Raw genomic sequence first — 72,089 nt, 5'->3', positions numbered from 1 at the left:
CTCCTCTCCAGGCACATACCTGTCTAGGGATCCCTAATACGCTGAGACCCACTCCACTATCGTTACAGCTCTGCCCTATTATAAAATTCAGGGGGTTCCATCAGGATAATAAATCTCTCAAAGTGTTGAAATAGTCAGTGGTCAATATAGGTATGGGATAAGTTGTGTGTGATCGACAATAATACTAATCGCCCCCCCCCCCCTCACACACACAATCTTTCTCAGGACTGGTTTGCCTCAAATCTTGGCCTCGTGGAATGTCAAGTGACTTTAAAATGTGATTATTTGAGCCTCCTGAATGGAGAGGCAGTGAATGGAGAGCCTCCTGAATGGAGAAAAATAGGCATAAGATGACGATTTAACATTCCAGATTCTGCTGGTGATATGGGGTCACCCTTGTGGGTACCAGATGCCAACATTCCGAGATCAATTAAGTACAGCATCCCCTCCCTATAGCTTCCTTTATGAAAAGTGAATATACTAACAGAATGTTGATAATAGCAAGGATTTTGCTAAATATCCATTTTTATTTTTAAGAGTGTCCCTATTTAAATGTCGGAACCTAAAAATATACACAAACCAAATGTTGATGCATTTCAGGACTTGCATGTTACGATTTCCTCATTGCATCTGGTAACTGCATGTTATTAGCTACACTTGGTACAACTCGACACGGCTTGACATATTCTGGGATTTATTAAAATGTAAATGACAAAGCAGAAAAGAATGTTCAGACAATTGGATTACTCCATTGACTGAACGTTCCAATACTGTATCTATTTTTGTCAAAGCAATGGTGGCTCCTGCTGTGGAATGCTGAATGGAATATTCCATTGCAGGGCATGGGGAGAACTTGCATGAAAGAAATTGAAACCTAATCATCGAATTTTTAATTCACCTCTCCAAAAGCAACAGATCGCCAATACTTTCTAAAAGAAATTATGATAATTTGGGCACATAATTAATGGAAGATTATCGTTCACAGCTATGTATTCAGCATCTATTATTGGATCTGTAACTTCATTCATGAAAACAATGATACATTAGCTTGTTTCTGCTCTTGGCCTTGGCTTGTTTTGGTTATGAACATTATGTGAGAAGCATGAATGTATGTGATATGGCAGCGAATATGCACAATCCAAGAGAGACATTTTCCTGATGGGAACTGTTATTATTTATTCCAGAGAAGAGAAGGCTGGGTGGTAGGTGTCTTTAAGGACTTGAAGGAATTGAGTTTAGAGAGAACGGAGACCAGCTGTTCTTTCTCTCCACAGGGAACAGAAAATGGGATTAAACTTCAGCGTGAGGGATTTGGGATCGAAATAAAAGAGAATTTCCCAACTGTGTAGGCTCTCAAACACTGAAATATGTTTCGAAGGATGTATGGGAACGTGAGTTTTATTCTGACAACCTTAAAAAATGGAAAGGCACATTTTTCACTCTGTGGTCTTCCACGGACGAAGAAGAGGGGACTCTGGTTCCTGGATTCTCTTGACCTGGGAGTTGAATCTAAAACCGGGTGGTAGCTAAGAGGGGTAACAAGGTGGGTGGAGACAGAAAATGTGGGAGCACAATGCACTCTTATTTTCTCCTCCTACTACCATGTTTGCCATTAAGTAGTTCAAGTTTAAAGGCAAAATGTCTTTCGTGGTTACATGTGGAGTTGAACGTATGCATATTGATTTTCTGAATTTGTGAGACTGTGGTCATGGCCCCTGGGAACCTGAATGCTCACTTTACAATTATATATAGAACGTTGTATGTTTTCCCCCCAAAAAGATGTTGCACTCTAACAAAGGAATCTATGGTGCTGACTTTTGATTAGCAGAAAGCTGTAAGTCCATGGGATTCAAATTGGTCCAACTTCAATTCTTGCTTTAAAAAATTATGGCCGTGGTGGGTGCTGGTTGTCTCTTGACTTGAAGATGATGATATTTTCTGTTTCCCTGAGAGAGCTCAGCAGAGCAGAAAGAGCATGGTGTTATCAAGGAGCACGGGATCGGGTCTTACCTAAGTCATAAACCGGCTGTTTGACTCAGACAACTTAGTGACTCTTAAGTACCAGCTTATATTCTGAGGCATGAAAGGTAGAATGTAGATATGTTAGGCAGAAGACTTTACAGTTTCCCTTTTTGATTCAAATAGGCTATCAGTTATCAATACCAAAAGCTCTTAATCTCTGAGCTCACTCCAAGATTATGTCCCGATAAATCAATAGTTCTCAACTTTGGTTGCACATGACAGTCACCCAGGAAGCTTTACGAAATTCCCGGTTCCCAGGCCATCCCCACACCAGTTATTTCAGAGCCTTTTGGGGGAAAGACGCTGGTATTGGTATTTTTTAAACCCCCCAGGTGGTTACAATACGCAGTCAATGTTGAGAACTCCTGCTTTGGGTACAAGGCAGGGAGAGGAACTGAAATAACGTTAATGCTTCACTCTGAGCATAGGAACGGTGTCTGTCTTGTCACTTCCTGTATCCTCAGGACCTCACAAAATGTCTCAGACATAGTAGGTGCTCAGGAAATGATCAACATTTTTAGTGCCCTTTGGCCAATCCCTAAGAGAAAGAGGGCTTATCAAACCTGGTATCTACTTTGATCATTTTCACTTTGATCTTATTCACTGACTAGGAACTCAATTCTTTACTACTGGTTGCCAGTGTAAACAATGAAGGAAAGCGAAATAACGGGCAATCCCATGGCCCTGCTACAGTTCAACTATCCTTGAGATGAAAGTGAGGACCTCATCTGTCACCACATCCTCCTGAGAAGTGGCCCTCCGGAATCTAAAGACGTGTCTCTTACATAAGTCCATGCAGCTAGGTGAAAAGGAGTAAGATGAGATGCCTAAGAATCCAAATGTGTCATGCATTCATTCAGCAGATATTTATGAAGTACTTACATTGCGCCACGCACTAGGATAGCCCGTCGTCAACTTTCTCGATGAGGATTTTATGCTAGAGTTAAATCTCTATATCCTGGGCATCTTAACATGTCATGAATCAATTTCCCTCCTATGCATATAGTATCATTTTAGTTATATATCATCCTTGGGAAAATTGGGGAAAAAACAGTCACTCGATTTTTTGCTCTGTGGTTCAGATGAATTTCAAACAAATTCAAGTTTTTTTTTTTAACGTTTATTTATTTTTGAGAAAGAGAGAGAGAGAGACAGAGACAGAGGTGGGGGGGGGGCAGGGGGGGAAGGGCAGAGAGAAAGGGAGACACAGAATCCGAAGCAGGCTCCAGGCTCTGAGCTGTCAGCACAGAGCCAACACGGGGCTGGAACTCACGAACTGCGAGATCATGACCTGAGCCTAGGTCGGACGCTCAACCTACTGAGCCAACCAGGCGCCCCTAAACAAATACAAGTTTAAAAAGGCTGCAGGTCTAGGCGATGAAATGACAAACAAAACCCAATACTTGTCTTTCAGAACCATACTGTCCAATAGAACTTTATCAATGATTGAACTGTTCTATATGGGCTGCTCAACAGGGTAGCCACTGGCCACATCCGACTACCGAGCACTTGAGATATGGCCAGTGCAACTGAGAAACCGAATTTTTAATTTTGAATTTTCTTCAATACTAGTTCATTTAACTTGATGTAGCCCACATGTGGCAAGCGGCTACCGTATCCAACTACCCAACGAGGGAGGTCTAGAATTTCACATCCAAAGGGAGGAGACTGGCACATAAATGATCATAATCTGGGTGAAGTGAGCACAGAATGCTATGAAATCTCCTACCTGAGGAAGCTCATCCTAGGTCAGGGGAGTGGATGACAGGGGTGGAAATTTCCAAGAAGAAATGACCTCCAGGACGAGACCAGCAGGACAAAAGATGGATCTGGAAAGGGTAGCGGAAAAAGTACTACGCAGAAGGTTGAGGTGTTTGAGAAGCCCTGAAGGTTAAAGAGAATGTTAAGAAATGGCAAAGAGGTATGGCAAGAACCTAGAACGGTAGTGGGAGACAGTCACTCAATGAGTTCAGAGAGGAATGTTGGGGCCAGGATCTAGAACATGAAGGGCTTTAGGCATCACGCTATTCCAAGGGCAATGGGAAGGCCGTGAAAAGTTTGAAACCGTGGCGTGATATGACCATATTTGTGATTTAGAGAGATTTCCCTGGCGGCTGCTTGGCGGTGTGGAGGGAAAAACTGGAGGCATGCGGCCGTCGTCCAGGTGAGACACGAGAGCTGTCTTAACTACAGTCGCGCAGAAGATGAAGAGAAGCAGACGGACTTGAAACCAGAAGAAGGGAAAAGGTACATGTCCTTCCTGATTGATCAGCCGTGACAATTGAAAGGAGAAAAGACAAGGGCCACACCTTGCTTTCTGACCTGGGTAGATGGCAGGGCTGTTTACTGAAAGGCAATATGGGATTGTTAGCAACGGTCTCTAAATTTACGTTTTCCCATCGCATCAGATTAATTGCTCCTCGTGGATCCTGAAACTAGCTTTGATAAACACTAGTGAAAACAAACAAATTATGAGAGCACGCTCTTCCAAGAAATCAAGACAAGTTCACAGTTGATGCAACGTTGCTTTTATTTGGGGATTCAAGGGACATATGACAAAGTCTCAGAAAATGTCAACAAAGTCACATTTTGTGCTTGGCTACTCACTTAATGAGAACTGTGTGAGATATGGCCAATAATCATCATTTTGAAAACAGGACGGCCTGAGCCACAAGGAGGTCTAGGTCTGACAATGCCAGATTTTGAAGTGGAAATTTACAACAAATATTCAGGTGCTTCCAAATGTCTAGATGTGTGTCCTTAAGTAGATGCAGCTTAACTGACTCCTTCAAGACAGAATTGCATTTTGGAACTGTGTCATCCAGCTGACCACTTTATTAATCATTACTAAATGCCAACTAAATGCGAAGGAGCCGGTGAAAAAGAGTGAGATTTCCTCACTTCTGGCTTTTTATGGCTGAAGTATTCTTGAGTTAGTTACATGGATAAGTGAGGATTAAAATAGCAAATAACCACTGATATTTTCAAAAACATAAGGACTATTGAAACAGTCGTGTATAAATATTCATGCAGAAGCACTTACAAATACATACTGCGCATAAAATCGGGTAAGGAAATGCTCATTAGAAGATCCGATTGGTTTAGGTGAACTAAGAATTCCAAATAACTTAAGAATAGCATTGGAGACATTGCGCACATAATTTGAGCCATTATGTGTTCTTTGGGGGTGGACCATTGACAATGTCTGCATGAGAAGATGTCAATTCATAACTGGCTAGTTTTCACGTTGAGGTGGGAAGCAAAACAGGTGCAAAATGGAAACAACCTGCTAGGCGCAGTCCCCCCCCACCCCCCCATCACCCAGACAGAACACTTTCCTTGATCAAATTCAAGTTCATACTTCGTGTAGGCAGGGCGGGGTAGTTCAAGAGCCTCGGAGAGGAGACTGGACAGCCTGGTTTCTGGACTTAGCTCTGCCACACTCAAATGTGTGAGCTTCCTGTAAGCCACTCACACTTTGATTTGCCGTCTGTAGAAAAGCACGTTGCAACAGATGACCTTTGAGTTTCCCCTCTCCTTTATTAATCCTCAGGAATTTTAGATTTTGTGCAGAACAAGGCGAACCGTTTCCTCAACGTCTGGCAAAAAAACAAACAAAAGCCTAAAATGCTGAGAAGCTCTCTTCCCCAATTCTGTCAGTTTTCTCCCATGAAAAGTCTTTCGATCGTTCTAATGTCATTTAAGCAGAAAACTGAAAAATTTGAGGGGATAACTGAATGTCATAGCTATTTGTTCACCATAAAGAACTATCGGGGAATACAGAAGTGGTAACACTGCAACACTGATCACAATATTGGGACTTCGTGCTTCAGATCATGAGATTTACGGTCACAATCCTGAGTGCGGACCCTGTGCGTGGCAGTTTGGCAAGTTGCTTAATCTCATTAAATGTTAGCTTCCAAACAGGGATAATCGTACCTATCTTGCAGGGCTGTTCTGAGCTGTAGGCTTAAGCGAGTTCATACGTCAAATGCTTAACATACATTAAGACCTCGATAAATACTAATTGTTATTAAGTGAAAAGTAAAATCATAAGTTCTCATATTACCACCAATCACTCCCACTTGCTTTTGTGGAAAACAAGATGGTATTTCTAGGTGACACCCAAGGTGGGAGAGGGGACGTGTGTGTGCAAAGTCCTTACCGTGTATGTCTATGTATGCAGGCATTCAATGTCAACTAGACACGTATACTCATAATTCCCAAATTCACCACATAGATTCCTTCCTCCATGGCTTTGCTCACATTGCATTCATTTAAAGCAATCTATTCTCTCTTTCCTTTCCATTTATCTAAATATTTAATACCTCTCCCCCCTTTTTTTGTAAGTAGGCTCCACGCCCAATGTGGGGCTTGAACTCACAACCCTGAGATTAAGAGTCGCATGCTCTACCAACGGAGCCAACCAGGTGCCCCTAAATCTTACTACCCTTTAAGATTCATCTTGTGTTTTCCTCCTTTGGAAACTTTCTTCCCTAAACAGGCCAGGTTTGCCCAGATTATGGTGACCTCCTCTGAACTCTTTGCTTATTATCTCTTTAGTTTTACTGTGGTCTTAACATCAATGCACCTGATTGGTTACTATCTTTTCAAAAGTTTGTGTGTCTCGGTCTCATTAAACTTAAACTCTTTAGAGGCAGGGACCATGTCTCAGCGAACCTATTTTGCTGGATTAAAAGAATGGTTGACTGGTCTGTGTCAGGTGGGATAATGTCCACTATGTTATCCTTTGGATTGCCTCTGACTACTTTGGTATTTCAAAAGTACTTTATGTTCCTTCAGGTCACTCTTAAGATCAAACCGTGTGTGGCTAAAAATTGATGTTCTTATAGCACTAAAATTGTTCCTTACCACATGAACACCTGTGTGCAATTTTCTGTTGTAAAAACATTGATGCCTTCATAAGCATACTCATCCCGGGAAAATATTTTAGAAATGAATGTCACACTGAATTTAAATACGAACAGAGGAATACACACGAGGAAGGGAAAGTCCTTGGCTCTTTAGAAATCTAGATGTCACTGTTAAATTCTGTCTGGTTCTTGAAAACATGGTCTCCTGTTCTGAGAGTTCTACTGCCTGCAACTGCGCCATTTGGGGTGTGCTGCTTAGCAGGGAAGGTGTCTTCAGGCGATCTCTTTCTTTGTTTCAACTCCATTGTTGGCTTGAGCGTCCATCAGTGCGGCTGTGTCTCTGAAGTTTTTGTCCTTTCCCTGGGGAGACCTTCCTGAGGAGGGGGGCTATAGGACCAGCTGAAAGGAACATCGACACAACTAAAAAAATAACAGAACATGTCACAGAAAGTTATCACATTGACTCTTCGATAAAAATAAGTAAACGTAACGATACTTTGGGGGCCATGCTATTTCTAACTCCACGTGAAATGCTGCATCACCAGAAAGACGTAGCACTTTCTCGCTCTTCACGTCGCTCAAGGACCAGTCAAGCAACAGCATTGCTTGAGCGTGTGAGCACCCCACGCTAATCACTCTGGGAGAAAAAGCTCCGTCAGAAAAGCTTCAGGGTTATCCAACAGGCAACTTACTGAAATAGGACACGTAGGAAAACAACAAAAGAACACAGGACATTAAGGACAAATCCAAATAAATCTGAAGACCAAAGGCAAAATAAAATAATTGTGGATACAGAAGTGCTTAGCAACGCAGGGGTGAATGAAGTCACTGAAATTGTTAGGAGTTAATGTCAGTTTCTTGTGTTTGTATTTCTAGTGCCTGGCTCAGAGCACGACATACGGTGCCCACTGAAAGAAAGGAGGAAAGGAAGAACAAAAGGGAGGGAGGAAGGGAGAGACTGAAGAAGGGAGGGAGGGAGGGAGGAAGGAAGGAAGGGAAGGAGGAAGGAAGGGAGGGAGGGAGGAAGAAAAGAAGGAAGGAAGGAAGGAGGGAAGGAAGGAAGGGAGAGAGAGAGAAAAAGGGTGGAGGGAGGGAGGGAAAGAAAAAGAAAGAAAGAAAGAAAGAAAGAAAGAAAGAAAGAAAGAAAGAAAAGAAAGAAGAGAAAGGTTGCTGAAAGGTACCAGTGGTGGAGAGCAGAGTGTGCGGGGAGGAATAGCAGTGTGTGAGCTCATTCAAAGACCGGGAAGCCAGGAAGAGCAGGCTTGCTTAATTCAAGGAGAGATTATACATTCGGAGTGGCTTTAGAAAATAGGGCAGGGCAATTTTCAGGAGGTCCTGAACATGTTAAGATTTAATTTGGGAAACGTGGTGTGTTAATGTGACTTTGTGGGTTTTGAAGGGAATATTAACATGATTCAGATAAATCGAATGGAAAGGGAAATGTGAAACTCAAAGCCGTCAACCCAATGGGGTAAAACAAAACCGTGCTGCAAGAAATTAAATGAAGGCAGAAGGACCAAAGACTATGGTCTTAAAATAGAAAGACAGGTGCTTGTCTGGGTTTCTTCTGTGTTAATGCTGAAGGACATGGGCTTAGAAGTCAGATCAAGAATTTCCTTCTCCCACTGTGTAGCTTTTTTCATTCTTCAGCTGTTCCTCTTTTTTGTCTCTGCCCTTCCTGAAAATGAACTTCAGACTTTACTGTTTTAGCAGCAAGGCAAAAGATGTTAGTAAATAAAGTACCTGGAGGTGGAATCAAATATAACTTTAAAGGACAACTGTTGGTAAAAACAGACTCCGGATTCCAGGGTCCTGGAATGGTTCTTCTATTTCTATACTTTAGAGCAACTTCAAAAATCCTTAAGGCTGCAAAAACATTTAGAGACCAACTCATCCAACCCACTCATTTTGCAGATAAGGATATTCGGGAAGAGCTGTATTCGTGTTTCTCTTATGCTGCAAAAGTTATTATGAATGAAATATACTTTGCAGGTGGATTTTGATGTAACGAAAGCCCTTACTGTCAGCCTTTTCATTATGCCAGCACAATGAAGGTGCATAATGAGTTAGGCACGGCAAAAGAGATATACTAACACGTATCACTGATATACTGCCACATATCTGCCCAAAACACTTTGGATATGTTGACGATGGGTCTCTAGATAGCAGGTACGATATTTTTTTCCCCTAAAACCTGAAATATAACCCTGTATGACATATCGTTAACAGGTATTTTTCTGTGCTGAGCAAGCATGCAGCAACTGATCCCGGAAGAGTAATTAAAAATGTATCTTACAGAGGTCTGTATTTTAGAACCCAGTGTTTTGTGAACATCGTTGGGGACGGGGGTCGCTAAGCCCCTGACACACGTGTGCAGGACTCACTTGTGAATACATTAAAATGCTATTAGAGTCAAGAAGGACGCTTGGCACAGTTTTGGGGGTAGCTAATAAGGGAAAGTCCTTGTATACGTGAGCAAACGAGAAGTAAAACAACGCATCGCTCTGGTGTTGCATAGATATGGCCCATGCAGAGCGCCTCCTTCATGATATGGGCCCCATTATTAAAATGACTGTTGAGGAACAAATGGTATAAAAATATGAGCCACCGTATTTTGGTGTCTAGTATGAGTCAAATGTTTAACAAGTCAGCCTTCTTTGGGGCCTCTGCCTACTTAATTGGAATGAGTAATCTCTTATATCATCTCAAGATGAGCCTCCCTCGGACTCCTTTTTGTCTCCCGAACATATAAGCATAAATTGGGACGTTTGCGTAGCCTCGCTCAGGGTCCCTCCGTGATCTGATGGTAATGATTCTCCAAATTTGCATCAAGAGCACCTTCACCTACGGAGCGTAGAGCAAGTGTCTCGCACCAGGCTGACCAAACTCACTGTTGCACTGTCTGGTTTTTTCCTTAGTGGCTAGATCTTCGGGGGTCAGCTCCTTGGTGGGAAGTTGATGTTAGTGCATAAATGACCGAAAGCAGAGTTTTAGGTATTCGTCGTGTGCCACGCAAGATGGAGGAAAAATGGAAAAGAAGTTATTATCGTTATGATTTTGGTTACTCTGATTAAATCAAAAATGATTATCTCTGCCTAAAGCCATTTCCCTGGCATTTTATCTCATCCCAGTAAAGGAAATGGATTTCTTACGAGTAAGATTTACCATTCTAATATTCTCCATTCCCTTCACAAATTGTCCACAGTCTGGATGAAGAGTAAATCAGTAAAGAGTAGCAAGTATTTTACAACTCGTCCCAATGTCCACAATGATAACCCTCTTAGAGACCATTACTTTCCAACATCAAGGTCACGCACATCCATTCATTCTTGCATGGGAACACAGACCGTGGAGCCCTTTTTCTCTTAGATCAATTAGCGAGGAATTTTTTTTTAAAGCTGATTTTAAGAACATTCTAGTCAGGAGCCATTTCAAATGATGAGCAATACCCAAGGGGGGTGGGGGGGGGTGGGAATCTCAAGTAGGCAACATGTAAAGCCACACACAACTATATGCACATTAGTATAATTACACATTGCAAATTATATCGGATGTATCTAATATCTAATTTTTTGAAAGCTGACTCCACTTGAGATTTCAATAACAGCATCAACATCTTGCAGGTGGCTCCTTCTCCATAGTATCCAGAGAGAATTATTCCTCTAATGTGCTTACAACCCTCAAGTAAAAGCTGAAGCTCTCCCTGAAAGGACCAATGAACAATGAAACTGGGAATATTACCTTGATAGATTAACCAAGGGAGGGGGGAGATTCCACCAAATATAATATTCCGCATGGTTATTTATCCTCTGCCTTCTGTGCATAGGATCCTTATTTGCTTCCAGCAAGAAGAAACAAACTTAAACACAATCCTCATTACAAAACATGGGGGAGGCTTCCCATGTAGAGTCTGAGGCAATGATATAAAAAGCTAAGGGGCTCACGATTTTTTAGAACACCTGATAAAAGAGAACTATGCAACTGAATGGCGGATTATATCTTTGATTGAAAACAGAGGGCCCTCCGTTCAATTCCGCTCTTATAGAACATATGATTAATCTGTCCGAAAAAGGAGGCCAGATCAAAGCTCCATGTTGAGGAACAGGCTTTTGTCCTCAGCTTGCTGTATGAATCAATCAATTATCAAATAACCAAATACATATTTGTGATCTTGGAGAGTGGAGCGTATTATTCAAGTTGATTGGATCCATTTTCTTGATTCCTCCTCGAAGATCTTTCTGCTAATTAGTCAGGGTTACTATTGAATTATTTAATTATCTGCACTTTTGTGCAATGAAATATGTTGTCATATCACATACTTTATCATGTTACTGCTGTTCACACTTAATGATGCCTCTATAGTTAGCAGTTTCCTTTGTTCCACTCAGTAAGTGGTTTTAGAAGGGGGGTGGGCCGGGAAGGAGGAGCCTGGGGTTTGTAAAATAAAATCATACATTCCTGGTGCCCATGCAAAACTTTATGCATTTACATGAATCTCTTTTTAGAAATTAAGTTGCAATTCCATTTGGAAGAAGTTAAAAGGCACATGTCGGCGACTTCAAACGCAGCCAGGATGGAATTACTATACCTTGGACCTCTCCCCACTGCATTTCCACTGCAGTGCAATGGTAAAACGATTGAATCTTTTTTTTTTTTTTTTTTAATCAGCAAGGAATGTCTTTAACAAGGAAGAAGTAAATTATGATAATTACTCTGAATGGTCGGATCCTTGAGCATTACTAATTAGCATTTATTGCCTGGATTATAGAACAATACATGTGAAACCGAACTGCGATTGCTCTTTTGCGTTGAAGAACTGAAAAAGGCAATGGAGCAAAAAAGGCAGCATCATCAGGACTGTAGTCTGGTAGTTTCCATCCCCTTGATAAGTGGGCAAAATCCCCCACTTTTGAAAGACGCCAACGCGGCCCTCAATATTTACGGCCCATTCATTTTTTTGTGTTGGGCACATCTTTCCATAGGATATCGTAGTCACGAGAGGCTAATGAGAGGAGAAACATTTTGGCCGCGATGTCATTTGGGGACAGTTTTTATCCATTGTGAGAGTTTAACCATCAAGAGCACAAAACTCGCCGTTTCAGAAAATATACATTTTGCTGTAGACATTCCGACTTAAAAAGGAAACAAAGAACTCAGCTCTTAGTAAATAGAATTTTACATCCACCTCCCCACTTTCTCCTAGGAGGACTACAGTTGCAAAGAATTGAGAAGAGGAAATTGGCATGTAGTGCAAAAGCCTTTTCTCCACCACCCCACCCCCCCGCCCCAACGCATCACGAATTTGTAACAAAATAGATTCTGAAATTAGAAATAAATGAGATCTTAATCAACGGAGCAACATCGGTCGTGGAAATAAATGCCACTCAAATAATCTGGCAACTGAAATTCCCCAATAATCCAGTAGGTAGAAGAGAAAGGGAGGAAAATTAACCATCCCTCACCCCCCCTCCCCACCCTGCAGCATCGTGGGTTCCTCCACACCCCAGTACCAGGGAATGAAGAGGAAAGGACGTGGTAAAATATAAAGCCAGTACTAAATACAGTCGCTAGTCTTCCCGATACCTTCCATGGATTCCCTCCCCTGATCCCTTTTAGTTTGAAAGAATAAGTTTGACTAAATCTGTGAGGAGATTAAACAGGCTGGTGATAAAAATTAATTCTGCTGAATGAGCAAATGCGTTTGGATGGCAGAGATGCAAATAAGATAATACTTTTCTTTTCCTTTGACATACCAAGCGGATTAGTTTAGAATGTTAAATTTGATTTTATTAGAATATATTAGCAGTGTTTTAATTAATACCAATCAAACATTTTCTTTCCCTGGGGCTTGATGTGTTCCTAACGCTTTCTAAATCATCTGGTATTTATCCATCAACCCCCCCCCCACCACCAAATTACCAAAGCCTTTTGTTACATTCTTCATCATTTTACTGTATTCAACAGAAAACTATGAGCTGTTTACCTAAAGGTGTCTTGCCCATAAAATTAGTTCCCAGGTGCAGGATTTAAAATGAGTCCTGGTCATTAGTACAGTTGGGTTTTTCTTTTTTTTTTTAAAGGTAGAATTAGAGACTCAAAAATAAACATCTTGTGTGTTTTTCTTTTGGGGAAAAATGTTGCAAAAGGAGTTTTGGCTGGTTCGTATTACTTGGCCTTCTTCTCAGTAGAGCTTCCTAAAGCTGTTAAATTTCCAACTGCCTTGGTGTAGAGCTGGCATTTCTTTGGAAACAGAGGCAAAAAAAAAAAAAAAAGGAATAAAAAAAGGAGGAGGGGGAGAATCTAGTTAAAAATATGGTGAACCAGGATGCCCTGTGAACTGAATTGTAACTGTGTGTTCCAACGAGGTGTTGCATTGCATTTCACTCATTATCCGCTCCTTTTCTCTCAAGCTTCCTGTCCTTCTGTGTCCGAAAGCTCCACTTCACGTCTTTTTCTTTTCTTCCTGCAACGCAAACCGCGCCCCCCCCCCCCAATTCCCCGCCTTATTTTTTTTTTTTTTTTATCTGCCAAGCTGGATTTGCACTTTTAAAGATCGGTATCAATAATGCCCGGCTTGTTTCGGTTGCACTCCCCCTTTAAAAGACAGCTCTCTCTAATTGATGCGTCTGGGCTAGTCTAGACTGGTAGTGATTGAACCAACCACCAATTATGTTATTCATTTCACTGAACTTCGCTGATGGGCTCGGTGAGGAAGAAGGGGTGTTGAGAAACCTGCCCTTACACTCGAGCAGTCCCCTGCTGAAATTCAAAATCCTGTGCGTCGCTGTGCATTGCTAAATGCCCGTGTGATCAGTTGTGATGGCAACCTCAGGGCATGAGCAATCCACTTGAAAACATGTTAAAAAAAAAAAAAAAAAACAACAAAAACCAAAAGAGAGCCTTGGAATACAAACTGTATCACTTGTATTAAATTACTATCCTGTTCCCATTTAAAATCATAGAAGAATGATATCCAGCATGTTTTTATTGGCCCATGAGTCCATCTTTACAGAACTGACTGCAGATAGATTTTGACTTAGTAAAGCACCAAATGTTTTGCAAATATTTGATATGCATCATGCGGTAATATAGATCCATAAGTTAAATAGATCCCTTTCCATCATTTCCAAATACCTATGCATACACACCAGCTTAAGATGGGGAAAAAATCATTAATCCACTGTGGAGAAACCGAAGGTGACTTGAAAATCAAATAACTCTTTTCTCTGAAGCCCATTCAGGCTCCCCAAGGCTGGAAAGTAATATTTAAATAGTACAACTGCACGAGAGGTCGCAACAAAAGACGTAGTGCAATTGTTGCACGCTTCATTTTCTCGATTCAGTTTTCTGGTACAAAATGGTTTCTTGACTACGGTTTGGAGTCAATGACTGAAATTGCAATAAACACTCAAAAAAAAAAAAACAACCCCATACATACACACACACACACACACACACACACACACACAGGAAAAGAACAGTTTCCTTAACCTTCGACTACACGTATAAAATGAGGTTACAGCCAATACAAAGTCTTTAAAAGAAGAAAGCATTAGAAGTCAGGGGTGATTTAGGTGTTTTCCAAAAATACGAGACAAGTGTTGGCCCAAGAATACCAAAACTGTCTAAATAAAATTGTATATTGGAGTTTTTCACAACAAAGAAAAGGTAAGTTAATGTTCCTCTTCTTCAGCTATGAGATAGATCTAAATCACTAAAATTATTCTGTCACAGAAAGTTCCGTTTTTCTGAAAACTGCAGACGAGGTAATGCTGACAAATTACCTTAAGATTATTTTAAAGGTACAGTTTGGTGTTATACGTAACTTTGTTGGATTACATTTAAATCCTGATAAATTTTTCCACCCTTTGATTACTCCTAAAAGATACAATAATTGCATATTGTGTGCATGCTGCTATGTCTTTGCTTTCATACATTCAGAAAATATATTTCCAACGCCTATTACTCTTGAACTCACAGCGTGTAACATTTTAAAACGGACGCCAGGCACGCAGGCTCTGTCTCTCTTATTTTTAAAATCTCGCAAAGTACCACAAATGTAATCCTCATGAACACCATCAATTTCATCCTCCCTGTAGCGTAGCAAGAGTCGAATTTTTAGCCTACTACTATTTTAGCCCAAACTCCTGGTTTGCCCCCATCTGCGTCTGCGTGCTCACTGTCCGGCCGTATATGTGATACATACGTGTGAGGACTGAGTGTGTAACATGTCCACATGCCCGTTTTAATTGGACATGATTTTCAGATTAACTGTTGAGTTTCAAAGTTGGAGGCACGGGGCATGCTGGGACTTCAGCTGCTATGTTCTGAGGTCAAGCACCAGGTACTGAGCTGTTCTTGTTACGCTCGGATAGTACTGCGTGTTGCTCTCAAGAAACAGACCACGGTAGATGAGTTCCACAAGCCTTGGGCATCAGTGATACACATTCGTACGCACAGCAGCCAACACGCTCCTCTAACAGAACGTATACCTCCTTCACCAGAAATCCAGGAGAGCGGCCACTTTCTGCTCACCTGACCCCATCTAACAATGAAAACCTCTGAGCCGTGCTCCGTCAGTTCAGACAAACTTTCTTTTCTTTTGTTTTTGCTTTAAAGAAAGAAGTTCCACCCAATTTCCAGGATGCACAAGCACGACTCACAGCTCCCAAGAGCCTAACCCGTGGATTTAAACGGTAAACATCACAAGTTAGGGTCTCAGGGATTGAGAGGAGCGCAGGAAAATTGTTCTTTCTTGAGACAAAGCAAGGCAAAGCAAGAACCACAGCCAGGTTCTGGTCCAGGTTCATGACCAAAAAGGCCACAAACAGGTGGCAGGGTATTCCCTCACTCTCGAAGCTTCCTCAGGTCACAAAATTTAGAGCCCACGTAAATACGATACATTCATATGCACACACGCACTCCCTGTGGACACATATACGTACCTGAACATACGATCGCGAGCATATCAGAGAAAAAAAAACAAACACAAAAAACTCTTTGACGCTTTGGGCAATCCAGTTTTACAAGGAAAATCATATGCATAGACCCAGGAACGCCCCTGTCTTCAAAACCAAGGTCTAAAAGAAGGATCCAATGTCCTTTTGGAGCTTTAACTTACAACTAGCACAGATGACGGTAAAGAAAATAGGAGGCATCTCTTTCCCCCTGGGCAAGCATGCCGCATGCAAAATCATAGAAAATCAGGTTTTCGGAGGAAGACCCAAGACACAGGGCTTGGAGGCCGTGGAAGTACAAATACGAATAGCGTTTTAAACTCACCCATTGGAAGCGGAGCAGGGCTGCAGCCCTCGTGCAACACCATTCCGAGCAAGGGGGGGAAATGGGAGCTCGCAGTGCGCTAGCCTGGGCGAGGTGTTTCAACAGAGGACCGACATCGGGGCGGGGAGGGAGGCGGGGGCAGGAAGCGATACACCAAATCTCGAGACTGTAACTCTGTAGCTCATGCTTTGACGAGGGAGAAAAAAAAGGCAATTTGGTGCAAGTGGAGGGAGGGACTGGGACTGATCAAATTTTGAAAATATTCGGTGAAAAAAACGTTTTTAATTCTCTCTCTCTCCCTCTCTCTCTTTTTTTTTTTTTTAAGAATGAGAAACCTCCCAAGAGCTGCTTTTAAAAAATTCCTTGCTTCTTTCTTTAGCGTGCACTTTGCCAGTCCTGCAAACGGGGGCCTCGTCTTCATCAGCTGCTTGGCTGAGGCCAAGGCCAAATCACCCAGAGCCAGCACCAGGCTGTCATTTGGGAGGCGAGGTGGGGAAGGGGTGGGTGCAGGCTGGGGAGATCCGTCTCCCCCGCCCCACTCCCGCCGCCGCCGAACCTTTGGAGCCTCTTGCCAATATTTCAGAGGAATCAGAAGCATAATTGCCTTCTCTTGTCGCAGAAGCTACCGGTTTTGTACCTGAGAGATAGTCGCTTGTTCCCATCTGCCTGGAAGCTGAGTTTTCCCCAAGCCAGGGGTTCTTGTGCCGCCTCCAAAACCGAAAGGAAAGGGAGGGGAAGTGGGTGGAAAGACTCTTAAAATTTTTCTTCCTCCTTGTGTTTCTCCCTTTCTTTCTTTCTCTTTCTTTCTCTTTCTTTCTTTCTTTCTCTCTTTCTTTTTCTCTCCTTCCTCCCTCCCTCCCTCCCTCCCTCCCTTCCTTCCTTCTTCTTTTTTTTTTTCCTTTATTCCAGCCTAAGCAAGGTAGATGGCTGGCTAGTCAAAGAGAATGACAAAGCAGCCCCCTCCAAGGAAGACACTGGAGGGGCCCCGGGCACTTAGTAAAAATGCTAAATATTTGGTAGATGTTTCCATATGCAACTAGAAACCGTTAAAACTCCAGGCTCTCCCCTCTTCTCCCCCACTCTTCCAAAATAGAATCATAACAGCAAGACAACTAGATGATGCCTCTTTTCCCTCTGTACAGGGTCTACTCAGCATCCCCCACCCCCCATCTCCAAGACAACTTTTTTTTTTCTCACCTCCGTAGGTTCTTCTCAGGCACAATCTTCCGTTCAGTTCAGGGTCTCTCCTTTCTCTCTCACTTTCCTTTTCCTCTCAGAAAGGCTAGTCCGTCATCAACCTACCTTGCTTCTCTCTCCCTGTCTCGACCTCTCTCTCCCTTTTTCTTTTACTATTAAAAATCATAATAATAATGGCCTTTTCGACATAGCAGCGTGAAGTGGCCGCCTTTGAGAAAGCACATTTAATCTTTGCTGGCTCCCTTAGGCTTCAGTGAAGAAGGAGAAGGCAAGAAAAAAAGGGAGAGAGAGAGAGAGAAAAAAAGATTGTAAGGGAGGCTGCTGACGGACAGCAAGCATCAGGCACAAATCAGCGACAAGTTGAATTTTCCTAGACCACACTGCCCCCTTTCTTCTCAGCTCTCTCCCTGGGCTCCTGGAAAGCCCGAGTGTCTGGTTACAGAGGCTCCTTTTGCCAACCATGGTGCAGATTCCTCGCATGCCTGCTTAAATCTCTGGCAGAATAAGGAATCAATATCCCCCCTCTAATCACCGTTAGCTCTATCTACGGCTTCCCTCCTTTTCTGAGAATCCACTTGGCTTTCCCCGCCGCTCCCCCGCCCTGCCAGGCTCCTACATACAAAGCTTGCGGTCCTGTCATTTCTCACTTCCTTCCATATCTTGGAGACAAGCCTCCCTTCTAATATCCTCTCGCGCTCGCTCTCTCTCTCCGTTGTAGTGTCTCATCCCTGACTCGCAGCCCCGGATGCACTAAGGCATCTCCCTGACTGCTAATGAGACCAAAAATACACCAGCAGGTCAGGGGGAAGGCCAGACATTGTATTATACGAATACAGAAAAAAAAAAAAAACAAAAAAACAAAAAACAACCCTCAGCCTGCTAGACCCAGAGATCAGGTATCACGTTTTCTAGAAGGGGTAAAAGAAAGGGGAGGAGTGGAGGGGGGGAGAGAAAGGAGTGAAGAAGAGGAGACCAGGGCGCAGTTCTCCGCCTAATGGTTCCGCATCCCACCGGGCATTTAGAGCACCTATGCCTGTATGCGTGCAGGTAGAGAATTCTGTGAGCCTTGCTGGGTTTTCTTTACGGACAGAAAGTCAACAGCCCCCAAATACTTCCTCGCAATCGGCGTTTAGAGGCACGAAGAGCAGTGATTCCAAGCCCTATTTAAAATACGCACTCTATTCAGGCATGAGATGACGACAACGCTCAAAATCTCTTTCCTTCCAGCGGCAGGCTTTGCTCCTTGACTATCTTTGCCATATGCACTAATTTACCACTTGGCTTCTGCAATGGACTCATCACTCACTGCGGCCTCTCCTACCCCTTTACTTCTACCGCAGACATTTTCCTTCTTTCTGAAGTATTTCTCCTCCAATGTCCATCAGATCCACGCACCCTCCACTGATCAGCCTACAGCCCCTTGGTAATGATAAGTAATAATTCAGATGACAAAAAAGTGGCAGAAGATAAAAATGAAAGACATCCTGAGTTGAGTAGGGGAGTGTCTCCCATCATTTCTGGTGGCACGCGTTTTCGGAGCTCGGCTACACATCGATCCTGGAAAGCAGGTAGCTCCTGAAAATCGGGGTCTCTACCTATCTACACACACAGTGGGTATGTTGCCTTCTCCACCCGAGTTTGCTGGCCGGAATCACGCAGACAACAGGCAGTGCTGTGTTAAGTATAACGCTGGGTTCCGTAAATAGCAGGGAAGGGAGGGAGATATCTGAGGACACAGGTTTCCTCTAAGTCGATGTTTTTTAAAGGTGGCTTCTTTGTGCTCAACTCAGACACTGTGCTTTGTCTCTCACTGGGAGACCTGCAGAAACGCAGCTGGATGCCAAGGAAAAGGAGAAGAAAAAGCACACATGAGGAGACCCAGAGAGAGGAAGAAGGGAAAGGAGAAGAGAGGAGAGGAGGGGAAGGGAGGGGGGGGGGGGGGGGGAGAACAAACAGAGGCAAAAAAAACAAAAAAAAAAAAAACAAAGCCAGACAGACTTACAATCATAGCATTGGATTCCCTTTAATACTTTGTGTGTGTGTGTGTGTGTCATTATTGGGAAGGAGAAAGACATGGTTGGCAGGCTTGGGGACTGGGTTAGAATCTTTTTCAGATTTGGCTAATAGTGTGTTTGCACTAGACTGATGAGAAAAAAAGACATGCTAGAATAATCATAAAGGGTGGAGCTGTCAAGGAAAAAAATCTTTGACTCACTGGGTGCCTCCCTGTAACGCCAAGATGAATCATTCCCAACCAGAGTCGTCAATTGTCTCAGTGTGCTTGCACACGAAGGCCAGATTATGGGAATCACGTCAGTGCACCCATCTTCAGAAAGGAAAGGTAAGCAGAGAATGAAATTCTGAGACTCCCCTAAACCTCTCTCTGTGTGCAACCGCAGTTCAGTGCGGTTTGTCACAAGCCCAGCGAATCCGCCCCTGTCTGTATTCACTCTGCTTACAAAGATATACAAATGTATGAGTTATGAAAGTTTTGCTACGAACACATCGTTTTCTCTACACAACTCAGCGATGTCTTTGGAGGATCCTTACTTCAAGCAGTTAGCGCCTGACCCCAATTTCTGTGGGTAATTAGTGAGCTAGATAACCACACAAAGTGGGTAATTATTTAGTACCCAAGGGTACGCTAGAAGTGGGTAGTGGCTTTGTTAACAAAAGCACATCTCTAATTATTGTATCTATGATGGGTGTTTTAAAAATACCAGTTACTATATCAAGTGAACCATGATAAGCAAGTGAACTGTTTTGCTGTCCTTCGCGTATATACATATGTATATTCCATCATGGTTAATAATATTTACCTCTCTCGTACGGAGCGTTGTGAAAATTAATTAGTTAACATCTGTAAGACTCTCAGAGAGGAAATGTGCTGGAGAGTTTCTAAATACAGTATTATTATTGTTATTACCGTGTTGGCTAAGAATCCCAGGGTGAGAGGAGCTTAGGGAGTAGATTCAATAGCCCGGTCTCTGTCTTGCTTGGGAAAAATATGCTCAGATAACAAATGCAGTGAGTTTGTTTGCAGGGACCGGTCGCCTACCTAGCCGTCTAACACAGGCGGTAATAGAAAAGAAAGGTATATGCCATTTCCTTGACAGCTGGCTCAGGAAGGATGCGTGGAGCCGGGGTAGGAGATGGGGAGAGGGAGGAGCAGAGAGAAGTCAGGGATGGGCCTGGAAGGAAGCTGAATCAGCCGGACCACACCCTCCTTCCAAAGTCCTTCTAGCCTTCCCTTTGATGAGCAGCAAATATGCGCAAAAATCCTCAAAGAAGACATCCGTGCAAGTGCCGGGACAAATTCATCCTAATTACAACCAATCAGCCAGATATATAGTATTTATTCTGGAGAAGAACAATCAGTACAAATTACTTGAACAAATGCAGATACACATTAAAATATTACAGTGTTGAGAATAAGCACGCACAAATCAGCTTCAGATATTTTTAACCCAAGATAGGAACACCAGTGAAGAAACCCTTTCTAATTCGATTGCTTTTCTGAATCATCCCCCAAGATGGGAAGGGGATATCATTTACTTCTGCTGAGAAAGAAAGAAAAGAAAAAGAAACGAAAGGAGAGGGGTGAAAAAAGAAAAAAGAAAAGAAAAGGAAAGGAAAGGAAAGGAAAGGAAAGGAAAGAAAAAAGAAAGCTTCATGCTTTCAGGGACCTTAATTCTGGGGAGAGAGACGAAGCCTTGAAAACAAACAGCAACAAACATAAACTTACTGCTTCTTTCTCTGTAAATGTCCATCTCCTTGAGCCGGCTGTCTGGGGTCTGGCTGAAGCAGGGACAGACAGAGGCCTCTGAGTTCCAAATCTTCTAGTAGGCTCAGCACATTTTTTTCTTTCAAAGCAAGGTTGTCCCTGGGATTAACCCTAGGAGTCTGGGAGATGTGAAGCATTTGGGCAGGATGAAGGGACATATGTAGAGATATTGTATTCAGCCCCGTTTAGGGTATCTAGGGAAATCGGAAAGGAGAGGGACCCCATCAGTCAGCCAACAGGTACCAGAGCTGGAACCTCTCCTGGAGGACAGCCTCCAGGACACGTGTTTATGCTGTGATTGGAGGCCAGCGAAGGGATGAGCGCATTTTAAGAGTTTGGGAGCAGAGGGAAAATTTCTCCAAAGCCACCCTAGCCAGGCTTCTGACCTGAAGCCCAGGATTCGGCACCCCCTCCCCAAGCCCAGAACTACAAAGGCTGACTGGCATTCCCCAACCCGCCCAGCTCCTTTCAAACCCACAGACTGTGCCAGACTGGCCCCACCTCCCACTGCAGCAAATTCTGTAGCCCCGCTTCCAGCTGCGCTGTAAGGAGCCAGATTTCCGTTTTAATTGTCCTACCTGGCCTTCCCCTCTGCCACTGCCCCTGGCTCTTGGTTCCTGGCACCTTTTCAAAGGCCCAACCAACTGCTTTCCCTCCCCCATTGTCATTCGAAACACCTCTAGTTCTCCCCTCCTCCAATTTTTATGTCTAGAATGTTCTCCTGTCCAGCAGCTTTTTTCATTTTTGGCCCCCACCTTTCCCTTTCTTTGGTCTCTCACATTCTCTTGTCTGACATTTTTTTTTTTGGGGGGGGGAGGGGCATGTCAAAATATAGTTGTATCTCCTGTTATGGACCGAAAACCGAAACCCAAAGTCAGCTGCCAGCATCTTCTCCTCCCCCTCCCCCGTCCCCGCCCCCATATTAACATATTTGACAATCCAGTTCAGATCAGGGCACTTCCCAAAGGCTCACCTAAAAAAAGCTGAAGCTGGTAGATAACAGGTGTGTGTGTGTTTGTGTGTGTGTGTGTGTGTGTGTGTGTGTGTGTGCGTGTGTGCGCGCGCGCTGATCTAACTATATGAATGCAGTGGGAAAGGGCCTGATGGACATGTAGGGAAGGAAGCACAGAAGGAAAGGGGTCTGGTATATTTGTGGGTATTTAAGATAAAAGCAACAGAAGCTAATTATTGCAAGGCCTTCTAGAGAAAAAGGTTATATTTTTATGTGTGTATTTCTATGTCTCTGTATATAAACATATACACATATATGGTCTGTCTCGAGCTTCGACACGTCACAATATTTTAAGAGGATCTGATGATCTGAAAAGGGCATTTACCATACCGTAAACAGTGACGGGCAGGGCCCACGTGGTTTTGCAGCTAAAAGCTGAATTCGAAAGCCTTCAGACGGATCGGAAGAGGAAGATAAATCCCGTAAGACACCTACCCTCCCCCCAGCCTTGTCTGGGCTTAGAAGCTAAGAACTTCGGGAGCACCTCTCCCCGCTGCCACCGTGACTTTAAATTAAGCTGGTCATTGCCATCCACCCCTCAAAGTGTTTGTGCTCTTAACCTTACTCCTCAGGTCTTTATTGCTTTAACGTTGCAGTTCTGTTCTCTGTTACTCCTTTACTAGCTGCTCTTGAGTTCTTCGATGTGACAGACACCTAACAGGCAAATAATATCTCATTTTGTCTTCCAAAGCCATCATCAGTGTTTTCAAAGGTTTGGGATAGTTGGAACTGCCCAGCTCTGAGCGCAGCGCTAGGATCCGAACCAGGTCGAACTCCATGAGCCCGGTCTTTCCTTTAGATCATTGTGTTGACTCTTGTCTCCGTGTAAATGACACTTTCCACACAGTTCATCCCCTCCCACGAGTCTGGTTTCTCCTCCGATGTGTTTTCCATAGCAGTCTATACTTACTTCACTTTAACATCCATTCATTCTTTTCATTAGCTCATTTTAGCCAAGGAATATTTATTGAGTACTTGACCGTATGTCAGGCACTGTGCTCGGCAGTATAAGTCCGTTAGCTAGAGGAAAGAACTCGATGTTCTGGTGTTGGCACTATCCATAGACTATGTTGTCTCTAGCTCCAAATTCCAAGATGAACGCGGAGGGTGGTTGTCACATGATTGCTATTGTGTTTCTGGTATATAGCTCAGCACCTGGTATATAGCAAAAGGTTTTTTTTTTTTTTTTGACATTTATTTATTTTTGAGAGACAGAGAGAGACAGAGTGCGAGCGGGAGAGGGGCAGAGAGAGAAGAAGACACAGAATCCGAAGCAGGTTCCAGGCTCTGAGCCATGAGCACAGAGCCCTACGTGGGGCATGACCCCACAAACCGAACCATGAGATCATGACCCGAGCCGAAGTTGGATGCCTAACGAACGGACTGAGCCACCCAGGTACCCCCATAGCAAAAGTTTTTAATAAACGTTTATGCTGATGTGGCTTTGATTGTAACTTTTTGAGTGATCAGAGCTCATGTCTAAATAACCCTTGGAAGAACGCTTAGTACGATGCCACATAAAATAACATTCAATAAAGGGTGAACTGCAACCTTATTTTCTAAGACCATACTCTGGCTGAGGTCCCACTTAGAGCCACCTTTGTGTTTCTGAAAAATAACAAATTGGTCTGCTTAATTCATTCTAAATGTTCTGAAGTCATGCTGTTTCTGTTTGAGAGCCAGACAGATTCTGTCTGAAATCTCACTGATCTGTGGATTAGGAGGTAATATCAAGTGATAAAGTGTCCAGGGTGACGTGGCTGTGAAGGCCTATTCTGGGCTACACGCAGGGAGGGAGGGAGATCTCTTGCACTTTAAAGAGTGTGGGTAAGTCCAGATCTGAGATAAGCAACCGAGCTCAGATGCCCTCATTTCAGAAAAAAGAGGTTGAGAAGCTAGAAATCGTTCGTGACCATATGACCGAAAGGCTCCAGAGTTTCGTAATATGTATTCGGAAAAAAGGTTACACAAGTCCTTATTTGCCTAAGGAAAGAGTATTGAAGCGTGTACAAGTGGTATCCTTGGCAGGCTAGCTTCCATCCGAGACCTCATCTGGGCGATAGGGGCGGGCAGGGAGAATATGATGGCGCTCAATCTGTCCTTTGACAGGCATTGATGCACATTCAGAGTTTTGACACCACTCAAGTCTCTAAAGATGCATCCTTGGCGGCTGACCGTGACTCTCAAGGGACAGCTGGATGCATACCCACAGTCCCCCCGACTCCAGCCCCTAAACTCTAAACATGCTTTAGATGGGAACTATCTAAATTCCCTCAGCAAGAGTTCCTCGTTAACTGACAAAAAGATATTCCCAGGAAGGGGAGGAAGACGAAGCTTCCTTCTGCATTGATCAGCAAAACCATTTTCCTGAAGCAACGAGACTTTGAGCCAGTAGGGAGCAGTGTTTGGTGCAAGCAGTCTGAAGCTCCAGTGGTCTCCAAAGGAGTCATCTGGCAGATTTTATACCCCAAATCTGTAAGAGTTCCAAGTGTCAGGTTAAGTAATGTCAGGCTAAAGACTTGAATTTTTGCCTAGTAAAAGAAAAAACATATTATTTCGCTTTCCTTCGCCTTTTAGGATAGTAGGGGAAATCAATGGTGAGAGAAGTCTTCAGCATATTATTTAATAATATTTTTGGGGGGCGCCTGGGTGGCTCAGTCGGTTAAGCGTCCGACTTCGGCTCAGGTCATGATCTCACGGTCCGTGGGTTCGAGCCCCGCGTCGGGCTCTGTGCTGACAGCTCAGAGCCTGGAGCCTGTTTCAGATTCTGTGTCTCCTTCTCTCTGTGACCCTCCCCCGTTCATTCTCTGTCTCTCTCTGTCTCAAAAATAAATAAACGTTAAAAAAAATTAAAAAAATAAATAAATAATATTTTTTGATATGAATATGTATACTAATTCTGTTACCTCCTTATCCTTCATTGGGTGAGCTTCAGAGGACTCTTCTTGGCTTCTAGATTAACTCCATACAAGGACTGTCACTTATCTGATGAGCCCATGTTGTCTGTGAAGCCCTCTGGAAGGTACTCTATGGCCTACTGCCTTGGGGTCTGACTTGACCAATTCGTAAGTAGTACATTTCAGTAGCCTTTTGGATGTAGGCAGGTAAAAGAGAGCAGCTTTCACTGCTATACAATAAGTGGGTAAACTGAGAGTGAAAAATAGAGAAAATCAAGGCCCTTCTAAAGGATGAGGTCCCTATTACCTGTGCACTAATAGAATTGAGCCTGACGTTAAAAAAGAAGCATTATTCTTGGCTGACGCATATCATCTAAGAGCCAAGTTCTAATTTGGTCTAGGTTCCCTGCCATTCAGTCATTAGGTTTAGGCTGGCAAGCAAAAAGGCTTATTTCTGCCCCTGGAACTTTTGAAGATGGAGATTGCCAGGCCAAGAGTCTAGAGATGATAGGAGACCAAAGATATAGGCCAGGGACTTGGGCTGGAGTTATTTGTCTATATATTTGAAACAGCTACACAGCCAGGAGGTTGTGAGGAAAAGGAGAGGGGTGGGGGGAGGGGAAGGCTTTGGAAGCCAAGAGTGTTCTCATCTTAAATTCAGTCTTATTGATGCCATGGTTCATAGAGACATCTTTGCTGACCCAATTAATGCTCCTTAGAAGATCAGTCCGCTTTTATAGTATTCACCATTGCTGGATTGCTAAGTGCTTTCCAATATAAAGGAGAGAGGTATCCAAGGCAATGGTCTATCAGGAAGCAGATACTGGATTACAATTCAGATTTCAAGGTTTCCAGTCAAACTCCTAAGACTGTATCTCACCTTTTCATTAATGGAAATAAAGTCAAGCCATACTCCTTCTCTTTTAGGCTTTTTAGGCTCTTCAGATTAAAAACATTTTTTTTTTTACTAGTTAGGTTCTAAAGGTCTAGGATAAAGACAAGGAGAGGCAAATATCCTAATATCATTATTCCCTTTTCATAGTTGGGAACTGAGGCAATTAGTGGCTAAATACTTTTCCCAAGAAGGTTGTTGAAGCACCAAGAATAGAATCTAGGTCTCCCGGCCCAGCTGTGGTGAGGAAAAATGAGCTAATGTGTAGGAACTGCCTAGGGTTCATTGAGAGTGAGTTTGTGCAAATCCAAAGTATTGTTACTAATAATCATACCCTATGCCGCCTGGTTTCCCCCATTATTTACTAATGACAGCACAGTAAGGAAGAGCTTCAAAAAGATACGATTACATTTACTTGAGTGTTTGTGAAATAGATGAGTTTCAAAAGCACTGAGTGTGCAGAATTAATAAAAGAACACAGAAACACTGTTTGAGACACATTTCGGGGACCGAGGTGCCGTGGCAGCCCCAGACTTCCTGCTAAGATTCAAACGGAGATAGATGCACGGGGAGCACTCTGGGGGAGAAACCCAGGAATATTCCCAAGGTGGAAACTGCTAACTCAGAGATTTTAAATGTGGCGCACTCAACACTCATCAAAGAGTCTCTCCATGCTGCAAACAGCAATGACAGGAAGACCACAGGGAACTCTGTCACAGGGAGCCACGCTAGCCTTCCGGGGTCCGATGCTTTGCCCTTCAGGAATGTTGGACTGCACACTCTCCAATCCAGACAGGGTAAACCAACTGGAGTTTGCAACCAACCTGCACTCCCAAATGAAGGGAGGTTAAGTGAACTTTCTGGCATTCTTAAGTCTTCAAAGATTCGCCGTGATATTATGACGACCTACCACAAGTCTGGAAAATTGTTCGGTTTATGGGCCCGTGGGTCTCTTAGCTCTGCTAAGAGCTAAGATACTTAATACCTCCTGCGTGAAGTGTGCTGATTATGATTTTACTATGGTTAGCGTTGTGCCTGCCGCATGATGGGTGCTTTACAAATTATTGTTCTGTCTGTCCTCTTCTGGGAATTTAATATGATCTAGGGTCACAGTGTTATGCACACAGACCAATCAACGGATTACGCATAGGCAAGCAATCTTCAACTGATGATTTTCCTCTCCTGCCATGTGCTCAATTACTCAAAATCCATGTTTTCAAATTGATGGGAAAATGAGAACAACTCGAAGGTAAGGAAGGAGGAGACGCACTTTGAAAATAAAACAAACAAAATCCGGCTAGGGCTCTGTTATAAAACGTTAACAGAGCTATTGGGTGTTTCTAGTAAACACCTAGGTGTCAACCTGTCAAGGTCTTTTTAAAAGCAAAGCAAATCAAGAAAACTGATTTAAAAATTAAAGTTGGAGAGGAAATGATTGGTGAATAACATCTTCTCCCCCCAACGAATCTACATATGTGTGCATCTCTGGGCCCAGAGGACTTGCTTTCTGTAGCACAGGAGGAATTGACTGAAGTATCAGGAAACCTGCTTCGTTCAGAGAATTTATGGAGGAAGGTGAGAATATCTAAGACAGGAAGTAAAAGAAAAATCCTACATGCTACCTCTCTTTTGCTGAACACAAGGCCGAGATGGCTCTGGAAAATACTATTGTCTAAAATTAACTTCTTGGCTCCGATAAAGAAGGAGAGGAGAGAGTAAAGGCAATTATCCCAGATCTCCATCTTCTTGGACTTCTTCAGATGATCCCAGTCTCTCCTTCTTCATCACTTCCTGCCGCCACACAGCACATCTCATATGAGCATATCTCATGCAGGACATATTACACCATGATTGTACTTAAGAGACTGTGGGATCCAGCTCTGTATCTCCGGCCCACTGCCCATGACTGGCACACAGTAAACTCTCAGTAAATGTCGAATAAAAAATGTGTAAAGTTGGGGCACAAGAGTGGCTCCGTAGATTAAGCATTCGACTTCGGCTCAGGTCATGATCTCACGGTCTGTGGGTTTGAGCCCTGCCTGGGGCTCTGTGCTGACAGTTCAGCCCGGGGCCTGGATCCTGCTTCGGATTCTGTGTCTCCCTCTCTCTCTGACCCTCCCCCGCTCATGCTCTGTTTCTCCCTCTCTCTCAAAAATAAATAAACATAAAAATTTAAAAAAATATATAAAGTCAACTTAAAGATAAAATTTAAGAGCTGTCAGATAAAGTGCAAATGCAACCATGTCCAAAGTAAGCTTGGAAAAGTAGGAGTTCAATTAGATCCAGAGTCTAGGCTGGGTCTTATGGGACAGGAGGGGACAAAGAAGAGGCTCTGGCAGCCATGAATCCATCCTCCATGAGGATGCTAACGCCATGTTGGTCAGGTTATGCACAGAGAATTAGAATATGGCCCTGGGGAAAGCCAAAGGTTGACAAATCTTGGTCCGGTCTGCTTACTTGAACTTCAGGTACTGTTTCCAATTATAGTGGTCTCAAGGCACATGAACCAATGGAAAAAATATAGAACTGAAAGTTAAAGAGACGTGGGTTCTCCGCTTAATTCTGTCACAGCATGGATGAACGGGTAAAGATGTGGTATATTTATACAATGGAGTATTACTCGGCAATCCAAAAGAATGAAATCTTGCCATTTGCAACTACGTGGATGGAACTGGAGGGTATTATGCCAAGTGAAATTAGTCAGTCAGAGAAAGACAAATATCATATGACTTCACTCATATGAGGACTTTAAGAGACAAAACAGAGGAACATAAGGGAAGGGAAACAAAAATAATATGAAAACAGGGAGGGGGACAAAACAGAAGAGACTCATAAATATGGAGAACAAACTGAGGGTTGCTGGAGGGGTTGTGGGAGGGGCGATGGGCTAAATGGGTAAGGGGCACTAAGGAATCTACTCCTGAAATCATTGTTTCACTATATGCTAACCAATTTAGATGCAAATTAAAAAATAATTAATTTTTTTAAAAAGTTTTAAAAAATGTTGTCATAGCAACCTTGGACAAGACATTTTTCCTCTCGGATCATTAGCTTCCTCCTTGAATATAAAATGAGAGGATGAGACTAGATGAACTTTTAAACCCCCTCCAGGAAAATTCTAGAACTGCACAGTCCCTCTCTCTGTCTAGATTCCATTTTCTTACAAAACTATTTTCTTAACAGTTATGATACAGACGGAATTTGTCTTTTGAAAATAAATAGAGCATCTTAGCTGATGTTAAAAACAATATAGGATCCAGACATCCAAAATGAAAGAAGAAAAACGTGCAGAGTCTCAGAATGGAGGAATTAATCACAGCAGATCGGGTCATGAAAAGGAGATCCCCATTTAACGGTCTCCCAAATCTCCTGAGCATTGCCTGGATCAAAGAAGTTTTGACAAGATTCTTAGGCAATAAGGAAGTTGTCCAGAAGATGCAAGAATTATCCATCCCATTTCATACAAAGGGAAACTGACATCCAGAAAGGAGAGGTAATTCACTCAAGATCACTGTGAAGATGAAGTCAGGCCTGACACTCAGGTATCCTGCCTCCCACACAATTATGTTGCCCAAATCCGTTCAGAAAGAACCCACCACTGCTTCCAGTGACCTCGAGAATGTGGTGCTGTGACCCAGCGTAACTGGGTAGTGTCCTGACCAACTTGGCTTTCAAAAACTCTGCTGAAATCACACCTGCTATAGCACTGATCACTAGAGAAAGTGACCACATGAATAACCCAGAGAGGCTCTTTAGAAGTTTCCCTACGGTCAACGACACTTCCACCGGCCTTGCGTCAGGAAATCTATCCGGTTTCCATCCCTTCCATTTGTCACCTTAGGCGCTCCTTCTTTGGGAGTCGAAGAACTTACGAGAGAAACTCATAAAGTGTAAGACGATCCTAGATCACCATGCAGAAACTACGGTTAGAGGAATTGTTGATATCGGTATCACTAATTATCGAAAGCAATTATTTTTATCTACTTTTTAAATTAAATTTTAAATCTACTTTTCATATATGTTAGAATGTATAGAATAGCGTAATGCAGATACATACCATTCTTGTAAACATCACACATGTATGTATGTACATATATGTATATTATATACATATCTCCTTCAGTCTAGCTGGGAAAATCTGTTTCAAAATCAACTCCTGCTCTCTCCTCGGACTTGATATATAGCCAAGCAGGCCTTTCTCGATTAACACAGCCGCCTCCTGGGAAAAGTCACAGAATAACTTTATTGATTTCCCTTTACCCTTCTCCACATTTCTCTGCTGAAATGTTGTCTTAACTCTTAAATGTAAAAGCAAAAAGAAAAGAAAATTAAAACAAAGAGATACGCTTCCTTTAGGACCACGTTGATTCTCTTATATTTTTTTCAGATTTTCTAAAGAAGATTTTTTTTGAAGAAGAAGGAGAGAGTACTTGTAAAGACAAGGGAGGATTAGGTTCTCCAAGGTTTTTGTGCAACAGATTTCTTTACATCGAAACCTGTGTTTTGCACACAATGCTGGACTCAATACTACACAAACCACTTCTCCTCGTCTCTCATGACTTGGCCAGCCAGCTTTGAAAACTGCCAAGGCTTTCTGGCGAACAATCCCTCCAATGTTTCCAGGAGCCTACCCAGTGCATAGGAATATAGCGAACGTTTATTTCTCATCAGATTTTCCTACCTCAAAAGATTCGCAACAAGATTAAGTATCTGATTTAATTTAAAAAAATTTTTTTAGGATTCAGTATTTTAAAAATCAGAAAGTTGTTTCGGAGTTTCTCTGATGGCAGCTTTAGAGAGGTCAAAAAACGAGGCCCTCTAGGCTACCTTTCTGCTTCCACCTCTCACGATGACCCGGAAAGATTAACCCAGAGCCTCATTCTTGTTCTCCTTCTGGCTTCGGAAGCGCCCCGTGCCCTCACCCTCGATTCTGACCATGGGGCTGGAGTGGGGTCAGGGTAGTGGAAGGAAGAGAAGGGAAACACTGGAATGCCTTAGAGTAAAAGCTCTAACAAAACCCCCTTTGCATTTTTGTCACTTCCCTCCACCAACTCCACAGATTTAGTTCTATTTGCTCTAAGGCCTGAGTTCATAAAAACCTAGTAGAATTTCTATTTCTTTGGGCTCTCTTTGCTGTCACCCCCAGCTTTTCCTGCAAAGGGGAGGAAGCGGATGGACTTATTTACAACATAATTGCGATCTGATTCCTCCCCCACTTTAAGCAAATAAAGATGCCTAGTGAAATGAACGGATTGTGTTCTTTAAAATTGAAAACGCCTGTGAAGGCATCACCCGTCAGAAACAAGCTTAAGGAAAGTACAGGAAGAAAATGAAAGGTCTGCGAATAAACAAGGTTACAGTGATGTACACTGTTGGGTACAATTTAGTAGAGCAATTATTAACAACATGACAAATATCTGCCTCCAGTGCACAAATAAAAGGCGCTCGAAACCACAAAAGGGTAGTGATGTGCTATGCTGTCCTGAGGTTTAATCACAGAGCTTTTGTTTTGTTTTGTGTGTGTGTTTTTTTTTTAACAAAATACCATTTCCCACTCCCCCCCCCCCCCCTCATTAACTTGGAAGCTTAGTTTTAATTAAATGCCATTTTACTTTTTAGTGGCCAGTTTATCTTTTCTTTTCCATTTGGTTTCTCTGCACAATGTGAATCAGACAGTGATTTGGAAGCGTTGTGGGTAAAAGTGGGTAGAAAAGCATGCTAAGAATTGGGTCATCTTGTTGAAATCGAGTTCACTTCTGTGTAGTAGAGCAGGAAGAATGGGGGAAAATCTGCCCTAATATCTTGCTGTATCTGTCCCAACTTCTTCCTTTCATAGGGCCTCAGCAGGGGGAATTAGGTAGCAATGCAATTTGCATCCTGGTTAAATAGGAAGGTCTCTGGAGCACATTTTCAAGAACACCCCCCCTCGTGGCAGAGGAGCCAAGATTGTACCTTGTAAGAGGAAACACTGTTTCCTTAGGCAATACAATATAGGCTCTTTGTTGAAACTGGCAACTGTGTTCTAGTGACAGGCAAGAGGGTCCCTTCTGCCTCTGGATAAATGGAATAATGGCCAGAAGCTTGTTCTAACCAGGCAGTACAAAGTCACTCTCAGTTTCCAAGATCGAATAGAAAGGTCCCTCCTGGCTTCCCGCAACACCCAAATGGAGCACAGCACATCCACCATAATTTTAAGTTACAGTGTGAGAAAGTTCAGAATCAAACACTCATTCATTCATTCATTCATTCAGCAAGTTTCTATAGGGCAGCTCATATAGACTGGGCTCTCCTTATGCACAGTGTTAAGTGGAAGAAGAAAGATTACATCCTGCCCTTCTCTTCTTCTCAACTCCTACTATCCTTGGTATTTTCCTTGATTTCAAGTGGCAACTCATCAAAAATCCTCAGCCGATAATAGCTTCCAAGGGTTCACGTATTCATTCTAACCTCTTCTCACCTGCCTCCACCTAGAATATCATTTGATCTAGGTTTGTGTGAATAAACATTACTAATTAATACGAAGTCTTGATGATGTCCTCTCAAGTTTGATGCTCAGACTACAAAGAAGCTCTATCTTCTACCTACAGGTAAGAAATCTCCCCATGTTGATCTCTGACATCTAAACAGCAGGGATACTTTTTTTTTTGGATTTTTTTTTCCCAAATGTGAACACCCCTGGGAGTATTTGCTTCATTTCTTAGTCAGCAAGAACCTAGAGCTGTGGGTGCCTGAGGGAGTCATTCCAACCGAGACTAGAATTTCAAGAGAGAAAATTTATCCAGCTATCTTGTCTGGTGCTTATAATGCATGAAAGTATCAACCTCCCCATGGCAGACTACAGGGAATGATCAGTGTGAAGTAAGTCATCTCCTCAAAGATGTATTGCAATATTTCCCTGGTGAAACGGCAAGTTCCTGACCATGGTATTGTACACAAATAATAAATAAACAAATGCCATTATGCTGTTGTTGTTTTCCACACCGGGAAGACCTCAGAACATCTTGCTTCGACTGATAGGCTGGAATCGTTGAAAAACTTGCCTCCCCTTCCTAGTTCTTTGGCTAAAATGTATTAGGAAAATGGTGCATTAGTCATTATTTCTCATTGGGAAAAGCCTGATTATCATGAGAACCCTGGTTAGGTGATTTGTAGAGTACTATTGTGTTGAGAGACAAGAGACTTAAGGTAGAAGCATCTTAGCAACAGCAGAGAGGCTATGCGATTGGATCTGGTGTTTCCTATATCTACTATCAAGATATATTGAACAAGAGGGGCGCCTGGGTGGCTCCTGAGCGTCTGACTTCGGCTCAGGTCATGATCTCACGGTTTGTGAGTTCGAGCCCCACGTCGGGCTCTGTGCTGACAGCTCAGAGCCTGGAGCCTGCTTCTGATTCTGTGTTTCCTTCTCTCTCTCTGCCCCTCCTCGGCTTGCACGCTGTCTCTCTCTCCCTCAAAATAAATAAACACGAAACAAATTTAAAATATATATATGTGAACAAGTATTCAGGGAATACTTGGGTGTTTTTCTAAACTTACAGTCATTCCAACACTCAGTTGGAAGTAGGGGGCACATAATATTCTACTCTGGCAAAATTTAAAGGTAAGCTGGGAAAAAATCCATCAAGTGCCTTGTAGAAAATCAAATGGGCAAAAGTATAGTTGAAACCACTAAGATGGATAATGGAATCATTCAGGCTTGGATCTGAAGCCCAGATCTGCCACTTAGTAACTCTGTGGACTTGGGCAAAGTACTTAACTTTTTGGAAACTCAGATTCCTGACGTGTAAAATTGGGGATGATTGTATTTTCTATGCCTATTTATTTTGAGGTTAAATGAGATAAGGAATAGAAATTGTTTATCACAATGTCCGGCTTATAGTAAGCACTCAACAATGTTAGTTTCCTTAGTTCTCTCCCTTTTTTGATGCATGCTTTCCTGATTTCCATTTAACCTATTTTGTGCATCTATAGAACACTGACTTTCTATACAGTTTGATTGATTGAATAGTCCAATTTTGATTAAAAATGAGTGAGGGAAGAAACCCTGGGGTGGCTCAGTCAGTTAAGCGTCCAACTTCGGCTCAGGTCATGATCTTGCGGTTCATGAGTTCAAGGCCTTCGTCGGGCTCTGTGCTGACAGCTCAGAGCCTGGAGCCTGCTTCCGATTCCGATTTCTTAGTCAGCAAGAACTAAGAAAGATCTCCCTCTCTCTCTGACCCTCCTCTGTTCATGCTCTGTCTCTCTCTCCTTCAAAAATAAATAAACATTTTTTTTTTTAAGTGAGTGAGGCAGTGTTCCGTGTTCTTCTGTTTTCTGGAAGGGTTTTGTAAGATTAGTGTTATTTTAGAGGTTAAATTATTCTAACACATGGAAGGAATATGAACATGGACTGGTACTTGCCATTTTTGCAAAAGATGCTCCTAATCTACTGAGGAAGTCAGAAACATGCATGCGTAGCTACAAATCAGACCATGAGAAGTGGAACAGGTTGACGAAACATTGGTGGTAGATGGTATCTATTATGTGCCAAGCACCACACAAGGTGGCAGAGACTCAGAGATAAAGAGGATGCAATCGTGAAACTTTAAGTCCCTTCACTTAGCATAAGAAGAGACATATGGGCACACAGCCGCATAGGAAAGTGGGGAGTACAAGGGCTACTAGGTAAAGTAATGGCACGAAGAATGTGAAATCTCTTCTGTTGGAAGGGTCAGGGAAAGTTTCAAGAGGAGAAGACATCTAGGGTAGACCTATTAAAAATAACGAGGTCAGAACTTCGATAAAATGGACAAATGCCTTAAAAAATACAACTTACTAAAATGGACACCGATGAAACAGAAAATCTCAATGGCCTCGTATCTCCAAGAGCAATTAAATTCATTGTCTAAACTTTCCCACAGAGAAAATTCCGGGTCCAAATGGTATGACTGGTGATTCCTATCAAATATCCAAGTCAGAAATAATGCTAATCTGACAAAACTCTTCCAGAAAATAGAAGAACAGGGAGTACTTCCCTCACTGATTTTTTTAAATCAAAATTGGGCAAATAAATTATAAGGCAATCACAGACCAATATACCTGATAAACATAAACGCAAAAATCCTTAACAAAATTGTAATAAATCAAATCTTGCAACATATTAAAGAGCATTGTCTCCCATTAGGATTTATTCCAGAAACATAAGATTGATTTATATCTAATAATCAAAGTAATTCATCATATTAGTAGGATATATGGGAAAAAGCACCATTATTTCCATAGGTGCAGAAAAATCATTTGAAAAAAAATTCTTACTCTTTTTTTTATTAAAAAACCTCTCATATTAGGAATAAAAAAGGAATTTTTTCAATCTGATAACACACATCTTACAAAAACTTATTATAAACAAAATCCCTAATGCTTAATTATAAAATCATTTCCCCATAATATTGGGAAAAGGCCTGCTCTAATTACTTCTAGTCACCATTTCACTGGACATCTTAGTAATTGTAATAAAGCAAGAAAAAGAAAAGGCATAACTAGAAAAAGCAACATGGCTTTTTTTTTTTTGTAACTGATGTAACTTTTTGTAATTGGTGTGCTTGTTTAAGTAGAAAATCCTAAAATAATCTCTATAACAATGGCCAGAATAATTGCATTTGGCAAATTATTATCTAGCAAATACAAGATTAACATATCCAAGTCAATTATATTTTTAGGTACTAGCAGCAAATCATTAGAAATGAAGAATTTTAAACCATTTATAACAGCATCATAAAACACAATATTTAGGAGGAAATTTTCTAAAATATGCGTAGAGTGAGTTCAATTGTGACTTCCAAAAGATATGACTATCTGGAACCTCAGAATGTGACCTAGTTTGGAAAAGGGGCCTTTAAAGATGTAATTAAGGTAAAGATCTTGAGATGAGGTCATCCTACAACAGGCTGTCCCCTAAGTCCAACGACAGAGTCCTTATAAGAGACGGAAAAGGAGACTGCACTGAGACCTAGAAGGAGAAGGCCATGTGAAGACATAGGCAGAAAGGTTGGCTGAGGAACACCTAGGAGACTCCAGAAGCTAGGCATAGGACAGACTCTCCCTTCAAGAGTCCAGAAGGGGGGGGCACCTGGGTGGCTCAGTTGGTTAAGCATCTGACTTTGGCTCAGGTCACGATCTCACGGTTCGTGAGTTCAAGCCCTGCATCGGGCTCTGAGGTTCGTGAGTTCGAGCCCTGCATCGGGCTCTGTGGTTCGTGAGTTCGAGCCCTGCATCGGGCTCTGTGTGGAAATTAATTAATTCACTAATAAGAAGGAACAAATGACTTACACATGTAACAGTATGGGTGTGTCTCAAAATCTTTATACTGAATGGAAGAAACCAGAAACAAAAGAGTATATACTATATTGATTCCATTTCTGTAAAATTGTAGAAACTGCCAACTAATCTATGGAGACAAAAAGCAGATCAGAGTTTGCCTAGGGCCAGGGTGAGAGAAAGACCGCAAAGGGACACACAGAAACTTTTGGAAGTGATGAAGATGTTCTGGATTTTGATTGTCATGGCTGTGTTGTGGATGTGAGTCTGTCAAAACTCATTGACTGTATATTTTAAATGGATACAATTTGCTGCGTGTAAATTATATCTCAATAAATTTGCTACACATACGGAGTAGAAAGATAGCAGCTGGACAGGGGGGAAGACAGGGCATGCAGAGAGAAGCATAGGAACAAGGCACATAGAAGACATCTATGCCTTATCTCGGAAAATAGTTTACACTTCCCTCCAGGCAGCAACCCTGTCTTGTATTTTATCTACGGTCCTCTCGGTGTCCAGAAATAAGGAGGGTAACGATGCATCTGAGTTGCATGGAATTATTCAGTATATGCCCACAGGCAGCTGTTTTGAGAGTGCTACAGGCCGACTACCAGAAGACTAGGTAGAAATCCCAGTCCTTTATCCTGCTGAGACCCGCGGAAGTCATTTCACCTCTCAAAGCCAAACCTGCGTAATGAACGTAACAATATCCCCACAATACAGTTGTTGTAAAGATTAAAATAATACCTACGAGAGTCCCCAGCAATATTCCAGTACATGCTACATATGCATGAAACAGTGGGGCTTCCAAACATATTTGTTGATTGACATCCCGACTGTTATTTTCTTGTTCACATACTCAAATCTCTTATCATCTGCATACGTGTTTTCCATGTCAAATGATTTTCCCAGTCAGAGACGTACTTTTACGTCACTTTGGTCAATGAAGTACTCGAGAAATTAGAGTTGATTTTCTCTCTCTCTCTACCTCTCTATCTATCTATTGATTTATGGGAGAGAGAGGGTGCAAGCGAGCGAGGGGCAGAGAGAGAGAAGAGAGAGAGAATCCCACGAGGGGCAGAGAGAAAGGGGGAAAGAGAGAGGGAGAGAGAAGCAGGGCTCACCTGGATGGAGCAGGGTTCAAGATCACCCCATGCAGGGCTTGAACTCACGAACCATGAGATCATGACCTGAGCTTAAGTCGGATGCTTAACCGACTGAGCCACCCAGGCGCCCCTAGAGTTGATTTTAGTATTAGATTGGGCAGGACACAATTACCAAAGTAAATGTGTTCCTTAAAAAAAAAAAAAAAAATCACATAAAGCATTCCACAATAGAAGTGACTGGGGATTATGCATTGTTTCTAGATTTTCTATGCCACTGCTTTGAGTACTGCAGTCAATGGAGAGCAAACTATTGTCTAAACAAAAACCAAACACACAAAAGATAAACAAGTCATGGGTAAATGTGGTCCCAGTGTGAAGGTTTCAAGGAGAAACTAGAATAATAGATACATTGAGGGCATATGATTAAAGAAAATCAAGGCAGAAGGAGGCTCCTTAACCTAGTTGCTTAGAAGAGGCAAATTGCTAGGAGATTGTCTTTAAGAAGTAACCAGACTCTTTTGGTAAGGAGCATACAGGCATCCCTTGTCCCCAAAATAAAATGGATAATATAATCACACTGTCAAAGGCTGGTTGATTCATAGGACCGTTTGATAGAAATGGCAAATTATAGATGAGAGCAGTTATACTCATTGAGAAATTCTGAGATTGAACACCTCTGATGAGCTTTATTTCTCCACGTTCTGTTGTACACTCTTCGTGACATACAGGGAGATGTGGGTTGCTTTTTAATACATTTTTGTTGGTAAGCAAATTTCATTCTTTAAAAAAATTTTCTTTAAATGTTTATTTACTTTTGAGAGCAAGCCAGAGTGCGAGCGGGCGAGGGGCAGAGAGACAGGGGGACGCAGAATGCGAAGCAGGCTCCAGGCTCCGAGCTGTCAGCACAGAGCCCCACACGGGGCTCGAACTCATGAACCTTAAGATCATGACTTGAGCCAAAGTTGGACGCTAAGCCGACTGAGCCACCCAGGTGCCCCACAAATTTCGTTCTTTTAGTCTAGGGGTGAGCAAACTAGAGGCTTTGAGCCAAATCCATCCTGCTTCCTGTCGCACTAGAACCTTTTTGCTCCCGTTGGTTACTCTTGATATGGCTGTTTTCCACTACAATGAAAAATGGTGGGATTCCACCATGGCGGAATTGAGTAGTTGCAACACAGACCCTATGGCCGACAAAGCCCAAAATATTTACTCTCCGGCCCTTTCTAGATAAAGTCTGATGGCCTCCTGTTCTAATGCAAAGTTAGATCTGGATACTGGACCATCTGCATCGATGTTATATCAAGAATAGGGGAGCTGTTCTAAAAGGATCTCTGGAAAGTCTTGTCTTCTCATGGTGTTAGTGGGATCCTCTTTAAAACTGAATTCCCCCCTCTTGCCTGAAACCATTTTGCTAAGATGAGAGAAAGGCTTTTCAAATATTGCCACCCATCTCATAAGTTTATGGGCAGAATTGTGCAATGGACTCAGAAAGAGAAGTTCAGTTTCAGGATGCCACTTACAAAGAACCAACTAGGAGGCAATGTGCGTTTCTCTGTTGTCTCATTGAGGGGCAGGATTTCTCCTCGGACTTCTATCTGGCCATGACTAAGTTCTGAGGCCCCAGAACCACCTGTGCCAGCAAACAACATAAAACTGGACAGAGAGGACACCTTCCATTCCTCAGACTGATGTTTATTTTTGTTTAACTTCTCCTCGCTTATCACCTGACCTTTAGAACCTGAGACTCTGTTTGCTCCCACTTGTTCGTCTTTTGTGAATTACTCCTCTGTACTTGAACCCTAGTCTGCTGTCAGAAAACCCTTCCTGCTTCTTTGAACTTCTTCTCTGGTTCCTTCCAGACAGCACTGGTCTCATGTTATCCATATCCCAGGGTGAGCCTGAGTCTTTAGTCCTCTCTGGGTTCCAGTTCAACCATGTATAAAATGGGAATGCTATGTTTTCAGGTTCTCTGCACAGATCTACTAAAGACAAGTGGAAAGGTCACTAATGGAGATACGAACACTATTCTAAGTTGCACGCATAACAGATTCTCTTTTTTTATTTAAAAAAAAATTTTTTTAACGTTTATTTATTTTTGAGACAGAGAGAGACAGAGCATGAACGGGGGAGGGTTAGAGAGACGTGGGGCTCAATCTCAGGAACTGTCATATCATGACCTGACCCAAAATCAAGAGTTGGATGCTTAACTGACTGAGCCACCCAGGCACCCCCAGATTATCTTAATATTGATATTATTAAAGGCAATCTAAATGACGGTTGTAATCAAACTATTTCTGCATCAGTTTAAAAGGGCCAATCTAGGGGTGCCCGGGTGGCTCAGTCAGTTGAGGGTCTGACTCTCAGTTTTGGCTCACGTCATGATCTCACAGTGTGTGGGTTTGAGCCCCACTTCAGGCTCTGCACTGACGGTGCAGAACCTGCTTGAGATTCTCTCTCTCCTCCTCTCTTTGCTCCTCCCTGCCTTGTGTGTTCTCTCTATCTCTCAAAAATAAATAAACTTAAAAAAATAGCCAATCTTGGGGCGCCTCGGTGGCTCATTCGGTTGAATGTCCGACTTCGGCTCAGGTCATGATCTCACGGATCGAGGGTTCAAGCCCCGCGTCGGGCTCTGTGCTGACAGCTCGGAGCCTGGAGCCTGCTTCTGATCCTGTGTCTCCCTCTCTCTCTGCCCCTAACCCACTCGCATTCTGTCTCTCTCTCTCTAAAAAATAAATAACCATTAAAAAAATTTTTTTAAATAGCCAATCTAGAAATTATCACAAATTTGAAACTTAAAATACTTTTCCTCTAAAATAGTATGAGAGAGAAGAGTATGGCCACATGTTCATTTTTAGAAAAAGCTAAAAATAGTAAAGAAAGAAAAGAATGCTACATATCACCTGACATATGCAAAGCCCACCTTGGTACTTAAATTTTTTTCTTAATGTTTACTTATTTTTGAGAAAGAGAGAGCAAGCGAGCACGAGTGGGGGAGGGGCAGAAAGCAACGGAGACAGAATCCGAAGCAGGCTCCAGGCTGCGGGCACGAAGCCTGATGCAGGGCTCAGACTCACAGACTGTGAGATCATGACTTGAGCTGGAGTCAGACGCTTAACCAACTGAGCCCCCCAGGTGCCCCCCACCTAGGTACTTAGGAAGACTCACAAATAATCCTCAAAAGCTTAACACAAAACCTGAAGCTCTGAGCTAATCGTGCTGTTTCGTAACCTTTCAATAATAAAATATAGTTGTGATCTTCAAAGTGACTGTTTCCCTTTTTCTGTCTCTGCCCTAGGGCTGTGTGTCTAGCGTACTCTTCAGTGCTTGGCTCTCAGAGCGCTGTTCCATGGTTACCAGGGACAATACTCTTCAGAAGCTTTGAAAACAACGGCATTCCCATTAGTGAACGAACACCACTTTACTCTGGTTTAATAAAATGGCCACCAGTGAAATTGACAAAATGGTGTGTGCATATGTGGATACTTGGAAGAAGACACCCAATATGGCAGCGTAATACTTATTTTTATTTTTATAATCCCACGGTAAGCTACATTTTTCTTGCCGCTGCTTGATTACAGAAAAGTTTATCCTTTCTCCACTTTGCAGACACGAGACTTTGCTTTCCATCCCTAAAGCACATACTAACTCGTGACCTAATCTATACGGTACCTAGAGCAACGCACCCCGCCCGCCAGTTCTGAGTCAGTCAGTATGTTGTCAACCTCGACCTCCTGGCGCCCACCCTGGGAGACAGCGGTGAGCCAATCACCCACTTTTGGACGCTCAGTGTGGCAAGCTGAATGTCTCCACGATACACTACGTACGCCTTGATTTTAGAGCCCCCCCCTCGTAACCGTGTGGTGACTCATTTCACTTATAGTGTACCTACCGCCATTTTGGTTAACTGTTTCGCCAGGCCCGACTATGTTTCAGAGAAACGAGCTGCAGGTGGCATGGGGAAGCCGTTGAAAGGCAAACACAAGAGAGCAGGAGGGGCAACTGCCAACCGTCAATACTAAGACGACTAAAAAGCAAAAGCGAAGAAAGACTTGATGAGAGTGTGGAATTCAACAATGGCCCATTCTGCTAAGGGGTGACCCTTAGCCACCAAGTGGGTTAGGGGCAGAAAACTGCTTTAAAAGGCTAAGCAGGCAAGAGTGTTGTGATGCCCAGGTAGGTCAGCTTTTATTCTTATAAAAATTTACTTCCGCGGCAGACCTTGTTCCTTGATAAAATCAGGTAGCTGAGGAATTGCTGATATAATTGACGAGGGGCTCATTTAGCCCTTTTATGGGGCCATCTTACCTTTTTTTTCTCTCTTGCTCTTGCATGTAGGGTCTCCAGGGAGGGCAAGCCTATGTGACTTTGGCCCCGTGCATAAGCACAGTCAGGTGCTTAATGAATGTCTGGTGACGATGATGAGCAAGAATTTAATAACAGGGTCTTCTCTAAAGGCTGATTAATGGGGCTTCAAGTTAATATGATTTCATTCTCTCTTGGCACTCGCACTTCAGTGGGTGTAGAGAGATGACAAATTGAACATTCATTGAAAGAAGAAAGTAGAATGTTCGATTTGGAAGTATGTGGATTGCTTTGTTAGAATATTTGCTGATGGTTAAAGAATAGGATTTCCAAGATTTTACTCCCAGGACTCATTCTATGACGTGGACATAATCTATCTTCGCACACTTCCATTTCCAAGATGTTCATAACCACATTTACCATTTGCAACATATCAAGAGGATCTGCAAAATTAAGGGATCCTTGTTTTAATCAGAAACGGTATTTGGTGCTTTCGCAACCATCCACCGATGAGCCAGAAAACCAAGGGGAGTTGACAGCTACTGTGGTCCTATGATTCTGCCATACCACAAAGGAAGCATTCCACAGAAACCCTGCTCTCCATGCTAGTGGATGATGACTCTATAGTCTTAGGCTCCCGTCTGAGATACTCTTGCCTCTCATCACCACTGAGTCACACAAAAACAGGAAAACCAACTTTCCCCTAAACAGGATTCTCCTTATTGGTTCCAGCCATCATTCTCCCAGATTTAAAATGTGAAAGTTATCTTCGATTGGCCCCCGCCCCACCTCCCACCACCCCCCCCCACCAAATCGCTTTTTACGAAAGTTACAAAGTCTGTCGCCCTTCTGTGAACCCGGGTCTTTTATTTGTTCCTTCCTCCCCACTTCGCACTATCGTCTTTGACCAAGTTCTTCGCCTCCTCACCTCCTGGGTAACTTCCAGCCGTTTCCCTACTGGCCTCCCTCTCTCCAGTTTCTTCCCCCTCCAGTCCACCTGGAGCTCCATTTAAGTTCTGCTTTTCATTGTGTCATTCTCTAACCCAAAGTCTTCATTGGCAACTTATGCCATCTCGTATCTGTAAGACCATGCATCTAAGAAAACCTCACAAGCAGCATAGCACGAGAGAATCACTGTCATTAGCCATAATGACTCTTCCTGGCTTTTAGGACGTGACATAATGTAACCCATCTTCCTTGAAGTGTAACCTGCTTTGAAACTGCCGGCCAACACGTTACCTTGGGCTCTAGTTGGGTCAGGCTCCACGCTGCCCACAAGCATGACCTTTATCACGTGTTCCCTGCAGAGGGAGACCTGGAAGCTTCCTGACAGTGAAGGTGGGAGCTTTTTATACGGTGAAATGACCAGACATACGTGGTTTGCCCATGAGCTCTGTTCTTGACCCTGTCTTGTTTATTTTGTTAAATCCTTGAAGGAAAAAAAAGATTATATTCTTATCAAATCTTCCGATATCAAAGGTGAGGGGAAATAAAAGCTATGCCAGCCAACAAGACCAAAGTTCAAAGAGAACTCCGGCAAGAGGTCAAAATGAAGAGCACCGAATATGACAGAAATAAATAAGTTTTGAATGCTAGATTCAAAACTCCAACTGAACTGGGTGGGGGAGACCTCACATAACAAGTCTTTTAAAATATTTGCAGGGGAGGAGACCAGCATAAGGGTGAGAACATGAGGAACAGGGTACAAGAGAATGGATTATTTTTAAGGTTTGGTTTAAATACGAACCCAGCCAACACACTGAGTTGTGAAGGATCTAGAAATCGCATAGAGTGTGTAGACTTATCCATGTTTCTCTTGAAAAGAGGACATTAAGAAAAGATATAATGTCTTTTCTTTTAGGACTATCCTTAAAAAAACAGGGGATAGGGGGCGCCTGGGTGGCTCAGTCGGTTAAGCATCCGACTTCGGCTCAGGTCACGATCTCTCGGTCTGTGAGTTCGAGCCCCACGTCGGGCTCTGTGCTGACAGCTCAGAGCCTGGAGCCTGCTTCAGATTCTGTGTCTCCCTCTGTTTCCGCCCCTCCCCTGCTGGTGCTCGGTCTCTCTCTCTCTCTCTCTCTCTCTCTCTCTCTCTCTCTCAAAAAAGGAATAAACATTTTTAAAAAAGGGAATAGAATTATTCTCTGCAGCAACAGAGGGACGAACTGGACCCACTGGTGGAATAAGATGTATTCGGAAGTTAACTTCTATGACTAAAGGTGTTCAAGTAGTAGACAGTGACATCAAGGCAGGAACTTTTTTTTTACATTCTTAGAGTGTGGAGAGCCTAGACAACCTGAAGTTTGTCGATTTTTAACCCCTGAGGTGCAGTACTGCTCCCCCCTAGCCCCGGTAACAAACTGAACTGTGCTCACCCACCTCTATACAACACTGATCATACACGCTTTCCGCTCAGACCTCTCTCTGTCTTGTCCTTCTCACTAGACTGGGAACTCCTCGAAGTTCTATATAGTTCCAGATTCTAGCACAGTTCCCAGGGAACTAAGGTACTCAATATATTTCACTGAATTAACAATTGTAAGTTTCTACCTAGGAAAATCCTCCCTTCAAGGTCCGGCATGAGTTCCCACTTTCCGCAAGATACCTCCCCTACCCCTACAGCTTTCTATTCTGTGCCATACTATTTGCCACAATGTAGTTCTCCGTTTCTTTCCTTGTATTGTGTGTGTTTAATGAGCGCCATACCTTACTCCCCAACTAGACGTCAGTCCCCAGTGAACAAAAGGATACCGTTTAAAAATTAAGCCACCCACTCATCACTGTGCTCGGCACTGAACTCATGAGTGATAACTGATGAGTGCTTGCTGGTTGAGTGAAACGTACTCTAGAAAATTTTAACATTAAGAAAAAAAGTCTTATTACAAAGAGAAATACAGTAACAAAGAGAAAAATAGTAACTTTATAGTGGAGAAACATGGCAGACACTCCCTTAACCAAGTGATCAAAATTAACATCACTAGAAAGACTAGTAAGGCATCATTGGCTCCGATATGACGTCATCATCTCTCCTGCGGACTTCTTGCCAAAAAGAAGTAACCACAATCTAATCATCAGAAAACATCCAAACTGAGGGACAGTCTACAAAATACCTGACCAGTAGTAACCATTAAAAATACCCGGGTCGGGGCGCCTGGGTGGCTCAGTCGGTTAAGCGGCCGACCTCGGCTCAGGTCATGATCTTGCGGTCCGTGAGTTCGAGCCCCGCATCGGGCTCTGTGCTGACAGCTCAGAGCCCAAAGCCTGTTTCGGATTCTGTGTCTCCCTCTCTCTGACCCTCCCCCGTTCATGCTCTGTCTCTCTCTGTCTCAAAAATAAATAAACGTTAAAAAAAAAAAATATCCGGGTCATAGAAGACAAAGAAAAGACTGAACCCCTCTCACAACATGAAAGACACTGAGGAAACGTGACACTAAATGCAGTGTGGACCCTGGACCAGGAAAAGGGCATTAAAGGGAAAAGTTGAGAAATTCGAATAAAGTCTATGGATTAGTTGGTACTATTAAAACAACGTTGATTTCCAAGTTTTGACAATTACACCATGGTTATAAAAAATGTTAACGTTAGGGGCGCCTGGGTGGCGCGGTCGGTTAAGCATCCGACTTCAGCCAGGTCACGATCTCGCGGTCCGTGAGTTCGAGCCCCGCGTCAGGCTCTGGGCTGATGGCTCGGAGCCTGGAGCCTGTTTCCGATTCTGTGTCTCCCTCTCTCTCTGCCCCTCCCCCGTTCATGCTCTGTCTCTCTCTGTCCCAAAAATAAATAAAAAACGTTGAAAAAAAAAATTAAAAAAAAAAATGTTAACGTTAGGGAAATTTAGATTACACGCTGTACTATTTTGTAAGTTGTCTCGTAAGTCTAAAATTCCTTCGAAATAAAACATTTAAGCAAATCACATTTTGGTTTTCTTCAACCGATTAACCGGAGAATAGCGTCGATGAAAAGCTTATACACTTTGAAGAGGAAATGGTCATTAGTGATAAAGAATTTGAGTGGGGATCCAAACAATCAAAACGGCTACCTTTAACACAAACAAGGTACAGTTGATTCTCGCTATTTGTGGTAGTTATGTCTGTAGAGGTGCCACAAACACACAACAAGAAGGCAGAAGGAGGTCACCTTGTTTGACCTCAGCTTGGAACATGTGAATGGGGCGACATAAATTTTTGATGCTCTGTGTGTGTCTGCAAACGACCACAGAAGCATTGCTAGTATTAATTTGGGTTTACAAATAACTACATTTTAGTGAGTTGGCCAACTTGAAAATATGGAATTCATAAATGAGCATCGACTGTACCCTAAAACATATCGAGTGATTGTGAACTGAGGTACCTCTGCCTTAAGTGAATAAGAGAATGAGTATAACAGTTGCATTGGAAATGACAAATTGAATTCTTGAAAAATTAGAAAGTAACTAAGGATTCTTCAATCATCAGAGCCCAGCAGAAAGAATGGGGCTTCTTCACTAAGACTTGCCCAGTCTGAGCATCACAATTTTCTTAGAGATGGAGACAGTTCGTGAGATTTCTCTCTGAACTTCCATTCTGTCTGGGGGTGTTTTAATTCCATAATTCAGTTCTATTTCAGCTTACTACCTTTTCCTTCTTGTTGTCTGAGGGCCTTTCTAGTACCCTGGCCTCATTAAGTCTAACGATATTTATCCCCTTTCATTTCCATGACTACAGTCAACAGTACACATGGCGATAACCTGAACTTCATCATCATCTGGAATGGCCCCACCCTCAGGAAATCTCTTACTTACTTACTGCACATCCACTCCTCACTTGTGTTGGATGTATTTAATTTCTATTTGTGATAGAAGAAACCTCAAAATTCCTTCTGATCCCCTCAGTTAATCACTGTCTTCTAGCTGTACTTAAACTATCTCTATTTAGTCAGTAACATTTGTGAAGACATTTCAGTGATGCTTTCACTGGAACCCCAGGATCTTAATCTTCTGATCTTCTATACCTTTTCATTTTCCAAACTCTGATCTTGAGTGTCGCCATTTGTTTCCTCTGCGTCTATCCCGGCCTGCCAAATACTGCTGTAAAAATGCACAACGCCATACTGTTTAAATCCAAAATAAATTAATTTACTTAATCAACCTTCGGCAAGTATTTGTCATCCTTATTCTTATTCATCTACTGTTGAATCCCCATTGCACGGACGGGATATGCCAAATATTCCCTCCTCTCTGTACACGTTGCCAACACTCTAGTTCAGACTGATATAGGGATCACCTGAGTCTATGGTAATAAGCTCTTAACTAGTCTCCCCACTTCCTGTCCTGTCCACTTTATACGCTAATTAATCATCTTAAAGTGGACAGTTAATCAACCTACCTGCTCCCTATAGCTACCTGGCAAAATTCCAAACACCTTTACATGGCACTCAACTCCTTCTGTGAACTGATTTCAGATTGCTTGTAAAGTCTTTTCTTCTTTCTACTATGTCTAAGCCCAAATGGACTCTTTCCATTCCCAAATAGGTCCCACTTCTTGCGAATTAAGCCTCTTCTTCACGTTTTTCCATCAGGAATATTTTGTCCCTAATTTCTGTTCCTCAAAATCTGACCCCTTCTTCAAGCCCAGCACAAAATACGTATCTTTCATGCAGCCTCCTATGGATTCTACAGTTGGAAATATCCTCTTCCTCTGACTCACTGCAGCATTTTGGAATTGTACGTAATGCATTTGTATTTGTGAAGTAATTATTTTGTAATTACATTATTCCCTTCACTACATTTCAAGATCTTTGAGGGCAGGAAATATCATATCTATCTTGCATTTACCACAGTGCCTAGCATAAATGCTCAGTAAAGCACTATTTAATAACTGAATGAGTGAATGTGAGATATATATATATATATATATATATATATATACACACATATATATACATATATATAATTTATGTATAACAGAGAAGATTGAGCACATACAATACATTGTGAATGGCCCATATTATTGGCGTTAATTACGGATTAACTATTGATAAATTAAAACTTGAAACAGACATAAAAGAAAAGAGAACAGAAGATCAGTAGATTAACAATTATTTGATAAAGTGAAATGAAATTGGTTGGGAAAACCAATGAGTGGTTAACTATCGTCACAACTCTCTGGGCAGGGCTGTACTGAAATCCTTTCAGACAGAGAGATGTATTAAAATGTATTCACTGAATTCTTAAATTGAATAGACATCGCTAGACGCAGTTGGTATCGTAATAGTATGTCACTTAATTGGGAAGACTTTTTAATTTTGGTAAGTGAAAAAGGTAACTCAGTATTTACTGTCTATTCCATTTGGACAATGAATGCTAACAAAACAAATAACCATCATCACTATCACTACCACCACCATCATAAAATATATTCCTCGGTTTAAAAAACTTCAAAAACTATAGTAGAAATGTGGCTCAGTAGGAAGCTACAACAACTGTGGAAGGTTAGTAACATCAAAGCAAAGCCATTCATCATCTTCATGACCATGATGGTTTTATTTGCACTCAATAAACAATGCAGAAAAGAGTAGATTTCATCAAGGAAGATTTCCTCCCCTGGAAGTTTCATCCCATTGCAGGGAAATCGCATGTGATTCCTCAGAAATAAAAATTAAGTAATAAAATTTGGTCAATCGCGTTCTGATAAGCATTAATGTTTCGCATTGGGCTTGATTCTACGTAGCCACAGTTTACTGAACACTTACATTTCTGAGAACTCCCGATATTCTGAGAAAACTTTTCAAAAGCCAAGCCTCAATCAACCGCATCCTACTTTCACTTGGCTATTAAACGTATTTCAGAGTCAATCTTGTGCACTGAAACAATAGCAGAATGAAAGAAAAAAAAAATCCCTAGATGCTCCAGAATGCAAAACAGAACGGAAACGTGGGGTGCCAATGTTAGCTGAGTTTACCACTCCCTAAATCACGGGCCTATCAACATTGTTTACTAAAAGAAAATCTGGTTCAAGTGAGCCAACACTTATTAAGCAACTATTATGTGTCTGCTTGGGAACAAAAGGGTGACTGAAATGGTGTCTGTCCCATCAAAGAATTCACTAAAGCTCTCAGTAAAACAGACGTGTGTAACACTCATATAATGGTATGCTAACTGTTTGAACAAAGTGTTAGTTGAGCACAAAAGGAAGGGTTGCCTGAGGGAGGTGAGTGGGAAACAGAAAGAGAGAAGGTGACCTTTGAGCTAGACTTCGGAGGACACCAACAGTCCAAACAAACGCATCTTCGACCATGAACACGGCCCTCAGCGGGGATCTAAGTTTTAGGGTAATTTCAAAGCATGCGCTATGAAAGTAATGGAGAGGAAAGATAAATCATGGTAGAATGTGATGAGACACCAAACGGAGATAAGTTAGTAAAATGAGCTATGTTCAGGAGAGTGATACTCTCCCTTAAACCATAAGACTGCGGGATGAGGGATATACACCACATTTCATGTTGAATTTACTGTGGGAGTGACCTAAGACGTATCTTCGCTTGACGCAGTGGGGGGCTGGGAGTGACTTACTGGAACTTGTAGCATATACTATATAAGAGAACCCGTAGAAAAATGATCACCTCTTAAGAAATGCTTTCGTTTAAGGATAAGCAACATAATCAATTGTGTAGTCAGTTACAGGCTGTCGGAGAGTAATGCAGTGTGTTTATATGGCCTTTCTCCTCAGTGCTGAACTAGAACTGACTTCCAAATGATAAATCAGGACTGGGGAAGCAGAAAGCACAACGGAAGGGACTGATCCTCCAGCCCCCGGACAGAATTCCTCACTACTACCCGTTTTTATCAGAAAGGATCAGCATCCAGACACTTCCCCGGAAAGTAAAGAATGGCCTGAAGCTTACCCAGTTGGCTTAGGAACACAATTCACGGGTAATACCAGGGTCTTGTCATCTGCCTTCTTATTCGGTATCTCATGCCCACATTCTTGTCACCTGTGTATGCCAGAGTAAGTTGGGCAAGTAATCAGCTGAGAAGCTCGAAGTCCTCTGGAAGTAAGACCTCTCGACTGTCCCTATATTTATTAAGAATGTCCAGTGTCATCTATGGAGATTTGATTTTAAAAAAAAATCAACAACAACAATAAAACTGTTTGATTTTTAGTACCAGATAGACAATTCAAAGTATCACCTGATGGAGAAAGCATAAAAAGTTTGTACAACACAGAGGTGGGGTTGGGGGGGGGGAGGAGACTCCTTAAAAGCATGGTCTTTGCCAACACAATCCCGAGGAAACGACTTTTTTATTAAAAAATTGAGATTCCTCCCAATGCTTCATTTGTCTTGATAAATGTAGCTCAAGGCACAAAAACACATTCTTAATAAAGTTGAAATGCACAATGATTATGCTTTATTTATCATGCTTGTATTTTTCTAGCAATTTTTATTTTTCTATCCTTCCCAACATTTTTAATTTCCCATGTGCCTGAGATAGAATGTAAAATTAAAACAACAATTAAACCAAATCTCCATTGAAGAGCTTTCTTGAGAAGTACGGCAAAGGTTTACTGATTTAACAGGACAACATGTTTATAATTTGCTGGTGGCAGAAAAATAATTCACTACTGGGGAATTCTGACATCTAAAATCTACATATTGAGATGCTGGAAGGGAACTAGAGAGAATGTCTATGATTTTAATTTACTTATCCTATTTAGAAAAAAAAAAGCCACTTGAGTCATTCTGGCTCACTTTCCTTAGCATTAGTCATACTGCATTTCCTTAAGCCTGTGAATGTGTTTCTATGTAAATAAACTGTGTAGTTCACTTGGGGATAAAAGTCACAGTATTTAGAGATTATAAAGACCTATTAGATCATCCGGTCTGGCCCATAAGAGATAGTCCCTAGATAGGGAACGTAACTGTTGATCTTTGCCAAGAGGCCAAGAAGAAACAGTTGGCAAAAGTATTTTCCAGGCTTTTTAAAAATCTTAACTTATCTAAGAGTGCTTCGGTCACTTCCCAAGTGGACTAGTAAAATTATCATTAAACAGTTTCACTTACCAGGGAGACACAAAGCTTAACTTATCTGAGTTGACAATGTTCCAACTGCCTCCATTTGTTGAAGAAATGCTCTTGTTTGCAAAATATGAACAGTAAGGGATCTGCTCTTTGAACTGGCTGGGGAGTTTCCTTTCAGCAAAGAAAGTCCAAAGGCAAGTTCTTCTTAACTTTTTCCTAATCTATTTTCACAAGTTTCAGAGCAAGTAGATATTAAAGCATGGATTTGCTCAAAGTAGAAAATAAAAACAATAGACTCCCATACCAGTAAAAACTTACTACATTAAAGATCAAAGTGTTTTCCATTCCCAGTGGCTACATTTCATGAAACTGGGAGTCATTTTGAAATTTAAAGTATGGAGAGATTTGGAATTATGGTAAAAGTCAAAGGGCAAATCGGTAAAATGAACCCCAGAGAAATAGTGAAGATACCTATTCTGGTAAATATTCCCTTTATCCTGAAGTTCTTAAATCCTATTTCAGACACATCCAAATGTTCCTTCCACCCAGATCATATTCAGAATATTGCTAATGCTGCTCTTTAGTATTGACACCATGGTGGAAGCCATATAAATAAACACATAAAAAATAGCACAAATAGGAAAAGTAACAAATAGTAAAGGGTGAGTTGGTGCTGTAAAAGGAAAATTAGATCCAAATGCTTTAACTAGAGTTATTTCTCATCTACTAAACACAAACCAACATAACCCATGATGTACATCTTCTATTTTTATGGAGTTAGAATTTCCAGAGTGGGTTTGATATTTGTGTCATGGGAGATTATATTATATTATAAATGCCGTTTAAAAAGATAGTGTGGTCCTTGACTTCTTGAAGTCTACATCCTAAGCCAAGGACTTACGTTCCATTTAAGCCTATAACAAATTTGAGGATTTCCGTGGAACTCAGTAAGATTCTCCACATGCTCTGAGCATGCACTGTGAGCTAAGCCCTTTGCAGGTGTTGTAAAGAATTATGAAGGAGGTCTTAGATATGGTCCCTGCCCTTCCAGAGCTTACAGTATTATGGAAAAGATAAATATCTACTCTCCCATCCCTCATCTCCCACACAGGAGTGACTAATTTCTGTTACCTAGCTTATGTTAACTTTAGCTAGAAAATCAGAGTCCACACAAGAAAGTAGCGCACTCAGATGGGGAAACTGGGGGAGGTTTAGTGAAAGGATTATTGGCGAAGATTGGGCGGAGTTAAGAAAGACACTGAAGATGTGTAAGTGTCCAAGTACTAACAGCAGGAGAAAGTCAGTACCAAGCTTCAGCCCGAGGGGACGTGGAGGGGGAGTGGTTATCAGAAGAGGGAGAGCAGGTGAGCGAGAGACTGAAAACTAGAGATGTCAGTCAGAGCGGCCCCCATTCTTGGTAAGGAACGAAGCCAGGTCAACCCCAAGGCCTGCAGGAAGGCAGGGGGATTAAGTACCTCTCTCTCCACTTTCCCTTCTGTCTCCTGTTTGGTGCCTCCCCATTGGCCAAACACATCCTGAAGCCAGAGGGCCAAAGGGACTGTTGAGGCAGCCCCTGAAGATCGATCTCTGAGTGTAGAGAACAGGATGAAAAAAAGGTTGAGAGAAGATCTGACGAGGCAGAAAACAGCCATCAGAGGTGGCTAAATTTAGAACCACACAATTTCACAGGATAATGTACATGCTGTATTCAGAACTAAAGATTTTGGGAGATTGGTTAAGAGTAGGGTTTAATTTCCAGGAGGAGGTCAAACTTTCACTATTCACAGATGACATGATACTCTATAAGGAAAACCCAAAAGATTCCACCAAAAAACTGCTAGAACTGATTCATGAATTCGGCAAAGTTGCAGGGTATAAAATCAACGCACAGAAATTGGTTGCATTCCTATACACCAACAATGAAGCAACAGAAAGAGAAATCAAGGAATCTATCCCATTTACAAGTGTACCAAAACCCATAAAATATCTAGGAATGCATCTAACCAAAGAGGTGAAAAATCTATACACTGAAAACTATAGAAAGCTTATGAAAGAAACTGAAGGAGACACAAAAAAATGGAAAAATATTCCATGCTCTGGATAGGAAGAACAAATACTGTTAAAATGTCAATACCACCCAAAGCAATCTATATATTCATGCAACACCTATTAAAATAACACCAGCATTCTTCACAGAGCTAGAACAAACAATCCTAAAATTTGTATGGAACCAGAAAAGACTTTGAATAGCCAAAGCAATCCTGAAAAAGAAAACCAAGGCTGGAGACATCACAATCCCAGACTTCAAGCTGTATTACAAAGCTATAATCATCAAGACAGTATGGTACTGGCACAAGAATAGACACTCAGATCAATGGAACAGAATACAGAACCCAGAAGTGGACCCAGAAACGTATGGCCAACTAATCTTTGACAAAGCAGTAAAGGATATCCAATGGAATAAAGACAGTCTCTTCAGCAAGGGGTGCTGGGAAAACTGGACAGCGACATGCAAAAAAATGAACCTGAACCACTTTCTTACACAACACACAAAAAGAAACTCAAAATAGATGAAAGATCTAAATGTAAGACAGGAAGCCATCAAAATCCTCGAGGAAAAATCAGGCAAAAACCTCTTTGACCTTGGCCGCAGAAACTTCTTACTCAACACATCTCCAGAAGCAAGGGAAACCAAAGCAAAAATGAACTATTGGAGCCTCATCAAAATAAAAACCTTCTGCCCAGCGAAGGAAACAATCAGCAAAACTAAAAGGCAATTGACAGAATGGGAGAAGATATCTGCAAAACATGTCAGATAAAGGGTTGGCATCCAAAATCTATAAAGAACTTACCAAACTCAACACCCAAAAAACAAATAATCCAGTGAAGAAATGGGCAAAAGATATGAATAGACACTCCTCCAAAGAAGACATCCAAATGGCCGACTGACACATGAAAAAAATGCTCAATATCACTCATCATCCGGGAAATACAAATCAAAACCACAACGAGATACCACCTCACACCTGTCCGAATGGCTAACATGAACAACTCAGGCAACCACAGATGTTGGCGAAGATGCGGAGAAAGAGGATCCCTTTTGCGCTGCTGGTGGGAATGCAAACTGGTGCAGTCACTTTGGGAAACAGTATGGAGGTTCCTCAAAAAATTAAAAATAGAACTACCCTACGACCCCACAATTGCACTACTAGGTATTTATCCAAGGGATACAGGTGTGCTGTTTTGAAGGGACACATGCACCCCAATGTTTATAGCAGCACTATCAACAATAGCCAAAGTATGGAAACAGCCCAAATGTTCATAGGTGGATGAATGGATCAAGAACACGTGGTATATATATAATGGGGTATTACCCGGGAATCCAAAAGAATGAAATCTTGCCATTTGCAACTACGTGGATGGAACTAGAGGGCATTACGCTAAACGAAATTAGTCAGAGAAAGACAAATATCATATGAATTCACTCATATGAGGACTTTAAGATAAAAAACAGATGACCATAAGAGAAGGGAAGCAAAAATAATATAAAAACAGGGAGGGGGTCAAAACAGAAGAGACTCTTAAATATGGAGAACAAACAGAGGGTTGCTCGAGGGGTTGTGGGAGGGGGGATGGGCTAAATGGGTCAGGGGCATTAAGGAATCTACTCCTGAAATCATTGTTGCGCTATGTGCTAACTAACTTGGATATAAATTTAAAAAATAAATTAAATACAATGGTAAAAAAAAAAAAAGAGTAGGGTTTAATTTGCAACAGATTTTTTTGGCACTTTTCCATTAGATGAGATCACAGTCGATATTAACTTGAGTTTCCAACGTAAGCCACAGAATGTAAATGGTAAACTCTAGTTTAACCAGTATTCTGCCAAACCGGTCTATAATTGGCATTTCTGTCACCTAACGTTACAACATAAATTTAGCTTTACAGTGCTGGTCTTGAAGCACAAGGTAATTTCAATGCATGAGCTATGAGAGTAATTGAGATTAAAGATAAATCATAGGTAGAATGTGAGCTGAGACGAAATAACTCATAAATCTTAAAAGAAACACGACATTGGATTTAAAACCGTTTTAGCTTTAAGCAGAACATAACCTTTACTTTCTTAAACTGGTCATTCGTGTCCCTTATATATGACAATTTGGTTAAAAACCCCGTTGATTAACCAGAAAACTCTGCTTCTTGGGGCGCCTGGGTGGCGCAGTCGGTTAAGCGTCCGACTTCAGCCAGGTCATGATCTCGCAGTCCGTGAGTTCGAGCCCCGCGTCAGGTTCTGGGCTCGGAGCCTGGAGCCTGTTTCCGATTCTGTGTCTCCCTCTCTCTCTGACCCTCCCCCGTTCATACTCTGTCTCTCTCTGTCCCAAAAATAAATAAAAAACGTTGAAAAAAAATTAAAAAAAAAAAAAAAGAAAACTCTGCTTCTTGGTCATGAAAGGTAATAAAGTTTTCTCTCCCCCCACCCACAAAAGTTTACTTCCCATAAATTCATTTTGTACCTTTCTGTTCAGTCTTTGGGGATCTGTTCTCCTTGAATGATGCTTGATTTAATATGTGTTTTGCATATTGGTTCCAGTATTTTAGCAGCACTTCATTACTCAATAATAAAAAGCTACAAATAGATTAAAAGACTTTTAAACCTTCAGAGGATTCAGAGCACAGATCACGAGTGCCCATGTATGTTTTGAAGTTGCTTATTAGCAGTTGACTAGAAGCAGCATATCACTGTAACACTGTAGCCCCAATCTGCCCCAATTCGGAATTCAAGCTATGATTTGAATTCTATACATTTTATTCAAGTTTAAAAATGGCAACCACAGAACACTTGGGGCCTTATTCATTAAACAATGAGTCATTCTGGAATTCCTTTCCCTCTTTCCTGGACTTGGTGAACTTTTATACATGAAGTTTGGCTGCCCTTGACGTGACTGAATCAACAATTAGAGTACTAATATTGCAATGTATCAGCCTGGTTGGGAACCAGGTCTAAAAATTTCCAGTTCAGTGTAAAAGCTGAAAGCTCATGCCGCTCTTTCCACCCCCTACCAAAGCCAGTGTAGTCATCTGACAGGATCGGGTGGTAATCAATAACGTATACCCTCCAAACGTTTCAAAGACTACACATAACACAGAAAATTTGATAATTATTTGGGGCACCTAAACTGTGCGGATAACCCCTTAAATGGATTCCTGAACCAGAATATTTTTACCAGGCAATGAAGTCTTTAAATACTCAAGAAATGGAACATCCTAATTTTAGCATCCGATGACAATTCATAAATTACAGAACAAATTTCTTTCTAAAGTTCTATAGGATTCTCATCGCAAGGAAATTTTCTTTCTTTTTTTTTTTTGTTTTTTGCTTTTCTTTTTATTATACCTGTATGAGACAATAAATGCCAATTAAACTTATCAATGTAATCATTTTTATAACATATGTTATATGGCTCCTGGGTGGCTCAGTTGGTTAAGCGTCTGACTCTTGATTTCGGATCAGGTCATGATCTCACAGTTTAGAAGATCAGGTCATGATCTCACCGTTCACAAGACTGAGCCCCACGTTGGGCTCTGTGCTGACAGCATGGAGCCTGCTTGGGATTCTCTCTCTCTCTGCCCCTCCACCCACTCATGCTTTCTCTCTTTCTCAAAAAAAAAAAAAAATTAAAAAAATGTATGTGTAAGCCAAACCATTATGCTAAGCACCTTCAACGTACACAGTGGTGTATGTTAATTATATCTCAATAAAACTGGGGATAAAATGTTCTACAGGAACAAGAAGTGACCTTGACTAAGATTTCATGAGAGACATTCTCAAGTGAATGGAAAACAAGACCATAAAAATATGTTTACATATGACCTTTATATGGCCATCCAAAACAATCCACTTTCAGGTAATTTTCAAGTGAAATCTCAGCATAATTACAATGTGCTGGTTACTGCTTTGGATCCCTTCCATACACATATTGGTCCACAGTCTATCTAAAGCATACGGCAGATAAAGGCAAGATGCACAAAAGTAGGATAGGAAAGAAAGAGGCAGCCATGTCTCTTTGGTCACATGGTAGAAAGTACCCCATAAAGCCTCTTACCCTGAATTTGTTTCTTGAAAGGTTAAATCTCACTTCCCCCTCCCAGAACAGTAACTATTTACTAAAGCAACAGAAAGAAAATGGAGGAGACAGAATTTTCCATCTAGAGGAGTCTCAAGCCACATCAAACATGATGTTGTGTGGACGTCCCCCCCCCCCCACCCTTCCTTAATGCACCATATAGAGAGGGTTCTCATGTTGTAAAGGTGTCATATATATTTTCTCTTCACTCAAAGCTTCCTGAATAAAGAGAGATCTATTTGTCTCCATGGTGTTTTCGCCATTAACAGTATCAGAGCCGCAGGAACACAATGGGAGATGTGTTTTCCGTTAACCTCTTGACTCAGAGATGTCCTGATGCTAAACGTTATTGCATTTTGCATTAGCACAGAACAGTGGGAGTTCTGTGACTGATGTAAAAGGGTTGAGAAGGGCCACAGAAGCTCTCGTGTGCTCCATACCGCAGTTGGCGGTGGAGCACGAAGCACATAATTTTTGTTTAGAAAGAGCACAAACAGGAACCAGGGAAGGAGGTCGTGAATTTCACATATCCCGCCATCCCCCCTTCTGTTCACCACTGAGATCACTTCTACTGGAAAATGATAGTCAGTGGTCTAACATACCCCACTTGTAGACATTAACTAGGCAGAAATTAATTTACTTCTCTGTCTTACCCCAGTGATCTACAAACATGGAAGGACCAAGAGGATTAATAGTGACTGTTTTCTTAGGCTACTTTCACCATCGCTTTAATGTGGCCTTCAGCGTTGGCAGCTTGTTGTGGTGACCATACTTTCCAGCCATTACCAGGGTGCTCATGTCCCTTTGACAGCACAGAGACAGAACTGGGAATATCTCCTGCCACGTTATAAAACAGAAGGATATGGAGGCGAAGAAGATTCTAGTCACTGCCATCTAAGATTCCTGAATGACAGTCCCAGAACTGCAGTCTATTCTATCATAGAGGTATCTCAGAAATTATCTCGTTGTTCTCCATGGACTTAGATGTTTGGACACTGAAAGTTGGAAAGTTTAAATGATGTGAGTACGGCAGAATCAGGTTTGATATCTGCACTCATGTCCCTGGTTGAATTCTTTTTACACGTGCTATTCAAAGATGTTTCTGCTGAGTGAATGATCACTGCAATGCAAAAATCTTTAGGACTATGGCTCAATGTCGTAGAGTCCCTATTTCCAAGATGCAACCGTCATAGGGCTGCATCTTGGGTTCTGCGTTGGTGAAAGGAACTAAGATATATATATATTTGTTTTAATGTTTATTTTTGAGACAGAGGGAGACAGAGCGCGGGTGGGGGAGGGGCAGAGAGAGATGGAGACACGGAATCTGAAACGGGCCCCAGGCTCTGAGCTGTCAGCACACAGAGCCCGATGCGGGGCTCGAACCCACGAACCGTGAGATCATGACCTGAGCTGAAGTCGGACACTTAACCAACTGAGCCACCCAGGTGCCCCAAGGAGCGAAGATATTTTTAAGAGAAAGCTGGGTGGCTACAATTAAAGGAGACACTGCTGTATTTATCTAAAGATGGAAAGCTGTCTCCAAATCTCTTACCCTTAGCTTAAAAGCCTGGACATCCTGGGATTCGGAAGCACTGGATTATGTAGAACTTTGCTACCCAGGAGCGTGTCCTATACACCAAAAGCATCAGCTTCACATAAGAGTTGGTTAGAAATGCAGAATTTCAGGCCTCGTCCAGACCTACTGAATTAGAATTGGTATTTTAACAAGATCTCAGGGGATTCATATTAATTAAAGTTTGATAAATACTATTTAAAGGAAGTTTTCAATAGAACTTGGAAGTATAACTGTTCGAGAAATAGGCTATGAAGACCACCAGAGATTGGTTCTACTCAGAAGGGAAAAACAAGTATTACAGTGGGGTTAGAATTTGGAGGGCAAGAGATGAAGGGAAAATTGTCCAGTGGGACAAGAATGGCAATGAGGTACGGTATGGCAGTCGCAACTTGTGTGAAGTATCTACAAAATATACATATTTAGTTGAACAAGAAAACGTTGGTTTATTTATTTTCCCTGGGTCTCAAGAAAGCTCAGGAAAGACACTGAGCCAAAGCCAGCCTGGAGAAGTCTAGGGCCTGTGCTTCCAAAAACATCTTTGGAAGTATACACTTACCCAGCACAAGGAGGGGACCAATGCCATCATTTCATACTAGTTAAATGCCTCCACTAATCCACCAAGTCAAAAAGGATTTGACGCCTGCAAATAAAGAAGTACAAACGACCTGTCTTCAGAAAAGTTTATAAACTCACTATTCTGACTGGCCAGCGTCTCCTTAAATTGTGTCAGCAAAATGTTCCTTGATTGATGAAGAAGGTCAAGATGCCAGCAACACATTTATGTTTTGAAGTTTATCAGAGTGCCGGAAAACAGCTGGATTCAATTACCAGATTATGGAAAAATTAGAGTAACATTTACACCACCCGTAGAAATATTATAATTTGGTGATGATATTTAAAAATGTAGCATGTTGCACCTCTTTCCTTTTTCCTTTTAGATCCTAAAATTAATTCTCAGAAGATGCCATGCTTATTTGTATTAAATCACGGTGTATTTAGGGCTTCTGGGACTAAGAATGATTATTAGACATAAAAGTCAGTAAAGAGTTCCCCTGGGGGAAGAGAACACATACTCACCAAAAATGAAGATAAGAAACGATTCATTTTGAAGAATATTTTACCCATTTCTTAACGCTGAAACTGACATTAACATGTGTCTAAAGTGTCTTCCAACATAATTTATTGTCCTTGCAGTTCCCAAAGCCTGTCCTACCATGGGGGCTACTGGCTGAAAACACGCAACACTATGCCCTCCTAGACACCACAGCTATTCTGAAAGCAAAGAGGATATTATGTAAATTCAGGTGGATATCACCTTATTACTAAGTCAGTAGAAATTCAATCATATGAAAGTTAGCTTGTTTTCAAAGCATGATTCCAAATACTACTTGGCCCTTGGGTAACCATGACCGCTCAAGTTTATTGACCACTGCAAAGAAAGGATCTTATTGCCTTATACAGGAAGATAACTTGATTTTTTAAAAAAAGCTTTATAAACGTATGAACAGCACTCAGTAGGTCTTCACATGTCAAGTGGCTGCAGGTATTTAATACGCAAACTCTTAGCCAATACGGATACAGGTAATACCTGTGTTTCATGTCAAACTCATTATAAATGTAACAAAGTCATGGCAATGTCTTCTAGAGTAAGGCCAAAGGACTTTCTAAAGGATGAATGGGCGAACGGAGGAATGAAGACTGTACTGGAGGCTTAGAATCGCTCCCAGTTCTAGTGTAGACTTTCAGGGTGGCCTAAAACGAACGTTGCTAGCTGCGCTTTATCATCAAACTGGAGCTACTTATCCTTGAACCTCTTAGTAACGTAACAATCACCGTAAATCACCATGAAAATATCTGAGCATGGAATCAAAATGGTGACACAGGGGTCTCGTCTCTTTTTTAGTGTAGCTGAGAAGTAGAGAGGGAGAGCTAAAATGTGCAAAAAACATTCTCTTTTACAGATGTTGTATATTAAAACACCAGAAAGTAATAAAATGGATGAAATAACCCATTAAGCACTTCTGACAACATCTTTGCATTTTGTGTTAAAAGTGTCTAGGCTTGGAGCAACCCCATCCTGGTCAACAGACTTGGATTCTAGTGCTGCTTTGCCACCCATGCAGTCTGTGTAGATTGTGTGAGTCCGCCCCAGGTCAAGCAAAATGTCCATCTTTCGTGACACTGGTTATCACCATGAAATGACTGCGAGCTTGTTTCCATCCAGCTTAGTCGATCCCCACATCATTACAATTCCAGTGTCTTGGCAATTGCCCACAGAAGTTGGTTGGAGCACATCTCATTAACGGAGATATACATAACATTCAGACAAAGACCAGCTTAGCCCCCAGTCCAAAATGTGAATTCACAAACATGGCCCTCGATCTTTGGAGCTTCCAAGAATGCAGGGTGCACAATTACTTTCAGTTTGATTGAATCCAAGAAAGTGCAGTGTGATTGCAAAAATGGTCCCAATTCGCTGTGCGTGTCTGAGTTCTTGCCCTTTGCCAAGAAATTTTGTAGTGCCTCCTACTCTGGCTCCAGGCTTGGTCATGTGACTTCCTTTGCCCAATGAGATATTACCAAACATAAAGCGAGCAGAAGTTGGCAAAATACCTAAGCCTTTTGGCTCCTTCTTGTTCTTGCTCCTCTGCCTTTATCGGGAGAACAGGCTAGGAATAACCTGTTGGAAGATGGGTCATACGGAACAGAACTGAACTGCCTCAGTCATCCTAGAGACCCCGTCCTACAGCTGACAGAATGAATGAGGTCAGCCAAGACCAGAAAAACTGCCCATTCTACATCACTGACCCCCCAGACTCACGAGCTAAACATGTTTATTGTTGTGTGTCCCTGAGGTCTTGTGTTGTTTATTTATGCAGCATTATTGTGCCGATGGAGAACTGATCTGCTGCATCCCTCAAAGTCTCACGTTTTTGGTAAAACAAAATCCAACCCAAAGAAACAGAACACGAAAATACAGCATGGGTACGCGAATGAAACAAAACCTCAATCCTAAAATGCCAATAAAATAACTGTACCCAATCTTACCTTTCATAGGCTTTCCTAGAAAAAAAAAAAAGGCCCGGAGGAATCATGATCGTTCTCGGCATGTTGTTTTGTGCAAGACCCAAGGAAAGCTAGGAGGCTGTACAGTTATCTCCCTTGATGTAATTCTAAACTATACAACCTACTACCTCAACCTGGGCACATGCAGTCACAATGGCTGGAAAGCTACCATCTCTTAAGCAATGAAATTAGAAGTTAGTCTTATAATTATTCTTCGTGTTGTCATCCCTCTGGGCCATGTACAAGAGACAACACCTCAAAGGGTCTGACGCTAGAGAAAATAACGCAAGAATCTTGGCTTGAGATTTACTGTGCATACAAGAAGGGAGGAAATACTTAGGGTTGGTTTTCTTGTTGTAATTTGTGCCTGAAAATTAGGGTAATGTTACATAACGGCATTTGTTCTGCTCAAGCTAATGTCCTCCAGTATCTGTTAAGAGAATATAAAAGTAGACCAATATTTAAACTTGAACAACCGGCAAAAGAGTTAGGAAGACAAATGTTTCTATCGTGAAACTGGACAACTGGAAATCTCTAAAGGGTCAGCATACAAGGGGAAAGAGCTTAAGCCAAAACATGGTGAAAAGTTACAGGAAACAGGTTTGTGAGCAAAGCAGAGATGAGAAAATAATATAGAAGCTACGGGGAATATTCACTCAACAGTATTCATCATATTACATTAATTCGCATATCTGAGAAAGTCCCCCTCCTTCCAGAGTTGACTGTCTCAGCACTTTTTTTTAAAGAAATTCTGTCCCCAACAGTTTACTTAGCAATGTATAGACTGAGTTTTTTTCTTTATAAAGGAACACAGTGAATTTCCCTGTTTGCTTTTAATTTTTAAACTGGGTCTTTCCTTTATCTTCAGTCCCAGTTTGCTGCTAAGAGCAGCAAGAAAGACTCTTACAAGCTCGATGGCTTCCCATTTCCATGTGAACTCCTGTTTGATCAGGTTTGTACGTCCCCGTGAAGGCTGCTCTCTGGTCTGTAGATGGCCACCTCTCCTTATAGCTTAGCTAGACTCTGGTGTTTGCCTGGTAAAGGTTGTTCCACACAGGAGCTGGGCCCAGGCATTTTGAGATGGAGGAGTGTCTAAGCACATGGGGAATAAAGGAGTAATAATTCTAGGGCGCTGATTCAAAAAAAAAAAACAAAGATCCAAATGATGTACAGTTCATGTTTCATCTTGCTGCGGCACTGACCTGGAGAGAGACCATTTTCTCAATTTTTCCAGCCCCATTCCCTGATGCTGATATCAGGGAGTGGGGCTGCCTTTTTGGAGGAGGCTGCCTCTCTTAGATCAGTGCTACCTGGTTTGGAGGAAAGACCGGGAAGTTGGTCTTACCCAGCAAACTCCCACTCATCCTTAGCCTCAATTCAAAGCGTTCTTGTTGGGTCATTCATAATTCCATACACACATTTCTAATTTAACCCTGACACTATTGCATTATCATTTACCTATCTGTCTCCTTTACTATACCTTGAGCTATTTGAAGACGGGCTGTTCTACTCACCCCTGCAAATTTAATCCTACCTGCACACCTATTACCTGGCACTTAGGAGAGACCTAAAAATATGTTTATAAGCTGAAGTATATGAATGAATGGGTTGGGAGTATGAATGAACCTAAAGATAAGGGCCAGGTGATTTTTATTTTTATGTCACGTCTCTTGTCCTTCTACTTCTACTGTAACTTCATAGTAAGGTTAAAAAATAAAATAAAATCACAGAATGGCTGAATTCAATTTGGCCAGTCTGCCTTAAGTCCTGGATCTCATATGGAAATTCAAGGAGTATCTGAGAGTCCTCTCTCTAGATATTCAATTATGTGTATGATATCATCTTCACTGGGACACTATAAAAAATGTAAGTCATTTTCTTTTGTTTACATTTGAATTTCTTTCATTTTCCTTGCACTGACTGTTTGCCTGATTCCGTAAACACTGTCAAGGTATAACCTCATGAGTTGGAAGCAAGGCAATGGAGGAACCAGTGAGAGTTATCCAGAGGTGATAGAACAAAGACAGGGTAAGATTCAATGTACCAGCATGCTAGTATACTGGCCTAAAGGTATAGCTGATAGAGCTTTTAAATATCTGGAGATAGAAAAATTCATATTTTTCTAGAGGTCAAAGACAAAAAGATGTTGCTGCTAGAATACTAATGGTTTTCAATACCCTGCTCTTTTGGTTGTGTGAATTTCCTTGTTTATTTACACTGATTTTAGCCCATTATCATGTATTAGTGCAATTATGGCTCATTACATAATTAGTGTAAATATTTGTAGGCGTGCAATAACAACATGCAATTATGATATGGAATGATGTCATAAAAGTCTTATTGAAAAGAGGAAGTAAAACATAAAATAAAGTGGCATTTACAGAAGAACAGTAGTTATAGATCTTTAGGCGTAGAGAATCGACAGTACTCTATAACTTTAAAAAATATATTCCAAAGGTATTCTGAATACACGCCAACAGACTCTCGGTCTGTTGAACACTGCAATCCCCTCAAATGACAGTGAGGATGAACTTGAAACAATGTTACAAGTGTCTGAGATGATGGCAAAGGAGGGGCCCCTCATTAGTAAACATACTCTGCATCGATCAGGTATTGGGAAGCTGGACAGCTATCGTGATTAGACCATGTGATTCATTAAATATGCATCAGTATAACTGACATTCAGTACCACAAAGGGGCTCCTGACCAAATAAACATTTTTGTGAAGTCAGAGTCCTATCCTCACCGTTTCACAGAACGCTGACTATAGTAAGCATTCATAAAAGATTGTTGAATGAAGGAGTGAATGAATCTCCCAATTTTGGGCTCTACCAAAATAAACAAGGTGCCTTATTCTAACGTATGCTTTATTGAGCACCATGTTAGGTGTTAATAAATCTTTGGAATGTTTTAAGAGTCATTCGTATTGACTTCTCTGTAAAAATGTCAGCACTATGACAGGCGTGAGAAGCTTTAAAAACCTAAATTAGAGGGGTGCCTGGCTGGGTCAGTCAGAAGAGCATGGGACTCCTGATCTCAGGGTCGTGAGTTCGAGCCCCACATTAGGTGTAGAGATTACTTAAATAAATAAAACTTAAAAAAAAAAATCTTAGTTGGAGAGGCTAGGGGACATCAGATGAGGTATTTAAATACCATAGTCAGCAGACAAAGATCCACAGGACCTAAGAAATAGTAGGGAATTATTGGTAGGCACGTTGAAAAATAAGAAATCATATTAACTTAAAATTCAAAGTTAATTCTATCCCAGAATACCATGTTCTTCCCATGTAGAAAAATTCATCTATTAATGTTGGAATAAAAACAAGAAACTCTTTTAAAACTAAATATTAGCTCCCCCTCTCTCCCCAGTCTCTGGTAGTGAGGGTTGAGTTGCTTTCTCAAAAGCAATTCTTGTAATAAGAATTATAATTTTCTGTGTTTTTCTTTAAAAACTAAACTATATCCTGGTGTCATATAGCTTAAGAAATATATCTGGTGGGGCACCTGGGTGGCTCAGTCGGTTAAGTGGCCGACTTCGGCTCAGGTCATGATCTCTCGGTCCGTGAGTTCAAGCCCCGCATCAGGCTCTGTGCTGACAGCTCAGAGCCTGGAGCCTGTTTCAGATTCTGTGTTTCCCTCTCTCTGACCCTCCCCTGTTAATGCTCTGTCTCTCCCTGTCTCAAAAATAAAAATAAATAAAACATTTAAAAAATTAAAAAAAAAAAGAAAGAAATATATCTGGATACTGATGATTTGAAGATTTTAATAAATCTACTTTCTTTTGTACTCATTCTCTCTATATCGCCACGCAATAATGACTACTGAAATATATTTTTAGAGTCTTTCTGGGGAAAACTTGAAATTATTTTACTTTCTGCAGCTTCCTGTACAATATTTGGTCCACTCTGAGGGAGACCCAAAGGAATAATTAATATCTACAGGACCATTCATTCATGAACATGGAAGGAGGGAAAAACACTGAATTGCATCATCATGTAAAATATTTAATATCCTGTTTCTTGTGGCCACTGTCCAGGGGCTTTGGGCTTTCCACTAGAATATTTTCTAGTCCGATGAATCAAATAATAATATCGTCAGTCTTTTAGAAACTTTGAATAGACTGACTTCTCTGTGTACTCTTTTTACTTGGGGTAATGGGGTTTAAAAACCTCCTTAAAAGAAACAACCTGCGGCGGGGGCACCTACAGGGCTCAGCTGGTTAAGCCTCCAACTTCAGCTCAGGTCATGATCTCACAGTTTGTGAGTTTAAGCCTCGTGTCGGGCTCTGTGCTGAGCCTGCTCCAGGAGCCGGGAGCCTGCTTCCGATTCTGTGTCTCTCTCCCTTTCTCAAAAATAAATAAGCAGTAAAAAAAAAAAAAAATTAAAAAAGAAAGAAAGAAAAAGCAAACAAGCTGGCAGTCACCTAGCGGCCATCCTGTGGTCCTTCTGTTGTCTCTCTACAGAGACTATAGGCAGCTAATGTCTCCTTGGGTTCATGAACTCCATTGGCCCCCTGGTAACACACTTTAATGGCAGGTTAAAGGGATGATGTGTAGAGATGTGATTTTGCCTTTATTAAATACATATTTATCCAGGGAAGGTACAAGCTTAATTTGCTGGCAGCTTATCCGTTCTAAGTCAACCACTTCAAAGAAGTAGGTAAAACCAACCAAGTAGATTGTTTGCTTAATGAGTGGATAAAGGCCTTGGGCAAACAGTTAGACATGATACACACCAATGGGGACAATCTTTCTCTTCGGGCTATAATGGTCTATCATTCCATAATAAAGTAATGGTTTCTTGGCAAGCTGGAAGTTGAGGGCTACAACCCTCCTCGATGCAATGCCAAGCAAACACAAAGGAAATGCATGTCCGCCATATCCTCTGGGTACAGCACTGGCCAACTGTTTATTCTCCCCTTTAAACATATGTGATCTATATCGAGATCTTCCCAATTCCAACATACAAAATTTCATTTTTATATACTTAATAGAAGAACGAGTTCTACTATCCCGGAAGAGTATGGATCTGAAGAGGAAAGAGTGTTTAATGAAATGAAATGTTACCATTTGAATTTCAAGCTTCTTGTTGATGGTAAATCAATAACTGCTTTATATTGACTCGTTGGATAGAAGAGTCTGCACGCACACACACACACACACACACACACACACACACACACAAGTCTTAAGGGAATTCTCGGCACCATGTTTGACAAAAAGGGAATGCAAAAGTTTAAGAGTCATCCAAATCTGATCAACTTTTCACCCTGGGTTCTGTTTACAGACTCTTCAGCTCACATTGTTGGAATGAGACAAATATAGCCACTTTTGCTTTGATCTGTGGTCAGTTTGGCTTTCCAATCCTGGCACAATGGTGACATTTAAGAGGCAAGGGGATAAAATTATTTTCATTCCAGCCTCTTAAAACATGTGAAGACTTACAATACAACTCTGGCCAAATATGAAGTTAGACCTAAACAGGCGATTCCTTTTTTTATAAAAAGTTCTTTTTCTTACAGTGCAGGCTATTTACAGAAGTATAAATACTTAAGCAATCCATTGTGCCCCCCCCCCCATTAATTTTATTTTTAACGATAAGGACTGATTCGAGAACAATGGGGAAGAAAGAGTTGCCACAAGGTACAAGTCCAACCAGGGTGCGATGGGTCTTGTACACAAGCTTCTGTCAGTTTCCCCACAAGATAATAGTGACTTTCAAAACAATTAGGCCTCCAGAAAATAAGAGACCCTCCTTTATATGTCTATTTACTCACCACTCAACGGTAAGCTGTCTGAGTCACCCAAATTCTTGCTGCCTCACCGGCAAGCCTGGTCTCTTAATGGGATAGCTGAGGAGAGTTACAAGAGCTAAGGGAATTGAGCGCAAGCTTATAAGTTCACCGGTGAAGAGTCCCATCCATCTCAGAACAAAAGGTCTCTTTCCTCCGTATCAGCCCTTCTTTCCATTTCTACCACCCTTAAAGGACCCTAAGGAGAAGAGGGGGGATTAAAGGGATCGGAAGGGGAATCGAGTGGCATACAGGCAAAGCCCACGCGCGGTCTGTGAGTTTGCCTAACAGACACATACCTATAGACACAAGCTTGTGTGGACTATCACCACAAGTTCGGATCTACGGGTTTGTGGCAACAGGCCTCAGTATCTTCTCTCGTTTGGGGGTCTGAGATGTCTGAAAATAAAATGTTAAAGCCATTAATCCAACCAGAGATTCTGCCATTCTAATACTCGATGCCCCAAATTGGAAGAATTCATCCTGCTCTTAAAAAGGCAGAGGTCAGGGGCACCTGGGTGGCTCAATTGGTTGAGCGTCCAACTTCGGCTCAGGTCATGATCTCACGGTCCATGGGTTCAAGCCCCGCATCAGGCTCGCTGCTGTCAGCCTGTCAGCGCAGAGCCCCCTTGGGATCCTCTGTCCTCCTCTCTCTGCCTCTCCCCTGCTTTCACTCTCCCCCAATCAATAAATGGTTTTTTAAAAAATAATAGAAAAAAGAAGGGCAAAGTTTAGGGGCACCTGGGTGGCTCAGTCGGTTAAACGTTCGCTCTTGATTTTGGCTCAGGTCACGATCTCACAGTTCATGAGATGGAGCCCCACGTCGGGCTCCATGCTGACAGTACAGAGTCTGCTTGGGATTCTCTCTCTCTCTCTCTCTCTCTGCCCCTCCCCTGATCACACATGTGCTTTCTCTCTCTCAAAATAAATAAACTTGAAAGAAAGAAAAAAAGAAAGAAAGAAAGAAAGAAAGAAAGAAAGAAAGAAAGAAAGAAAGAAAGAAAGAAAGAAACTTTGCTGTGAAGGCTAAGCAGCATCCTCAGTGTTATCCTTCACGCAGGTCCTTCTGTTTTTACTTATTCCACAGATACGCTAGGCTTTAGGTAAATTTCATCAGGTTACTGTTTAATATTTTGGAAGACTCATTTATTCAGACCTTAACACGAAATCTGGGCAAAGTGGTACCAAATTATAAGCAGGAGAGAGAGGGAGAGAGAGAGAGAAACACATGAAATCCCCAATGGAAGTTCTTCCTCTTAAATGCCTGTAATCACATGAACAAGGATGATGAGTTTTTTTCTTTTCTATTTGCATTCTGGAAAACAGGTAGAATAAACTGGCAAGCACCACGAACAGGCTTATAAGTATTTTCTGAAAAGTCTTCTGGAAGAGATTTCTAGCTACGTTAAATTGAAAGACTCATCTTTAGGAAAAGTTTATGGTTTTGTTTCCACCCCACCCCCACTATTGGTACAAACATGAACACAGAGCAAGTTTGGGCTTATTTTATAAAATTTGAAGTGGAAAAGAAATAGCGTAATTGTCCCCCCCGACCCCCGCAAAACTTTTCAAGGATGTGACAACGGACCTGTTTCTGAGGCCTTCTTATAAATATAAATGATTTCATTTGTCAATATAACATTCCTTCTCCCAAACCAATGTTCCACATGTAAGAATGGGAATCCAAGGCAACGAAGCTTCATTAATGGCTTCTTTTATGAATTTTATGGAAGACACGGTCTTAATCATAAGCACTTCTAGGACACATGATGGAAAGCAAAATAATCCCCCTCCCTAGATAACTGGGAAAAACACACGCCACCATCCTTGGCATGACCTAAAAAGAGGCCTTTTTAATTTTTGTTAGCAGTGTCTATAGATCCTGGATCTCATAAAAAAAAACTCTCTCCTTTGCCTCGACATATGAGCATTCCGGCCTTTCTCAAGAATCTGGGAAAAGACAGAGTTGGATTTGGGGACTATTTAGAGAAAAGAGCAGGCCCTTATGTACATGACCTGCAATATGAAAACAAGACCACATAAAACCAATGGCAGAACCAATAGGGACTGAGATGCGACCATTCACAGATACCTCATTGTCTGTCTGTTTCATCAGGACCGAACCGTGGGTATGACCACTTGCAGCCCACTGGTGCCGTGAAGGTTACCCAGACTGAGAATTTAGTTGCAGTTCCATGGTTTGACTTTGAGATCCAAAGAAACAACAGAGTAGCTAGTGGAAAGAATTAGGATCCAAACCACTCACCTCCGAGGGGTCTTTGCTTTATTATCTTAATATGCTCCTTTCCTTTCTAAAATGAAAGATTTTAAAATAAACTCTAAGCCTCTGCTCTTCCTTTGATCTCTCTCTGACAAAGGCACAAATGACCAGAGGCATTTGAGGATGGGTGCCCTGCACACTGTTCAGGATTACTGGAACATGGGTGACATAGGAGCTCTCACTCAGATAGGAAGGAATCGGCCCAGGCTTCCCGAGTGATGAGGGCTAACTGTCATTTTCATGTTCATTACAAAGATGTAATGCACTACTTGTTAGCAATGAATGAAAGACGATCTGTCAAAGTGTTATACTTAGTCATTCAATTAGAGCCGTCTTCATAAATGTGTACCTTCAAAGCCCACAGAAAGGAGCACAATGCTATGTTTTCATTGGGGGCATCTCTCTCTCTCTCTCTCTCTCTCTCTCTCTCTCTTTGGTAAATATAGGACAGAGAGAAGCTATTCCTTCCAAATGGTTTGTATTGTTAGCTTCCAAACAATCCACAGTTTTAATTTCAGAAAAAACAAAAACAAAAAACAAATCAGAAGATGCCTAGATTGCAGGGGGAAAAGAATTAAGTCAAATACTGACCTCCTAGCAGTGTGGTTTGTTTGGAGGTAGAAAGCTTCTCCAAAATATGAATTGAATACCTCCTTCAAGAAGCTTCTCTGTGCTAAGGAGGAAAAGAAATGTTCTTTTCAGAAGAAATTTTGGCTTGCTTTATTAAGCAAGGTTTTGTGGGGCTCTCTTACATATTAATACTCGTAATTAAGTTGGAAAATGTAGGCTGATGCTTATGAACAATGGCAAATCAGGGTAAGGTAATTTATCAAGTGATATATCATTTATGTTATTAAACCTTTTTAAGTGGCACAAAGTCCTGCAATAACACTATAAGGAAACTACCCATATCATGAGAGCTGAGCTCAAATCTTAGCCACTAGACATGTACAGGGAGAGTTCCATTATACGCCATACAGTATTACCAATCTAGGACTGAAGTTAAAATGTCAATATTGTTATGATGCAATTTACAGAAGCTCTATCTTCCAGGAATTCAGAGCACACGGTAGGCTTTTTAGAGACAATCTTCTAATATTTACATTTTTATATTCAATTACCCAAGATAGCCATGGAGTTTAAGGACAGTGCCCGATGGTTTCAAATGAGTTCTGCCTAAATCATTGTCAAAAGAAAGTAAGCACTGTTAAGTAATAACTTTACGTTTTTTCCGCTGAATTCCATACAGTTGAATGCCATGTCCGCTCTACTCATTCGCCATGAGTATTATAAAACCAGTTGCTAGTTTTAAAAATCGAGTTTAAAATGCAATTATGCTTCATAATTAAATCATTCGGGCATGCCCTAAAAATGGGCAGTACTTGAGGAAATGGAAGGTTTGGGAAAGTTCTAGGAAAACGCTATTACCTGAAAAAAGTAACTCCTTAGAAATCCTATTTTTTAAAGTTCGCTGCCACCTTATTAGGCCAGTATCTTCCAACCATTAGCCCTGCGTCTGGAAAATAAAATTATTTTAACTGGATCAAGGCTCTTTGTTTGTTTTTTTGGTTCGTTTCTTGTTGCCACCCGAATCTTGTTTAAAAGCTAAATCAGAATGAACACCAGAATAAGAGTAAAAGGGCACCCAAACCTTGACATAAAAATAATCCGAGGAAAACACTGGGCAGCCTAATTTTTACTTCATTTCCAGAACTATACAGGACACAAAGGTTCTGCATATAAGTCACTTTCACATTTTTCCTGGAATTTCCCTGGCTATCGACAAACCCTGAGAACGATTCTACCAGAAAAAAAAGATTAAACAGGAATGTGAGGTCTTAAAATACTCACAAATTCCCATGTTTTATACCAAACCGCTCGTTTGCTACACATGATTAAGAGACAGGCTATCAATAATTAAGAATGGTCAAGGTACAATCAAGTTGGGCAATCATTACCTGGCATGATGTAGCATCACTGAAACATCGTTTTAACTTTTGATTGTGAACTGTTTCGGGAGTCATTATTTCTCTCTGCTGATGGGGCTGTTAAAAAGAAGTAAAATATCTTATTGTGGAGAATTCATGAGTCTATCCCCTCTTCCACCACAGCAGGATTCTTGGCTTCCTTTCCCACGTTCTTTCATTGGCCATGTTTTAGACGCTGGGTTTGCTTTTCCTTCATTGTTCCTTTACTAATGGAAGGCAAACTCACTGTGCAGCTGCTTGCAAAAGGGAAAATGTATTTGAGTTTTGCCTGCCTGTGGACTTGAACACCAAATCCATGGTGATGTCAGCAGAACGACACCAACAGAAAGACTCCCTGCCCTCCACCCTCCTTTTTTTTTTTTTTTAAAGATGTACGTCTTGTACAGACTCTCTGCAGACCTCCTTTGTCCTGAGGGGACAGAAAAATTCAACTGAGCTTTTAAAAAGGAAAGAAAGAAAGAAAGAAAGAAAGAAAGAAAGAAAGAAAGAAAGAAAGAAAGAAAGAAGAAAGAGATGAGAAAAAGGAAAAGAGAAAAAGATGAGAAAGAGACAAAGAGAAAGAAAGAAAAGAAGGAAGGAAAGAGAGAAAGAAAATGACGAGAAA

General features: G+C 41.6%; 1 protein-coding gene across 1 annotated transcript; it reads right to left on the bottom strand.

Moving 5' to 3' along the window:
- Positions 1 to 30,717: 30,717 nt before the first annotated feature.
- On the bottom strand, positions 30,718 to 57,581 carry BLID (BH3-like motif containing, cell death inducer). Its single transcript, XM_019469303.2, is given in 4 exon segments — positions 30,718 to 31,953; positions 31,955 to 32,067; positions 32,070 to 32,107; positions 57,505 to 57,581. Coding segments are annotated over 4 exon segments (381 nt in total). The 3' UTR covers positions 30,718 to 31,800.
- Positions 57,582 to 72,089: the final 14,508 nt, after the last annotated feature.

This window comes from Panthera pardus, unplaced genomic scaffold (genome assembly GCF_024362965.1).
Source record: "Panthera pardus isolate Hobbes unplaced genomic scaffold, ASM2436296v1 HiC_scaffold_12, whole genome shotgun sequence".
In the NCBI taxonomy this organism is placed as follows: Eukaryota; Metazoa; Chordata; class Mammalia; order Carnivora; family Felidae; genus Panthera; species Panthera pardus.
This window is presented reverse-complemented; position numbering and strand designations above follow the sequence as displayed.